The 72,089-nt window shown below is 43.1% G+C and overlaps 2 protein-coding genes across 3 annotated transcripts in view; both read left to right on the forward strand.

The window, feature by feature from the left end:
• LOC137428702 (protein FAM200C-like) overlaps window positions 1-21,054 on the forward strand; it is a 22,678-nt gene extending 1,624 nt beyond the window's left edge. The window contains exons 2-5 of one of the 2 annotated variants that reach the window (XR_013623430.1): window positions 2,145-2,201; window positions 10,623-10,739; window positions 13,305-14,663; window positions 19,672-21,054. Coding sequence is in view for 1 of the 2 variants with exons in the window: in XM_078777725.1 (XP_078633851.1) it covers window positions 2,145-2,201; window positions 10,623-10,739; window positions 13,305-13,894 (764 nt within the window). In the remaining variant the exon portion in view is untranslated. Of the gene's footprint in view, window positions 1-2,144; window positions 2,202-10,622; window positions 10,740-13,304; window positions 14,956-19,671 lie in introns of those variants that run through there. The other variant, XM_078777725.1, reaches the window with a different exon arrangement.
• Window positions 21,055-32,340: 11,286 nt separating this feature from the next.
• On the forward strand, window positions 32,341-59,650 carry LOC137427830 (uncharacterized). Its single transcript, XM_068117586.2, has 6 exons — window positions 32,341-32,772; window positions 38,619-38,675; window positions 40,779-40,835; window positions 49,300-49,407; window positions 52,852-52,985; window positions 56,554-59,650. Exons 1-6 carry the CDS (start codon window positions 32,619-32,621, stop codon window positions 58,684-58,686), a joined length of 2,643 nt encoding a protein of 880 aa, XP_067973687.2. The 5' UTR covers window positions 32,341-32,618; the 3' UTR covers window positions 58,687-59,650.
• Window positions 59,651-72,089: the final 12,439 nt, after the last annotated feature.

Below are 72,089 nucleotides of genomic sequence, written 5' to 3' on the forward strand. Positions count from 1 at the left end.
TGCTCGGAGCAGACAGGTGTGCGATCCCACTGTGATTCTGTTTGGATGTCACTGCGATTGATGGCAGCCTTCCACAAACGCCGCCTCTCTTCACTTAAATTTCTTGTTTCCTCACCCTGATTCAGTAGAAGTTTGGGCGTTTTGTAAAACTTAACTCCTGGCCTAACGCCTGGCCTGTTTGAACAACGAAATACGCCGCAAATTGGCATGACTGGTCGTGAACAAAAGCTATTTAATGTGAATCCGCTGACGACGTTGTTCGAGAGGGTATCAAGATGGCCGAGGTGTCCCAGGGTGCCCTGCGCGCGTGCTCCGATGACGTCACAAGAAAACAAGCAATTGCCTATTGCATTGGCTTGGTGCATGGTAGGTGCCAGGTAGGCCTAGCTGTTAGGGTTAACAGGTGGGCAGCTCGAGCCTTCCAAATAAAATTCAACTTGAAATCGAATTTCATACACGAGTGAATTGAAGGTTGAGGAAGTTTGGGAATTGACAACATGCAATGTTATCCCAGCATGGGACTACAGTTATAAGCAAGGGGATGGCGTAAACAGGAAAAGAGGAATTTTTTTTTTTTGTATGCAAGATCGAGGCTCGTGTAAGAACTAACATTAATGACAAAAAACATGAGCCGAAATAAAGAGAGCGTGAGACAAGATGGGGAGAGAGGGGGAAGCACACAAGTACAACATTTGCGAGCATGGACATCGGGAGATCTGTGGGAGGGAGAGGGCTTGGGGGAGGAGGCGTGGGATGGGGGTGGGAGAGGTAAAAAAAAACAACACAAGGACACCAAGGACTTCCAGGAAAGAAGTCGGTATTTCAAAAAAGTGGATTTGGGGTGAATTAACGGGGGTAGAAAATATCAAGGTTTTGGATGGGGAAAGATAAGAGATGGTGGTGAACAGCTGTTTTAAAGACCTGGAAGGAGGAGTGGGATTGAAGAGAGTGGGGGAGTTTGTTCCAGAGGCTTAATTAATTAATGGAGTGAACAAAAAATGAACCACCTTTAGAGGCCATTTTTCCCCGCAGACCAAGGGTTAGGCTTTTTCGGGCACCGTGGTCCCCTTTTTGAAGCAATGTTTTATGGCCGGATGCCCTTCCTGCCGCCAACCCTGTTAGTCTTCTCTTGCGACACCAGGGAACTGGTACTCAATTTGCCGACCTCGGAAGGATGACGGGCTGAGTCAACCCCCGTGGCGTTAATTCAGCGATCGACCGGGATTTGAACCCAGGATCCGAGGATCCCAAGCCGGCACCCTAACCGCTAAGCCAACATATGGGAGGATAAGATGTATACAGGAGCCAACTTTCAGGAAGGAAAACAGGAGTCTTAGAAAGAGGTGTGCTTGGGGTGGTTAACGAGGGTAGAAAAGACTATGATTTTGGATGGGGGGGAAAGGGGGTGAAAATACAATCACTGGTGAAAACAAAATGTCAGACATCACATGCATGCGTGTGCACTTTTGGAGAATCTTTACTTTTCACAGTGAAAAATCGTTAAAATATAAATGAGATTGGCAAAAATGTTTTTCAAAAACATCAAAAGAAACACCAAATGAAGAAAAACAAAATGAAGCCCGATGGTGGAAAATCTTCGCAATGAAAACGATTTGACCAATCAAAGATGACTGTCTTCATCCACTCATAATAGAAACCATATTGAAACGTGCTTGGGAAGTGATGGCAACCCCCTGTGTCAATGTACGTACTGCCGTGTCTGCAAAGTCCTTTGTAGATGAGTGTACGTGGACATCATAATTCAGATTAATTTGGTTTTTAGTGTCACGTCACACAGATCCAGTTCCCGCATTTTCCCACCTGCTGTTTCTAATATTATTTTCATCATCTAATTCGCGACGTTTCCACATCACATTGATGGAAAAATTCACCACCCAGGAGCGGAGAATTTGACGGGTGAAAACTTGAAGAAAATTGCAATTTTTTTTTTCAAAGCAAATGCGCAAATAAATGTTTTTTTTCCACTGATGACACAAAACGGAATTTATACAGTTTTGTGTAAATGGAAGCCGCATGTTTTTTTAAATGGAGGATCACTTGGTCTCATCACAGCTAGGTTGAGTTATTGTTCTCTGTAGATGTTATTTTGTGTTTTGTTTAAAGCAGGTTTTGTTTAATTACAGATTCTATTGTGGTGGTGAAGGTGGAACCTGAACAAACCGATGATTCCCTCTCAGAAGGTAAGACTTCAGAATAACATTGTACAAGTTGAACGTAACGATACTGGATGATGAGAGTTGTGTGATTTGCTGTTACTTCCTCGATCGAAGGTGGACAAAGGTTATGTTTTCATCCCTGTCTGTTTGTCTGTCAAAATAGGGCTTCACCGTTGAGTACAACAAACAACATGCATTTTAAGGCCATTTTCCCTGCTAGAGCGGGGGTTAGCCTTGCGGTCCCCATGACAATCTTCTCCATTTTGCCCTATTTTCTGCATCTCTCCTTGTTAACCCCCTTGCCCGCATTTCTTCTTCCACCATCTTTCGCCAAGTCTTTCTCAATCTTCCCCGTCCTCGACTTCCTTCTACATTCATTTCCATCACTCTTCTCAACCAGTCACTTTCATCCTTCCTCAACACATGACCAAACCATCTCAACCTGCTCGTCTTCACAGCATCAATCACAGGCTCTATTCCCATCATCTTTCGCAATTCATCATTTGTCTTCCTCTCTCTCAACGATACTCCGCACATCCACCGAACCATTCGCATTTCCACCCTTTCCAGCCTTCGTTGCTGCTCTACATTCATGACCCATGTCTCGCTCCCATAAATCATAACACTTCTCACACATGCAGCATACACCTTTTCCTTCAGCTTCAACGACACTCCCCTCCTCAACAGCACGCCACTCAGTTCCCGAAACTTCTTCCATGCACATCTCACTCCAGCAACCGTTGCCGAGTCTGATCCACCTTCTCCATTCAGCATGTCTCCGAGGTAGCAAAATGTTTTCACACCTTCCAGCTTCACGCCGTCTCCAAGATCCAACTCAACATTTCCTCCATCTGCAGCTCCCTCTGTGCACACCTTACATTTGAATGTAGCTGCCTCACTGGTTAATGACCCTCTCAGACCACTACATTTTTGATGAACCCACTCAGCGCACATTGTACATTGAATGGAATTCACTCCGACACCATTCCTGCACACAGCACATGGCCACTTCCCAGTTCTTTCCACCTCACCACATGCTTTACCACTTGCCATCACCTTCGTCTTTCCTATATTCACCTTCAGACCTTTTGTCTCCATACATTCCTTCCACTTGTTCATCTTTTTCTTCAGTCCATCCATACTTTCTGCAATGGACACCAGATCATCTGCATACAACAACTCCCAGGGTAAACCCTCCTTTACGTTCTGAGCCAGCACCTCCATCACAGCTACAAATAGTAGTGGACTTAGTACCAACCCCTGATGCACTACCACCTTCACCTCAAACTCACCACTGTTCCCGTCCTTCGTCCTTACAGCTGTTCGCGCTCTTTTGTACATTGCCATCACTACTCTGATCAACCATTCCTCCACTTCTAACTTCCTCAATGCCCATGACAATAATTCACGTGGAACCCTAACGAATGCTTTCTCCAGATCAACAAACACAAGAAACAACTTCTTCCTCTTCTCCATGTACTTCTCCTGCAACTGCCTCACAATAAAGAGCGCGTCTGTCGTTCCTCTTCCTGGCATAAATCCAAACTGCATTTCGTCGATCTTCACCTTCTTCCTTATCCTCCTCTCCAAGGCCCTTTCCAATACCTTCATTCCATGCTCCAATAACTTTATCGCTCGGTACGAGCCACACTCCAGAGGGTCACCTTTCCCCTTGTAAAGAGGGACGAGGGTACTCAGTTCCCAATCCACTGGAATGCGGCCTTCTTTCACCACCAGATTACAGATCTCTGTCATTTTCTTCACACCCCAACTTCCTGCTGCCTTCAACATATCTCCCACAACTCCTGTCGGCCCTCCGCTTTTCTACTCTTCATTGCTTTTATCGCTTCCTCAACTTCCTTCTCAGTTATCTTCTCTGCCGTTCCTAAAACTGGGTTACTCTCTTTGTTGCCATCCCATTCATTCTCTGTATTCAACAGCATTTCCATATATCTTTTCCATCTTCCTTTAATTCCATCTGGGTCGACAACGATTTGTCCCACTTCATCCTTCAAGCAACTCACCCCCATCACATCACACCTCTTTCGCTATCTGCTTTGCAATCCTGAATACCGCTCTCTGACCCTCTTCCGAATCCAAGCGTTCTCCGAACATTTTCCTACATGCCTCCTGTGCCTTTGCTACCTCTTTCTTTGCAGCCCTCTTGGCTGCCATTTAACTTTCATGCTCTGCTTTTTCTGCTCCCGTACCCTTCACCTTGTGCCACTCCTTGAACTTCTTCCTCTTCTCGTCAATCCTCTTTCTAACTTCATCATCCCAACACCATGCTTCCGAGTGCCTCGGTGGTCCTTTTGTCCATCCACATACCTCACCAACTGCTCCCAACAGACTATCTTTCATTGACATCCAACCACGTTCAAGCTCAACCACATCATCCTCTACCCTACTCAGCCTCTCTTTTAATGCCTCCCTTACTGTTTTTTTTTTTTTTTTTTTTAAATACTGAATCGAGGCTCGTGAAAGAGCTGACAACCACGAGGGAAAGACAGCACAGGGGGAAACATTCATTAAAACACATTCAACAAAAAGACATCCAGGAACACAGTACAGGGGGACCGCGAGGGAAAGACAGCACAGGGGGAAACATTCATTAAAACACATTCAACAAAAAGACATCGAGGAACACAGTACAGGGGGACCCCGAGGGAAAGACAGCACAGGGGGAAACATTCATTAAAACACATTCAACAAAAAGACATCCAGGAACACAGCACAGGGGGACCGCGAGGGAAAGACAGCACAGGGGGAAACATTCATTAAAACACATTCAACAAAAAGACATCCAGAAACACAGCAGCACAGGGGGACCACAAGGAAAAGACAGCACAGGGGGAAACATTCATTAAAACACATTCAACAAAAAGACATCCAGGAACACAGTACAGGGGGACCGTGAGGGAAAGACAGCACAGGGGGAAACATTCATTAAAACACATTCAACAAAAAGACATCCAGGAACACAGCACAGGGGGACCGCGAGGGAAAGACAGCACAGGGGGAAACATTCATTAAAACACATTCAACAAAAAGACATCCAGGAACGCAGCACAGGGGGACCGCGAGGGAAAGACAGCACAGGGGGAAACATTCATTAAAACACATTCAACAAAAAGACATCCAGGAACACAGCACAGGGGGACCGCGAGGGAAAGACAGTACAGGGGGAAACATTCATTAAAACACATTCAACAAAAAGACATCCAGGAACACAGCACAGGGGGACCGTGAGGGAAAGACAGTACAGGGGGAAACATTCATTAAAACACATTCAACAAAAAGACATCCAGGAACACGATCTACAACATACTGTCACCTCTTTCAACCTCCACACCTTCATTCTCGGTTGGTACTTCACCCGCCGAGCTCTCCTCGCACCTTTCACCCTTATGTCGCAGACAACCAAGTGGTGCTGTGAAACAGCCTCCTCCCCCGGGATCACCGTTGTGTCCCGGAGGTGCCCCCTATCTCGCCTACGCACCATCAGGTAGTCAACGGTTATCGTCGACTCACCTGACGTGTATGTAACAAGCTTATTATCCCCTTTCTGGAACTGAGTATTACAAATCAACAAATCAGCTCCAACAGCAAACTCCAAAATCCTTTCACCTTCTCCATTTCTCATACCATATCCGTAACCCCCATGAACTCCCTCAAAACCGTCCATACTCCTTCCCACAGGTCCATTTAGGTCTCCTCCAACCACAACAACTTCCTCATCTTTCACGTTTTCCATCAGCTTCTCTATCGCACACCAGAACTTGTCCTTCTCTTCATCGCTCCGACCTACCTGCGGAGCATATCCCGAGATGACGTTCACCAAGAGCTTTCCAATCATCATTTTCACCATCATCAACCTATCACTCACTCCAGTCACCTTCACCATTGAGTGATGGGGCTAAAACCGATACATAGCACGATATCTCAAAAAGGTATAGACGGATTTGGACTAAACTTGGTGGACATGTTGTGTATGTGACAAGGAAGAATGGATTATATTTTGGTGAAGATCTGAATATGGATTCGGATATGAGAATTATTTAATTTTTAAGTGATTCTTCACCATTGAGAGATCGAGCGAAAAGTGGTATACATCATCCCTGTCTGTCTGTTTTTTGTCTGTCTGTGGAGCAGGATATCTCAAACAGTTCTGGACAGATTCTGAAAACTTGGTGGACAGGTTGGGTGTCAGACACGGATGAATTTATTCCATTTTGGTTAAGATCAGGATACGAGAGTTTTTATATTTTAAAGTGATTCTTCACTGTTGAGTGATAGCGCCAAAAACGATCTATGGCATTATATTTCAAAAAGTCGTGGATGGATTTGGACGAAACTTGGTAGATGAGTTTGGTCGATGACAAAAACAAGAGGATTACATTTTGGTCCAGGTCCGGATCGAGATCTGGCCTATCAGTGGGATCAAAACGTAAAGTGTTCAGCCTGGCAGAGGTATGCGCTCTACCGAGTGCCGTTCTAGTTGTTCCTGAGTTTGATTTCAGACTTTGTTTTCCCCTCTGTATCCAAAAGTGTCAGGACAGCACGCAATGACTTGAAAAGAACGCTCCCAACCTGCATGTGAGGTTTTCCTCACAATATAAAATCAGCCAGGGCAGCGCTGCTGAAAATCGGCTTCAATAAACCTTACAAAAGTTGATGAGAGCAGCTTTGATTGTTGAATGAATGAATATGAATGAAATGAATGAATGAATGATCGTTTTAAGGCCATTTTCCCCGCTAGAGCGAGGGTTAGCCTTGCGGGCCCCATGATAATCATGGTTCCCTGTTTGAGGCAATGTTTTTATGGCCAGATGCCCTTCCTGATGCCAACCCTTGGTCGCCTCTTACGATGCGCAGGGATACGGTGTACCTATTCTAAACCGGGGTACACACCGGGATCATTCATCCCAGCAAGCTGGTACTCAATTTGCTGACCTCGGAAGGATGACAGGCTGAGTCAACCCCCCCTGGCGTTAATTCAGCGATCGACCGGGATTCAAATCCAGGATCCTAGGATCCCAAGCCGGCAACTTAACCGCTAAGCCAACACCAGGTGAGTCCAAATTCAAACAGTTGTCTGTGTAAGGATATCCCTCATTGTCGACAAAGGAAACTGCATCACTCCTGGATTATTGACCCCTTTCCGAGAAGTTTTACCACATTGGGTGGAATTATTTCATCTGAACAGCAGATTGGCATGTTGTTATTCTTCGATGAATGACGTCATCTAAAAATGTATGCATCTGTTGTTGAGAGTAATCTCTTATCATTCTTTGAAGATAACAAATTTTTGTAAAATGTAAAAACTGCCTCAATGTGGTGTCTTTGCCTTAGCTCAATCTATCAGTGACAGAAGGACATTCACCATCGTCATTGAGTGTTTCACAGTCAGAACATTAACCCCCACCACGAGAACACAAACCTTGATCGGCAACTTGATGAACATATCCACCTCGCACTTTGCAATAACATTCGGGCGAGTCTTTCATTCAGAAAATTGTCAAATATATGACCATGCCGAATTAAGGAGACATGTTGCTCATTAAGGAACGTACTATGTCCCTATGTATCACTTATTGATATATTTTACATAATTACCTCCAGGTTTAGAATAGGTACACCGTATCCCTGCTCATCGTAAGAGGTGACTAAGGGTTGGCGTCAGGAAGGGCATCCGGCCATAAAAACTTTCTCAAAAAGGGAACCATGAGGTTGTGGCGGACACAAAAGCCCACTGGCGTGGTGACATCATTCCGCGCACCAAGTGGGCGGTGGCCACGCCCGAGGGGTAGGCGTGGCCTCATGATATACACCGGGCGCGCAGCCCGGAGCGCGCCAGTGTTACAGTGAGCTCCTGAAATAAAGACGCTTATAAGTTACCGCTTGTCCGCTTCCTCCTTGCTCGCAAGCAGCGCGCGTAACGCTGCGCTTTACTGGTGACCCCCTTGACGTTGGATCTGCCGGAGCGATCCTTCCACACGCGACGCCATTGCCATGGCCAACTTCATCAAACTTCCCGAATTTTGGGAGGCTCAGGCCGAAGTCTGGTTCGTCCAGGCCGAAGCCCAATTTCAGCTTCGGCGCCTCACCGGCGATGACACGCGCTATTGCCACGTCGTCGCCTCCCTCGGGCCCGGCACGGCCGCTCGAGTTGTGTCCGTCCTTCGCCACCCACCGGACGGCCACAAGTACGAGGCACTCAAGCGGCTACTCCTAGCCACGTTCGGCCTCACGGACGACGCACAGGCCGACCGCCTCCTGGATCTCCCCGAGCTCGGTGACACGCGCCCGTTGGTCCGAATGGACCATATGCTGTCACTGTTGGGCGACGAAGCCCCCGGTTCTCTATTCCGGGCGCTTTTCCGTCGCCAACTTCCAGCGCAGGTTCGCCTCGCGTTGGCCGGGACCGGGCTAACGGAACCCCGAGCATTGGCAGCCGAGGCGGACAAGTACTTCGCCGCTTCGGACACGCGGGCGAGAGTCGGCGTGGCCGTCACGGCCCTCGTGGCTGATGCTGCTGATGCTGCTGCTGATGCTGCTGATCCACAGCATCAGCTTATACAGCATACGCAGCATGCTGATACGCACCTCGTGACCGCCGCCACGCCCCGCCCACCGCCGCGGCGAAAACCGCCACCGCGGGGAAACCCGCCAACTCCACCGGCCTGGCGGAGCCAGCCGCGCTCCTCCAGCTCCACCACCTGGTGCTGGTTCCACGCCAAGTTCGGCCACGAAGCTCGGCAGTGTCATCTGCCATGCTCCTTCAACAGGTCGGGAAACGCCTGGGCCGGCGCTCAATAGTGGCGATGAGCGCCGGCCGTTCGAGCAGCCTGCTGTTCATAACGGACACCTTCTCCGGGCGCCGTTACCTGTGCGACACGGGAGCGCAGGTGAGTGTCGTTCCCGCCGGCACGTCAGACAAGCATGCCGCGGGTGGGGGCCCCGCGCTGCTTGCCGCGAACGGGACGCCCATCCGTACGTATGGAAAACGCTGCCTCTCTCTGCGGTTCGGAGGGCAGGTTTTCCGATGGACGTTCGTCACCGCCGACGTGCCCATGGCACTGCTTGGCGCGGACTTCCTGTGCGCTAATGGGCTCCTGGTCGACGTCAAGCGCAGACGTCTTGTCCAGGCCGAGACGTTCAGCTCGCTCGCTTGTGCGTTGCCCAGCTCAACGAGCGGCTTGCCAAGCGACTTGCCGAACGGTTCGGTTCCGGCCACGTTGGTCTGTACGCTTCCGGCAGCGGACGCATTCACCCGCCTCCTCGCCGGCTTCCCGGCCCTCACGTGGCCCACCTTCTCGGCGGGGGCCGTCAAGCATGGGGTGGCCCATCACATCCCCACCGTCGGGCCACCGGTCTACGCCCGGGCACGCCGCCTCGAGCCGACGAAGCTGGCGGTGGCAAAAGCGGAGTTCGCTACCCTGGAGCGACTCGGCATCGTTCGGCGCTCAGAGAGCGCTTGGGCGTCGCCGCTGCACATCGTGCCGAAGCCCGGCGGGGGATGGCGACCGTGCGGGGACTATCGAAGGTCATGGGGCCCGCAAGGCTAACCCCCGCTTTAGCGGGGGAAAAATGGCATCAAAACGATCATTCATTCTTCATTTTACCTCCACCACCAAAGGTGGATGGAGGTTATGTTTTCACCCCTGTCTGTTTGTTTGTTTGTCTGTATGTCTGTGAACAAGATATCTGAAAAAGTTGTGGACGAATTCGGATGAAATTTGGCAGAGAGGTTGTGTGTGAGACGAGGACTAATCGATTCGATTTTGGTGAAGATCTGAATTTTTATTCGGATATGAGAATTAGTTAATTTTTAAGTGATTCTTCACCATTGAGAGATTGAGCGAAAAGCGATATACAACATGATATTTTAAAAAGTTATGGACGAGTTATGACTAAACTTGGTGGACAAGTTGGTTAGGTGACAAGAACAAGCCGATGAGATTTTGGTTTTGGTTCGGGTTCGAATCCAGATCCGGCCTAACGGTGGGATACAAATCATAAACTGTTCAGCCTGGCGGAGGTTTGCTCTCTATTGAGTGCCGTTCGAGTTGAGACTTGTGGAGAGCTACACAACTAACAGAAGGAGGTCAACAGACTGATAGGCAAGAACTCTGTAGACATGCAACATGTTGTGTGTCATGGAAGAAATGGACGTGTTCAATACATCGGCTAATTAAAGTGGGCGGAAAATCTGCACGATATTTTATACAAATTGTATTGTAAAGAGTACAAGTTGTACACAACCCCAAGTGATGTGCTCCGTATAATATATTGGGCAATGTATGTCCACCTTAGCAAAACCCAATATCGTCACACAGCAGCGAGTTTAATTTGATACAGTTCACATGTAACAGTAATTTGATCTAAATGCTGAACACCTGTATTAGATCATCCTGCTCTGAGCTATCATTTGATTTTGTGCAGGTGAAATGGTTCCAGTGGAAGCTGGATGTCTCTATGGTAACGCTCTTCGGACTTCCGATGGCATCCACATAAAGGAAGAGCTCAGTGAAGATGCTCTCTCTGCAGAAGCTGAGTATGGTGAGGCTTGTGAAGTGCAGAGCAGATCTTTCTGATTCTTCCCTACATCTTAATCCATTACTAGCAAATAATCTATCCTTATGGACAGGATCATTTCCCCCACTTTAATATCTGTGGTATTGTGTTGTGACTTACCAAATACCCATCAAAGTTCGACTTTAAGTTCCATTCAACAAGTGTCTCGTGACAGGAAACACCACGTCAGAAAAAGGAACATAATATGAATACAAAGATTTGTTTATATAATATTACCCTTATTTTTATATCACAATAAGGTCTTCATTAAGGTCTCCTGAGAAAAGAAAAAATACCACATAATGATACTGGTGGCTAACCAACCATTCCTATATCTCTGACCTTTTTGGGAAAACCTTCATATATGAAAACCTTCATGTGCAAAAAACCTGCATATGCAAAAACCTTCATATACAAAAACCTTCATACACAAAAACCTTCATATACAAAAACCCTCATATACAAAAACCTTCATATACAAAAACCTTCATACACAAAAACCTTCATATATGAAAACCTTCATGAATGAAAACCCTCATGTACAAAAACCTTCATATGCAAAAACATTCATATACAAAAGCATCATATACAAAACCTTCATCTGCAAAAACCTTTATATACAAAACCTTCATATACGAAAACATTCACAGATGAAAACCTTCACATACAAATACCTTCATATATGAAAACCTTCACATGCAAAAACCTTCACATGCAAAAACCTTCATATATGAAAACCTTCACATGCAAAAACCTTCATATATGAAAACCTTCACATGCAAAAACCTTCATGTACGAAAATCTTCATGTACAAAAACCTTCATATGCAAAAACATTCATATACAAAAGCATCATATACAAACCTTCATCTGCAAAAACCTTCATATGCAAAAACCTTCAGATACGAAAACCTTCATATATGAAAACCTTCATGTACGAAAACCTTCAAATATGAAAACCTTGATGTACGAAAACCTTCATATACAAAAACCTTCATATACAAAAACCTTCATATATGAAAACCTTCAGATACAAAAACCTTCATATATGAAAACCTTTATATATGAAAACCTTCATATACAAAAACCTTCATATATGAAAACGTTCATATACAAAAACCTTCATATATGAAAACCTTCATATACGAAAACCTTCATATACAAAAAAACCCCTTCATATATGAAAACTTTCAGATACAAAAACCTTCATATATGAAAACGTTCATATACAAAAACCTTCATATATGAAAACCTTCATATACGAAAACCTTCATATACAAAAACCCCTTCATATATGAACACCTTCATATATGAAAACCTTCAGATACAAAAACCTTCATGTATGAAAACCTTCATATACGAAAACCATCATGTACAAAAACCTTCATATGCAAAAACCTTCATATACAAAAGCATCATGTACAAAACCTTCATATTTGAAACCCTTCATGTACGAAAACCTTCATATACAAAAACCTTCATATACAAAAACCTTCATATACAAAAACCTTCATATACAAAAACCTTCATCTACAAAAACCTTCATATATGAAAACCTTCATGTATGAAAACCTTCATATACAAAAACCTTCATGTACAAAACCTTCATATGCAAAAATCTTCAGATACAAAAACCTTCATATATGAAAACCTTCATGTACGAAAACCTTCATGTACGAAAACCTTCATGTACGAAAACCTTCATGTACAAAAACCTTCATGTACAAAAACCTTCATGTACAAAAACCTTTATGTACAAAAACCTTCATGTCAAAAACCTTCATGTACGAAAACCTTTATCTATGGGGAATGAATCACGTGTCGTGCGTGATTCATTCCCCATGCGCTTCAGACTGTTATCAGTTATCACATATCATGCATGCCCACGACATAAAAACTCGATTGGGATTGGCTTTTACATTTACAGCACATTGTCACAAGCGTTCAGTGAAACACAGCAATCAATAAGTAGACAGTGTCAAGTTATAACAATATTACGTAGGTTGTGCAGGTTTCAAGCCGGACGTAATTGGGGAAGGCCTACATTCGCATTTTTTTTTTTGTTTGTTTGTTGGTTTCTTGCTAATCCACGTGGCTAAAGAGAATGCTTAGAAAAAATGTGGACCTTTGTGTTTTTCTTGGGGCGTGGAGAGGGGTGCGTATGCACCCGATGCACCCTTTCACCACCCGGGTATGGGCCTGTTATCTCCACTAAGCGGGTTTCAGAAGGTGGAACAGAGCTTATTCCCAGGTCTCGAAGTATCCACCTGCGTTTTGGTAAGGGATCACGATTCATGGATCAAGCTGTGAAGTTTTCTTGTTCTCGAAATTTTGTCTGTTTTCAAAATCATCACCAGCTTTCAACTGGAGTTTGTGGTAATATTCCCAGGGATGGTTTTAAAGATTTCTTGCGACACTTCTTTATCATTCCCATTGCTCCAATTATCACTGGTACAACTTTGATGCTCATCAGCTTCCAAGATCTTTTGACTTAATATTTCAGATCCTGATATGATATTTGGTCACATTCTTGGTTTTTTGCATTGTTTAGGGCGAGATCAGAGCTACTTCCAGCGACTTGGCGAGAACGTGAAGCGGCAGCGCCTGGACAAGACTGGCCAGTTCTACCAGAAGGGGGCAGGGATTGTCAAAGCATCCTATGAAGTCGCTCTCCTGGTGGCCAAAAACATTAAGGCGCATACCATTGCAGAGTCTCTCGTCATGCCAGCGGCAAAGATCTTGGTCAGGCACGTGATTGGAGAGGAGGCGGTGGCGAAGTTGGACAGTGTGTCCCTCTCGAACAACACTGTACAGCGCCGTATCGAGGAAATGTCAGGCAACATTGCTGACCAAGTGATTGCGGGAGTGAGAGCCTCAAAGTTTGGGTTTGCAATCCAACTCGATGACTCGACGGACGTCACCAACTGCTGTCAACTACTTGTCTACGTTCGCTTCACACAGAATAATACTATGAAGACTGAGCTGCTGCTGAGCCAGGAGCTATCCAGTACAACAAAAGGAAAGGATGTTTTCAACGTTTTGGACAATTTCTTCAAGCAGAATGAACTGGATTGGGGAAAGTTGGTCGGATGCACGACAGATGGGGCTCCGTCTATGCTCGGTCGAAAGTCAGGGTTTTAAAGCCCATGTGAAAGCTGTGTCACCAAACGCCACTGGTGTCCATTGTTTCATACACAGATTCGCCCTTTCAACTAAGGTGCTCCCTCCGAATTTGTTATCATGCTTGAACCGAGTTATCAAAATCGTGAATTTCGTGAAAACATCCGCCCTGAATACTCGGCTGTTCAAACTGCTCTGTGAAGATCTCGGCTCCGACCACATCTGTCTCCTCTACCACACAGAGGTTCGCTGGCTCTCCCGGGGGAATACGACGAGGCGTCTCTTTGAACTGAGGGATGAACTCCTCGTATTCTTCACGGAGAAAGAACACGATTTTCAAAAAGATCTGGAGGACGAGGAGTTTATCTCAAGGTTGGCCTACCTGTCGGACATTTTTGGGGTTTTCAACCACTTAAACCTGTCGTTCCAAGGGCCCAACTGCACTGTCTCAGACTTCATCTCGAAGTTGGGAGCGTTTGTCAGGAAGCTGGACCTCTGGATCAAGAACGTGGAGAGCAAACGCTACGGAATGTTCGAACTCCTGACTACCCTTGAGAGCGAGCCCAATGATGAATTTTCCCAAGAAATCGTCCGTCACCTCTCACTGCTCAAGACTGAGTTGATGCATTACTTCCCAGACGTCACATGTTGTGCCTACATCGCCAATCCGTTTTCCGTTGATCCAGGCGATCTGCCTGTCGGGACCGGGGAACAAGAGGAGCTCATAGATGTCCAGGCTGACGAGACAGCAAAGACGAAGCACAAGGAATGCTCTCCTATGAACTTCTGGGTGAGCATGGCCTCCTCGTACCCGATACTAGCCCGTCACGCTGTTCCCCAGCTACTGCTTTTCCCCTCTACGTGGGAGTGCGAGCAGGGGTTCTCAGCCATGCTGACCATCAAGTCAAAGAGCCGGAACCGTCTTGCTGCGCCCGGGCATGATTTCCGATGTGCTGTGAGCAAAGTTATGCCCCGCATCGACCAGCTGGTGGAGAAGAAACAGATGCAGCCCTCGCATTAAATTGTGTTCTTTGTTGACAGTTAGTTCATTTGTGTGTTCTACTTGTGAATAAATTGATATCTTACCGAATTGAGTTTTTCTGGAACCAGGTGGTACGCGGCGACGGTACGGGACCTCCAAGTGGTACTCGATCAGAAAAAGGTTGGGAACCACTGGTTTAGGCCAAAATCACTGGACACCGTGAAATGGGGTGAATAGGGACACAAACTGAAAAAAGTTCGGAAACTTATTTTGCTGAAAATTGATAACCATACTGATTTGTTGATATTTGGGTTGAAAGTGTTCTCTTGTTTTTTTAAAAAGCAACTTATAGTCCCTATTAACCCCATATATGGGTTAAATAGGAATAAATAGGATTTTTATGGCTGTCCCTATTCACCCCGTTTTACGGGTGAATAGGGACAGTCACTAATACAAAAAAATATATATATATCAAGAAATAGGGACAGTTTGGAGAAACTTTTTATCCCATATTTTTTTTTCATTGGCACCGTGGTTTATATTATGGGTGCATATTATGTGCATCCATCTGAGCTATCAATTTAGCAATAAGTTGGAAACTCAGGATTGTTTCTTGATTATTATTTTTTGTATTAGTGACTGTCCCTATTCACCCGTAAAACGGGGTGAATAGGAACAGCCATAAAAATCCTATTTATTCCTATTTAACCGATATATGGGGTTAATGGGGACTATAAGTTGCTTTTTAAAAAAACAAGAACACTTTCAACCCAAATATCAACAAATCAGTATGGTTATCAATTTTCAGCGAAAAAAGTTTCCGGAACTTTTTTTCAGTTTGTGTGCCTATTCACCCCATTTCACGGTACTGACACTCCAATAAGCAATGCTGTATTTTCCTTTGTATCTGAGTACTATATTAGTATTACAATTATTTTAGGAGTGCAGGAAACCTCGAAGCTACCACCCAGGATGCTTCAGTTAGGAAAGGTGGAAGACGACTCCTTTTGCATCTTCATATGCATATGGCTGCCGAAGCAGTTTCCTCGGCTAGTGAACACAATCCTGGATGGGTCGCCACTCCAACGCAGGATACTCAAATGTCTCATTCTTCCCAGTAAGCTGGTACTCATTTTTCCGACCTCGGAAGGATGACAGGCTGAGTCAACCCACCTGGTGTTAATCAATGGCATGACAGGGGCTTAAACTCAAGACCTTAAGATCTTATGCCAGCCACCTCAACCGTTAAGCCAACACCAGGCTTAGGAAAGGTTTATGGGGGTAATAAAATCATGGATCAGAAATAGTGATAACAGATGGAGGTGCACGGTTTGCTTAAAACCGTGGAGGGAAGAGTGGGACAGATCAACCTTTGGATGGTGATGATGGTGATGGTGATCAACCTTTGGATGGTGTTTGGATGACAGATCAACCATAGATGGGAGAAGCAAGGAATACAATTTGAGGTGTGCAGTTCCTGGATTTTGGAAATTTAATCAGAAGGGATTACTGGAAGAGCATGTGCATCCTGGAGTAAATATGGAGAGGCAATGATTTCATTCTGTTTGAATTAGCTCATGGGAGACAGAGGTTTGCAATCACTTCTGTGTCTGTCTGTCCGGGCCGTAACTTTTTTTTTTTACCATTTCAGCTTTTGTCATCAAATTTTCAACAAAGCCTTATTATGAGAATATGGAGAAGTCAAATTCATAGTTTTGTCAAAAGGTCAAAGTTCACATAAAATCATCAATTTTTATCTAATGGACCTGAAGTTTAAAGAATTTGCATATTGGTTCACTTAATTCGTCAAAAGCCAATTGGTCACCAATCAAAGCCTAGAAGCTGATTGTTTGTTTTTAGATCAAAAGGTCAAAGGTCATGGTTGTATAAAATCAACAAATCTTTGCATTTTTTCCGCTGTTTTCGTCATGTTTAGCATATCGAAGAAGAAGAAGAAAACGTCTGACTACAAAGCGGACGGACGGGCTTTGTAATTTCGATGCTTTCTAGTTGTTGTTTTTTAAAATGATTTTGCTATTGGGAGACTAGAATTCATTTCTCTCGATGACATTTTTTTATTTTATATCATTTTATTTATACAGTAAATGTGGCTAACGTTTATGACTTTCACATCACCAAGCATGCATTTAGCTGAGGAACTGCCTTGTTCTTTCATCATATCCTACCCATAATTTTATTTGTAAGGAATTAATCAAATTAATTATACAGTGTTATTTACAAAAGATATTATCATCTTCCAGAAAAAGATTTTAAATATTCCTTGTAATTGTGCAGGACAATGAATAAAATGCAGTTTTAATTTCCAAATGTTAAACTTTTCCCCAGGAGAGCGTGCCTCCAAAACCATCGAGTATACGTTGTCCCCTTTGGGCTTTGTGTTCTGGTACATTGTGCAGGAAATTAATTCCTCGTATTTCACTAAATCTCCAATACATCCCTTCATTAAATATCTTTCACAGGTCAGGTCACTAAAGAAAAAATATCAAGGACTAGAACTGCACTCGGTGGACCGCATACCTCCGCAAGCCTGAACAGTTTATGTTTTGTATCACACGGATATCACACGACATACCGTGCCTTCAGAAAGTATTCACACCCCTTGACTTTTTTCACATTTTGTTGTTACAGCCTGAATGAAATTGAGATTTTTTTGACACTGATCTATCTACACATAACACCCCATAATGTCAGTAGATTTTTTTTTTCTAGAAATTTTTACAAATTAATGAAAAATGAAAAGCTGAAATGTCTTGCGTCAATAAATATTCAACCCCTTTACTATGACACTCCAAATTGAGCTCAGGTGCATTCAATTTTCTTTGATCATCCGTGAGATGCCTCTACAACTTTAAAGGAGTCCATCTGTGGCCAATGCAATTGATTGGACATGATTTAGAAAGAAACACACCTTTCTATATAAGGTCCCACAGTTGACAGTGCATGTCAGAACAGAAACTCGACTATGAAGTCCAAGAAACTGTCCGTAGAACTCCAAGATAGAATTGTGAGGAGGCACAGATCTGGAGAAGGGTACAAAACAATTTCTAGAGTGATGGAAATTCCCAAGAGCATAGATAGCTCCATCGTTAGGAAATGGAAAGAATATGGAACTACCCAGACTCGTCCTTGAGGTTGCCGTCCGACCAAACTGAGCAACCGGGCAAGAAGGACCTTGATTACGCAGGGAGGTGACCAAGAACTGAATGACCACTCTGACAGAACTACGGAGTTCCTTGGCTGAGATGGGAGAACCTGCTAGAAGCGCAACAGTTTCTGCAACACTCCACAAATCTAGGCTTTATAGGAGAGTGGCCAGACGGACGCCACTCCTGAGAAAAAGGCACATGACAGCACAAATGGAGTTTGCAAAAAGATATGTGAAAGACTGTGAGATCATAAGGCAAAAGATTATGTGGTCTGATCAGACTAAAAATAGAACTCTTTGGCCTGAATGCAAAGTGTTCCATCAGGAGGAAACCAAGCACAGCTCATCACCCACCCTACCATGGCGCATGGTGGTGGCAGTATCATGCTATGGGGATGCTTTTCAGCGGCATGGGCTGGGAGACTTGTAAGGATAGAGGGAAGAATGAATGGAGACAAATAAAGGGAAATCCTTGAGGAGAACCTGCTTCAGAGTGCAAAAGACCTTAGACAGTGAGGAAGATTTATGTTCCAACAGGACAATGACTGAAAGCATACTGCACCAAACAGTGCAGCCAAAGCAACACTGCACTGGCTTCAGAACAAGAACGTGAAAGTCCTTGAGTGGCCCAGCCAAAGCCCAGACTTGAATCCCATTGAGAATCTGTGGATAGACGAAGATTGTTGTTCACCGACGCTCCCCATCCAACTTGACAGAGCTTGAGCAAATCTGCAAGGAAGAATGGAGAAAACTCCCCAAATCCAGATGTGCAAAATTGATACAGACATACCCAAAAAGACTCGAAGCTGTGATCGTGCCAAAGGCACTTCTACGAAGTATTGACCCAGATGGTTGAATACTTATGTAAATTAGATATTTCTGTGTTGCATTTTGAATTATTTTGTAAAAATTCCTATCAGAAAATTCCACTTTGACATTATGGGGTATGATTTGTAGATGAGTGACAAAAAAATCTCAATTTAATCCATTTTAAATTAAGGCTGTAACACAACAAAATGTGAAAAAAGTTAAGGGGTGTGAATACTTTCTGAAGGCACTGTACCATTTTTGGCCCAAGTTCTCAATGGTGAAGAATCGCTTAAAGAATTCGAGTATCTGGATCCGGGTCTTCACCAAAATCTAATCAATTCGTCCTTGTCACACACCGAACCTCTCCATCAAATTTCATCCGAATCTGTCCATAACATCCGAATCCGTCCTGCTCACAGGCAGATAAACAGACAGAGGTGAAAGCATAGCCTCCATCCACCTTCGGTGGTTGAGGTAAAGCTATTTCATCCATTAGTTTGTTGAATTTCTCGGCAATGGAAAATTTTACACAGATATTCATATTTGCATGCCTTGGTTGAACTTTCCAATTGGTTATTGGGAGGGTCCAACCTTATCGTGCATTGGAGATTCTTGCTTGTTAAAGTTTGTGTGAAGTTTTCATTAATTTTGTGCTTTTCTTCCTCTTTCCCCACTTTTACATCTTCATGTAATTGTGTCAATGAAAAATGTAAATTGATTGCCACGGGAAGTTTATAATTTAATCATTCCGTTCCTTTTGAGATCCATACCTTTGTGTTGATGCTGTTTTTATATCCCTCTAATACACCTACTGACTTTCTTTCTGTGAATGATCTTCAGAGAAATCGACAACGGTCTTCAATATGTTTTCCTGGGCCAATAGTTTTCACACCTCCAACGAGAGATCTTTGCAGCAATACCAAAAGAGTCACTTCATGACCTCCATGGATTACGAACAGAATTTGAGTCCGAAGCAGGTAAACATGAATATTGATACTTTTGAACAGACAGACAACGGCAATGAATGCATGCAATCATTCAGTTACTCTTCTGCGATATTTTCTCGGTTTGATTCCACCAACCAGAATCGGAGGCGGACCCATAAAATTGCGAAGCATGAAAAGTGCACAACGTGCAATAAATCATTTACTTGTAGGTCATCGCTCATGATACACATGCGGACGCACAATGGTGAGAAGCCGTATAAGTGCACTGGCTGCACTAAATCTTTTGTACAGTATTCAAACTGGCAGACACACATGCGGACACACACTGGGGAGAAGCCGTACAAGTGCATGGCTTGCAGTAAATCATTTGGACACCCTTCCAACTGGAATGTACACATGAGGACCCATACTGGGGAAAGGCCGTTTGATTGCAGTGTGTGTAATAAATCGTTTACATTGAAGCAGAACTGCCAGAAACACATGAGAATACACACAGGAGAAAAGCCACACACTTGCTCAATTTGCAGTAAATCATTCACTCAGATCTCAACTTACCAGGCACATTGTAGGACTCATACTGGGGAGAAACCATTTCATTGTAGCTTCTGCAGTAAATCATTCAGTCAGTACGCAGGCCGCAAGATACACATGCGGACACACACTGTTACAAAGTCGTATAAGTGCAGTGTGTGCAATAAATCATTTCGTCACATCTCAAGCCGCCGGGTACACATGAGAATCCACACTGGGGAGAAACCGTACAAGTGCAGTGTGTGCAATAAATCATTTAGCCAGACGTCAACCTGGCAGACACACATGGTAACCCACAGGGGGGGAGAGAAACCCTACAAGTGTTCTGTGTGCACCAAGGCATTTTCTGTTTTATCATATTTACATAGGCATCAAAAACTGCATACGGGAGAGAAAGACTACAAGTGTTCCACGTGTAGCAAGGCCTTTCTGTCTTCTTCACATTTATCTCGACATAAAAAAATACATATGAGAGAGAGGTGCAGCATGTCTCAAAACCAACAACAACAAAGCTCCGGACGAACACAAGATGTTTAAATAGGGTGAGCTGGAGCATAAAGGTGAGGCAGACCACCTTTATTGCAAAGCGTATTCTTCGCATGACGCATTAATGACGTACGGACATGAAGAACGTTTCGTGGACCAACTTAAATCAAATTAATCTGCCAAAGCACTGTAGAGGTCTGAAACAGTCCCACTTACTAAGTTTACCACCATCATATCCACAGTCCACAAATTCTGATCCAAAGAAAGAATAGAGATAATAACAAGAAAACGTCACGCAGAGCATGATACTTGCAGCAAAATCCACCCTTCCTCCCCAAAAGGTTGCCATGGATACATCTAATTGTCAATTTCATTAGGATTAAAATTGACGATCTTAATCAAAGCTTGGGTCAATCGGATTGAAATTGATGATTTTTCAGGTGAAAATTGACGATTTCAGAAGTTTGACCGTGAGTTGACCTTTGACCTTAAAATAGTTGGTTTCCCAATTCAGTGAGGCACTGTGCAAATGCTGTTCAATTTCCAAGTCAATCGGATGAAAATTGACGGTTTTTTCAGATGAAAATTGATGATTTTAGAAGTTTGACCTTGAGTTGACCTTTGACCTTTTGATCTCAAAAGTAGTTGGTTTCCTATTTAGTGACTCAATGTACAAATGCTGTTAAATTTTCAAGTCAATCAGATGAAAAATGGCGATTTTAGAAATTTGACCTCCAGATGACCTTTTACCTCAAAATCAATAGGTTTCTCGATTTTGACGACCTCAAAACTTGGTGAAGTTTCATGACGATCGGTTTAGAATTGTTACCTGTAGGCAAGTGACAAACAAACAAACAAACACAGACAGAATAACAAACGCAACTGACCAATATACTTGAAAAATCTTCGATTTTGCAAGTAATAATAATAAATAAAGACTGGAGATAAAATGATCACAAAATAAATAGTTGAACAAAAGTTGTTTTTTTTAACTACAAAAAGTGAAAACTTGATATTTCTGTGGCCTTTGTAATTTGCCAAGCCAAAAGGGCGCAAGACGAAAAAGTGCAAACGCATAAGAGCGGCTATTCTGAAAATACTTCCATAATAAAGATCACTTTGGTAGAGCAACACCAAATTTAATTAAAGCAACACTAACCAAACAGAAAACATTCACAGATGAAGAAACAAAATTGAGAGAGGAACAATAATAAGTGAATGGTCACCAACAAATGGAGAACTTCCACCAATGCCAAATTGTAACAGGCTTGGGATGGAAGTTCCATAGTAAAACGTTTATAGATGGAGCACCTAACAGAGCTGCACATCACATAGGGGGACATGAGGCGAGTGCAGACCCACAAGAGGAACTGGAACTATGGCCTTCTTGAAAACTGAGGAACTGGAACTATGGTCTTCTTGAAAAGTAGAAGTTATTGAAAACTGAGTCACAATAACAGAAAGTAGAGAAGCTATGCAGGACAGGAATTCAGACCACGGCTCAACACTGGAAGCCCAAAAGTAAGGCTATAGTATAACGGATATAAATGATGATAATGAGCAGAAAGACCATGAAAAACACAGAAAGAAGAGGAGGAAAATGAGTATGCTGTAAGAAGAGTTGGCAAATAAAATAGAGATGAGTGATACAATAAGGAAAGACCATGACTATGTTTTTTTTCACATGTGTCTCTTGTTTTATTTTTATTTTTATTTTTTTTATTTTATTTTTTTTGTATACAAGATCGAGGCTCGTGAAAGAGCGAACATTAATCACACAGAAAGACAAACCGACACATAAAACATATAACATCGGGAGCGGTAGACAAGATGGGGAGAGAGGGGGAAGGACACAAACACAACATTTGAGAGCAGGGACCGAGAGACATGGAGAGATCTGAGAGAGGGCGAGGGCTTTGGGGGGGGGGGGGCATGGGAAGGGGGCGGTGGGAGAGGTATAAAAACATATGGACACTGCCAGGACTTCCAGGAAAGAAGTTGGAATTTCAAACAAGGTGGATCTGGGGTGAATTAGCGGGGGTAGAAAAGATCAAGGTTTTGGATGGGGGAAGATAAGAGATGGTGATGAACAGCTGTTTTAAAGACCTGGAGGGAGGAGTGGGATTGAAGGGAGTGAGGGAGTTTGTTCCAGAGGCGGGAGAAAAGAGGAATGAAAGAGTGAAGGTGAGCAGAGAGCCGAGATTTCGGCAGTTTAACCATCAGAGGGTTGCTGGCAGATCTTGTGCGACCTGTAGGAATATTTGGGGGACAGAGCACAGAGAGAGCTGGGGGTGCAAGGCCGGAGAGGAGTCGGTAGAAGACAGAAAGACCACCTACCTGCCTGCGGTGAGTGAGTGAAAGGCCCTCAGAGATAGCTTCATCGCGGGAGATTCCAATATTAGATTGGATTTAATTATTTATTGGATAATAAGTGCACACCATGTCCTGTGTTCTCACTCATCATATTTGCTGCTTGGATTAATCAGGTTGTTGGGCTTCTGGAAGGAACCAAATTAAGGAAGTGCTTAATTCTCACCTCGGTCCCTTGATTGTGGTCACATGGTTGGACGGGGGCGGTAAACGCGACACTATCTTCGTTTTTTTAAATTGTCACCGTTTTTTATTTGATACTGAATTTGAACGTTGCTGTGAAGTTGTTTTTTGTTTTCCTTTCTGCCTCTTCAGAATTGTGTTGAATAAATAATTTGATCTTCAGAACAATTCTGTGTCCTGGTGAACTAGCAGATTTATGGGTGATGGTTGAAATGTTTGACCATGATGATAATATGCACAAAAATATCCAAATATTCAGAAACTCAGGCAAATATTTTTTTTAAATTATTTTGTATGCAAGATCGAGGCTCGTGTAAGAGCGAACATGAATCACAAAAAAAAAAAACGGACACACAAAACATACAAAAAATGGAACGGGAGAGAGAGGGAAGCACACAAGTACAACAGCAGAGAACAGGGACATCGGAAGATCTGTGGGAGGGAGAGGGCTTGGGGGGAGGAGGCATGGGAAGGTGGGGGGGGGGGGGTGGGAGAGGTATAGAACACATGGACACTGCTAAAACTTCCAGGAAAGAAGTCGGTATTTCAAAAAAAGTGGATCTGAGGGTGAATTAACGGGGGTTGAAACGATCAAGGTTTTGGATGGGGGAAGATAAGAGATGGTGGTGAACAGCTGTTTTAAAGACCTGGAGGGAGGAGAGGGATTGAAGAGAGTGTGGGTGTTTGTTCTAGAGGCGGGAGAAAATAGGAGTGAAGGTGAGCAGAGAGTCTTGATTTTGGCAGTTTAACCATAAGAGGGTTGCTGGCAGATCTTGTGCGACCTGGAGGAATATTTGGGGGACAGAACACAGATAGAGCTGGGGGAGGTAGGCCGGAGAGGAGTCGGTAGAAGACAGAAAGACCACCAACCTGCCTGCGGTGAGTGAGTGAAAGGCCCTCGGAATTAGCTTCATCCCAGGAGATTCCAATGATTCTGAAAGCTTTGGTTTCAACAGCGTGAAGCCGAGCTTTATAGACCTATGGAATTAATGCAAGATGAGAAAACAGAGTTTAGGAATTCAAACATTTGTTTGTTGTTAGCTGATGTATTTGAAACATTCAGAGAAGTCTCTCAGAATAATAATTCATATGGATCAGACCCAGTTCATTATTATACAGCTCCTGGATGAGCTTGGAGTGCTATGTTAAATATGACAAAACAACTTTTGTCAACAATGACAAAACAAAACAAAAACAACAAAACAACTCTTGAATTAATTTTAGATATGGATATGTTGTTGATCTCCTGATGTCCCTGTTCCCAACTGTTGTGCTGTGTGTCTGTGTCTTTATTTGATTTAAATGTTTTTATATATGCAATAACATTCTGATTTATACGTCTTTATTTAAACAATATTTTCCTGATTTATATGTCTATATTTATACAATATTTTCCTGATTTATATGTCTTTATTTATGCAAGAATTTTCTGATTAATATGTCTTTATTTTTACAATAATTTTCTGATTAATATGTCTTTATTTATACAATAATTTTCTGATTAATATGTCTTTATTTGTACAATAATTTTCTGATTAATATGTGTCTTTATTTGTACAATAATTTTCTGATTAATATGTCTTTATTTATGCAATAATTTTCTGATTAATATGTGTCTTTATTTATGCAATAATTTTCTGATTTATGTTTTGCAATATGTGTTGTTTTGCAATTTGCAATATTTATGTGATTTATGCAATATGTGTCTTTATTTATGCAATAATTTTCTGATTTATATGTGTCTTTATTTATACAATAATTTTCTGATTTATATGTCTTTATTTGTACAATAATTTTCTGATTAATATGTGTCTTTATTTGTACAATAATTTTCTGATTAATATGTCTTTATTTATGCAATAATTTTCTGATTTATATGTGTCTTTATTTATACAATAATTTTCTGATTTATATGTGTCTTTATTTGTACAATAATTTTCTGATTAATATGTCTTTATTTATGCAATAATTTCTGATTTATATGTCTTTATTTTTACAATAATTTTCTGATTTATATGTGTCTTTATTTATACAATAATTTTCTGATTTATATGTGTCTTTATTTATACAAGAATTTTCTGATTTATGTGTCTTTATTTATACAATACTTTTCTGATTAATATGTGTCTTTATTTATACAATAATTTTCTGATTTATGTGTCCTTATTTATGCAAGAATTTTCTGATTAATATGTCTTTATTTATGCAATAATTTTCTGATTTATATGTGTCTTTATTTATGCAAGAATTTTCTGATTAATATGTGTCTATTTTTACAATAATTTTCTGATTAATATGTGTCTTTATTTGTACAATAATTTTCTGATTAATATGTGTCTTTATTTATGCAAGAATTTTCTGATTAATATGTGTCTTTATTTTTACAATAATTTTCTGATTAATATGTCTTTATTTATACAATAATTTTCTGATTAATATGTGTCTTTATTTATACAATAATTTTCTGATTTATGTGTCTTTATTTGTACAATAATTTTCTGATTAATGTGTTTATTTATGCAATAATTTTCTGATTAATATGTGTCTTTATTTTTACAATAATTTTCTGATTAATATGCGTCTTTATTTATGCAAGAATTTTCTGATTAATATGTCTTTATTTTTACAATAATTTTCTGATTTATATGTGTCTTTATTTATACAATAATTTTCTGATTTATGTCTTTATTTGTACAATAATTTTCTGATTAATATGTGTCTTTATTTGTACAATAATTTTCTGATTAATATGTGTCTTTATTTGTACAATAATTTTCTGATTAATATGTGTCTTTATTTGTACAATAATTTTCTGATTTATATGTGTCTTTATTTATACAATAATTTTCTGATTTATATGTCTTTATTTGAACAATAATTTTCTGATTAATATGTGTCTTTATTTATGCAATAATTTTCTGATTAATATGTGTCTTTATTTATGCAATAATTTTCTGATTTATATGTGTCTTTATTTATGCAATAATTTTCTGATTTATATGTGTCTTTATTTATACAATAATTTTCTGATTTATATGTCTTTATTTGTACAATAATTTTCTGATTAATATGTGTCTTTATTTGTACAATAATTTTCTGATTAATATGTGTCTTTATTTATGCAATACTTTTCTGATTTATATGTCTCTTTATTTATACAATCATTTTCTGATTTATATGTCTTTATTTATACAATAATTTTCTGATTTATATGTGTCTTTATTTGGACAATAATTTTCTGATTAATATGTGTCTTTATTTATGCAATAATTTTCTGATTTACATGTGTCTTTATTTGTGCAATAATTTTCTGATTAATATGTCTTTATTTATGCAATAATTTTCTGATTTATATGTCTTTATTTTTACAATAATTTTCTGATTTATATGTGTCTTTATTTATACAATAATTTTCTGATTTATATGTGTCTTTATTTGTACAATAATTTTCTGATTAATATGTGTCTTTATTTATGCAATAATTTTCTGATTTATATGTGTCTTTATTTATGCAAGAATTTTCTGATTAATATGTGTCTTTATTTTTACAATAATTTTCTGATTAATATGTGTCTTTATTTGTACAATAATTTTCTGATTAATATGTGTCTTTATTTATGCAAGAATTTTCTGATTAATATGTGTCTTTATTTTTAGAAGAATTTTCTGATTAATGTCTTTATTTATACAAGAATTTTCTGATTAATATGAGTCTTTATTTATACAATAATTTTCTGATTTTTGTGTCTTTATTTGTACAATAATTTTCTGATTAATATGTGTCTTTATTTATGCAATAATTTTCTGATTAATATGTGTCTTTATTTTTACAATAATTTTCTGATTAATATGCCTTTTTTATTTATGCAATAATTTTCTGATTAATATGTGTCTTTATTTATACAATAATTTTCTGATTTATATGTTTTTATTTGTACAATAATTTTCTGATTAATATGTGTCTTTATTTGTTCAATAATTTTCTGATTAATATGTGTCTTTATTTATACAATAATTTTCTGATTTATATGTCTTTATTTGTACAATAATTTTCTGATTAATATGTGTCTTTATTTGTACAATAATTTTCTGATTAATATGTGTCTTTATTTGTACAATAATTTTCTGATTAATATGTGTCTTTATTTGTACAATAATTTTCTGATTTATATGTGTCTTTATTTGTACAATAATTTTCTGATTAATATGTGTCTTTATTCATGCAAGAATTTTCTGAGTAATATGTCTTTATTTATGCAATAATTTTCTGATTTGCATGTCTTTATTTGTACAATAATTTTCTGATTAATATGTGTCTTTGTTTATGCAAGAATTTTCTGATTAATATATGTCTTTATTTTTACAATAATTTTCTGTTTTATATGTCTTTATTTGTACAATAATTTTCTGATTAATATGTCTTTATTTATGCAATAATTTTCTGATTTATATGTCTTTATTTTTACAATAATTTTCTGATTTAAATGTCTTTATTTGTACAATAATTTTCTGATTAATATGTGTCTTTATTTTTACAATAATTTTATGATTTATATGTCTTTATTTGTGCAATAATTTCCTGATTAATATGTCTTCATTTATGCAATAATTTTCTGATTTATATGTGCCTTTATTTGTACAATAATTTTTTGATTAATATGTCTTTATTTACACAATATTTTCCTGATTTATATGTCTTTATTTATGCAATCATTTTCTGATTTATATGTGTCTTTATTTATTCAATATTTTCCTGATTTACAGTCATGTGAAAAACTAAGTACACCCCATCTAAAGTTTTGACTTTTTCAACATATTTCAACATACAGCTATTTGATCTTCATTTCAACAATATTGATCGATAAAGGTGATATAATATAACAAATGTCATGAAACATTTACATTTTGTAGTCCATTGTATAATTTAAATAAACATAAATGCAAATTTCACATGTGGAAAAAGTAAGTACACCCTTGTCTAATAGGTGGTATTGCCCCCTTTGGCAGAAACAACTTCAAGTAGGCGTTTCTTCGAACTGTCTACCAGTCTCTGACCGACTGGGAGAAATTTTTGCCCACTCCTCCATGCAGAATTCTTTCAGCTGTGCGATGTTTGAGAGGTTTCTTGCATGCACAGCTCGTTTCAAATCCCCCGACAACATCTCGATGGGATTTAGATCCGGGCTTTGACTTGGCCATTCCAGAACCCTCCATTTCTTTCTTTTCAGCCATTCCTTGGTGGATTTACTGGTATGTTAAGGGTCATTGTCATGTTGCAAGGTCCACCTTCGGTTGAGCTTCAACTTTCTGACAGATGGCCTCACATTATCCTCAAGCACCCTCTGGTACAATGAAGAATTCATAGTGGATTCTATGATGGTGAGCTGCCCAGGCTCTGATGCAGCAAAGCTGCCCCAAACCATGATATTTCCACCACCATGCTTTACAGTTGGTATCAGGTTCTTGTGGTCAAATGCTGTCTTTGGTTTTCGCCAAACATGTCTTCTGGTACTGTGGCCAAATAGCTCTACCTTTGACTCATCTGTCCAGAGCACATTGTCCCAGAAGTGCTGGTCTTTGCCTCGGTGTTCATTGGCAAACTTTAGTCTTGCCCTGATGTTCTTTCTGTACAGCAAAGGTTTCCTCCTGGCACACCTCCCATGTAGATCAAATTTGTGTAGCCTCTTTCTGATGGTAGACTCGTGCACTTTGACATCACCAGTGGCAAGAGCTAACCGTAGGTCCTGTGATGACATTCTGGGGTTCTTAGAGACTTCTTTCAGCATCTTGCGGTCTGCTCTCGGGCTGAACTTGCTGGGGCGGCCTGGCCTGAACAAGTTGGCAGTTGTTTGGAATCTTCTCCACTTGTAGATGATCTTCCAGACAGTCGAATGATTGATTTCAAATTGTTTGGAGATCTTTTTAAATCCCTTCCCAGACTTGTTGTAGGCATCTATAATCTTCTTTCTGAAGGCCTCAGAGAGCTCTTTTGATCTAGGCATGGTGACGCCGCACACTTCAACAACAAAGAGCAAACCAAACTAAATGTCTGAGGTTTAAATAAGACAGGTTCCTCCAAGATCCTCTCTGACGATGTTCTAATCATTTGCACCTGAGCTGGTGCACCTGATTCTAATTTTAGGTATTTGAAGTAGTGATAAATGTAGGGGTGTACTTACTTTTTCCGCATACGAAATTTGCATTTATGTTTATTTAAATTATACAATGGACTACAAAATGTAAATGTTTCATGATATTTGTTATATTATATCACCTTTAACTATCAGTATTGTTGAAATGAAGATCAAATAGCTGTATGTTGAAATATGTTGAAAAAGTCAAAACTTTACATGGGGTGTACTTATGTTTTCACATGACTGTATGTCTTTATTTATACAAAAATTACGGATTTGTATGTCTTTATTTATACAAAAATTTACTGATTTGTATGTCTTTATTTATACAAAAATTTACGGATTTGTCTGTGTCTTTATTTATACAAAAATTTACTGATTTGTATGCGTCCTTATTTATGCAATAATTTTCAGATGTATGTGTCTTTATTTGTACAATATTTTCCTGATTTATATGTCTTTATTTATGCAATCATTTTCGGATTTATATTTCATTTAACACGAATGTGTGTTCACTGCAATCCATTTTTGAGGATAAAACAAACTCGAAAAAATTTCCATTAAAGAGTAATTATGTCTCTTCTATTGGAATTGTAGACTGTGGCTTGAAACTGAACCACAAGGGCAGTGTACAGAAGCTTCTTTTTTTTTTAATAACAATAAATACAAGGCACAGGGAGGTGAAATTCGCTGCATGTGATGTGCAACACGTGCAGAGTAAAACGTGTGTTCATTTATGCCTGCAGGATGTCTAATAAAGAAACTAGAACGACACTCTTCGACGTCACGACGACGTCAACCGATATGCCTCTGCCCACATCACATCATTATACATACTTGTACCAATTTTAAATTTAAATCCCTTCAGCTGTTCACAAGTTATCACATTTTTACCTGACATGATTTCTGGCCTTTGGCCGTTGGCCTTTGATCTTGGGACCCAAAAATCCAATCAGTTAATCTTTCCTTCATTATACATAACTGTACCATGTTTTAGATCCCTTTAGCCATTCTCAAGTTATAGACATATTGCAGACTTTGACCTTTGACCTCTTGACCCCAAAATCTAATCAGTTAACCTTTACATCATTATACATACCTGTACCAAGTAATATGACCCTACTGCAAAGCCGCAATGAGCCGGCGAAGCCAAAGCCTCTTGCCACTATTTTACCCATCACTATGACATCAGTAGGTTAGGTAGTTGGTAGTAGGTAGGTGTAGTAGGTACCGTACCTCGTTCAAAATGACACCATTTGTATTCAGGATGAGATGAAAATTTATAAAATTTACTTCTTGATTAATTCGGTGAATTCCGTCTCAACTTCAGATATTTCCAGCCGTGAAAAACGATCCCCTATCTACTACGGCCGCGAGATTTCTAAAAAATAATTCTTCGTCAATTTTAGAATGTTTGACGCCGTTTTCACCCTCCGAAACGCGTAATAAGCTTTTTTGAAATATTTTTTCAAATGCTCGAATCTCATTGGTTCCGGTGTTTGGTGAAGATTTTCGTTGAAGATAACCAGGGCCAGTGCGGGCCCGGGGAACGAGGTTGGTCTTAGAGTATTTTAATTACAAATTAGAGGTGCATAAGATGTGAATCAAAAAAAGATGGGTGAAACAAACTCCTATTGAACTTTTTCTCAATTTTTATGCATACTCCCGCATCCGCAAGATGGCGGCCTCATTGGAGCGATTTGGTGCGTCAAAGCTTCGAAATTCTCAAAGGATCCAGCAAAATCTGGCTTTTCAACATAATATGTACGCGTTCATTCACAACATCGGCTTTGCCGGCTATAAATTAGATCACTTCAGGCGTTCTCAAGTTACAGACCTATAACGTACTTTGACCTTTGACGTCCTGGTCCCAAATTATAATCACTTAATCTTTACATCATTATACATACTTGTACCAAGTTTGAATTAGATCACTTCAGCCGTTCTCAAGTTATAGACGTATTACAGACTTTGACCTTTGACCTCTTGACCCAAAATCGAATTAGTTAATCTTTACATCATTATACATAATTGTACCAAATTTGGTCAGAATCCCATCACTGGTTCACAAGTTATCGCGGTAACAGGATTTTTTTACCTAACATGCCCTTTGGCCTTTGACCTCATGACCCCAAAATATAATCATTTCATCTTTATTTCATTATACACACCTGCACCAAGTTTGTCTAAGATCCCTTCGGCCGTTCTCACGTTATCCCGGTGACGAAAATCTATCACGTTCGGACAGCCGGACGGACAACCTGGAAACATAATGCCTCCATCGACTTGGTCAACGCAAAGATATAAGCACACCTGACACTAGGCCGAGGCTTCAGACTTTGGTGCACTCACGAGGAGCATCGTCGAATAAACTGTTCCAATTCCAACCCGTCATTTTTGACCAGATTTTATACTAGTCATTAATATTGGGGAATTGTATGTGGAACCAAAGGTGGACAATAACAAAATGTGGGAAATGACAAAAAGTCAAGGGATTACTAAAATTGGGGAATGACTGAAAGTCGTGGGTTTCCAAAAAGAATTTGGGATTAGTAAAACTGTATGATTCTTGAGTCGATGTTTGTCGAGATTAAAATTCTCTAAGTTGTGGGATTTGTCAAGAGTCAAGATGTCGTTGTGATTGTTGAAATCCTCCACGTGATGGAGTTCCCCGTTGTATTCCCTCCCCATCTTAACCCGTTGAGTGTGTCACGTGGGGTCGGGTTTGTGGTGTGGGCGGGGTTAGTGTCCTGCAGGGTGTTCGTGGATTGGATAATTGGGTTCAGTGGGATGGGCTTATTGGAGTTTTTTGTGGATGATTAATTGTATTACTTGTTCATTCAGCTGTATCGTGTAAGCTGAACGTGTCCATTCTCCATCTGACCTTCTCCACATCGGACCGATTCTGTTCCTCAAGTTAAAATGAAAATCTAAAACAAGAATCGTGCGTTTTATCGTAATCCGAGTGATTCTGATCAATCACAGGAATGTTAATCTTGTTTTTCACTTCCGTGGATCGAATCACGTGGTTCGGACTCAAATATACCGGCATTAAGTTCGTGTCAGAGAGAGTGTTCGGGACGTGGAAGGTGGAACTAACTGAACGTGGTCTTTCGTTCAGCTGAGAGTGAGGGTCATGAACCGAGACCCCCCGAGCTCCTCGGACTCCATGTCAGATTCTGATGGAGGGAACATCGTGGGTCCGGGAGGGGATGCTGGGATCTCCGGGTTCAGGATCCTGGACGCTCAGAATGTTCGTGTTGGAGATGCCGAGCCGGACCAGGTACCAGGTACGAGTTTCTCGTTGCAGGGGATATCTATTTAGGACGTACTCACGGAGGTTGATTTATAATGTGTAACCACTTGGGCGGGAGATTAATTACCTCAGAACACGTTCTCCTCAGAAACTGTAACTACGAAAACCAATTAAATATTTAACTTTGATTTGTACACGATCCGTTAATATAACATTTTAAAATTTTATATATAATTCATTGGATTCGAACATTGTCGTGCACGGTTTATGTACATATTACGTACTAATACTATTTTAATATTCCCAATTATTCCCACCTTGTGGAGTCATCCCGACGAGTTTTCCTCCACTTTCCTCTATCTCGAACATTCCATCTTGTCCAGTTCCACCTTCATCTTCAGACTCTATCTGAGTCTTCTGCGAATTGTATCGAAGGCTGTTCTGACCATAGTCTATACCTCAACTAACTACAAGACGTGTCCACGATGGATATTCACCAATAAAACTTCTTCATCTCCTGAAATTACTATTCCTATTCCTTCTAACAATTCCTATTCTTCCCTATATCAATATCATTCTTATTCATTCCCCTCAGATATATCATCAACTCTTCCCCAAGGCAGTGTTCTGGGCGCTGTGCTTTTTCTGGTCTTCATCAATGATCTCTCTGACTCTCTTGAAAATCCTCTCTATCTCTTTGCTGATGACTCCACTCTCTGCCGCTCCATTCCTCTTCCCTCAGATCGGCAGTCTGCAGCCTCCTCACTCTCTGCAGACCTGGACAAAATCACAGACTGGGCAAACAAGTGGAACATGTCTTTCAACCTGACAAATCTCACACTCTTACGATGTCTCTCCGAAAAGACCGACTGGACAACCCTCCCATCCATTTTCTGAATAATCCTCTCCAAGAAGTTCTGTCACTCAAGCTTTTGGGTCTCACTATCTGCCATGATCTTTCCTGGGAAAACCACATTTCAAATCTGGCCTCCAAAGCCAGTCGCCGACTGGGCATCCTCCGTCGTGCGAAGTCCTTCCTTGGCACACCTGAGCTCCTCACCACATACAAGGCTTTCATCCGCAGCTCAATGGAATACTGCTCTCCCCTCTGGGCTGGTGCTCCTGCCTCACACCTAGCTCGTCTTCACGCTGTTGAAACCAAAGCATTCAGAATCATTGGAATCTCCCGCGATGAAGCTAACTCCAAGGGCCTCTCACTCACTCACCGCAGGCAGGTTGGTGGTCTTTCCGTCTTCTGCCGACTCCTCTCTGGCCTTGCCCCCCCCAGCTCTCTCTGGGCTCTGTCCCGCAAATATTCCTACAGGTCGCACAAGATCTGCCTGCAACCCTCTTATGGTTAAACTGCCAAAATAAAGACTCGCTGCTCACCTTCACTCCTTCATTCCTCTTTTCTCCCGCCTCTGGAACAAACTCCCTCACACTCTTCAATCCCACTCCACCCTCCAAGTCTTTAAAACAGCTGTTCACCACCATCTCTTATCTCCCCCCATCCAAAACCTTGATCTTTTCTACCCCCACTAATTTCACCCCAGTTCCACTTTTTTGAAATACCAACTTCTGTCCAGGAAGTCCTTGGTGTCCTTGTGTTTTATACTTCTCCCTCCCCCCCCCCCCCCCCTTTCCCATGCTTCCTCCCCCCAGGCCCTCTCCCTTCCACACATCTCCCTGCTCTCGGATGTTGTGTTTGTGTGCTTCCCCTTCTCCCCATCTTGTCTTCCGCTCCCTCTTTTTGGGTATTTTGTTTGTCTGGTTGATTTGTTTGTGAAGTAAATGTTAGCTCTTTCACGAGCCTCGATTCAGTATACAAAAAAAAACAAAAACAAAAAAACATAATCCACCTCTCCAATTATGGGAATCAATCTTCTTCTCCTTCTTTTTTTCTTTTTTCTTTTTTTTTAAACCAACACCCAAGCCTCTGCTCCCTCCAAGAGAACCCTCTTTGTTACCATTTTGTTGTAAATATTGTCGTGTCCCCGGGGTTAAGACCCCAAGAGGACGAATGGCCGAAACGAGCTTAAATTCCGATGCGTACTCCGAACCTTGGCGGGATTGTCTTTGCCGCGTGCGGGAAGGCCCGAGCCTTATCTAATCTGGAACCCACGCAGGGGATATCCGAACCCACAATCGCAAAGATGGGACAGCAAAATCCACAATACAAGAAAAGTAAGATTCGACAAATAATGATTTAATGAAAATAAATGCAAATAACAATGAAAGGTGAGGTAAAAACTAAAATTCCTAATTGAGACGTCTCCATTCAGACTCGTATACAAACAAGGGGAAAAGATAATGAAATAAAATAAATAATGTTTTTGTAATCGGCCGGCACTTAGCTTTGCATCCCCAAATGGATGGTAAGGCTTGCTGGTCGTTCGTCGTCTCCAAACCACCGTGTGGGAAATGCACAAAATGGCGCGGAGTCGCGCCCGTAGCCAGCCTCCGGCTTGAGGCAAGCAGGCAGTATCCCTCTTTGTTTCGCTCGTGACCCCCTCCTTCTCTGCAGGGCACCACCGTCAATCAACGTCTCCTCCTTCCATGTTGCAAAAAGTCCCAAAGCCCCGACGTCTCCTCACCAGCACACCCGAAACCGCAGCAACCACTCGGGACGTGAGCCAGAACGACAGAGAGAGAGAGTGAGAGACAAAGATGGCGAGACGCTGCTTTCTCCTTTCAGCTCTCAAATGTTCCACCATGACGTTACACTCTGTCCAATCACCGAGCGCTACCCAATCACAAAGGCCGGGGCGTGGCCTCCCCATTAGAGTCATCCTTTATGGAGTCCAATCACTGTTAGGGAATGTTCGGATGACGTTGTTGGTTGTGAGGTGGGATTTACGTACTGATCGGCAAATGTGCTGGGTGTTACTTAGTGACTGGTGTAATGAGCCTGGTGTTGGCTTAGCGGTTAGGGTGCTGGCTTGGGATCCTAGGATCCTGGGTTCGAATCCCGGTCGATCACTGAATTAACGCCAGGGGGGTTGACTCAGCCTGTCATCCTTCCGAGGTCGGCAAATTGAGTACCATCTTGCTGGGATGAATGATCATGGTGTGTACCTCGATTTAGAATAGGTACACCATATCCCTGCGCATCGTAAGAGCGTGACCAAGGGTTGGCGTCAGGAAGGGCATCCGGCCATAAAAACATTGCCTCAAACAGGGAACCATGATTGTCATGGGGCTCACAAGGTTAACCCCCGCTCTAGCGGGGAAAATGGCCTTAAAACTATCATTCATTCATTCATATTCATTCATTGTTACTTAGCCCTGGCGGCGTTGTGAGCGAATGAGTCCATTTACAGTGCGATCGTTGTTTTACTGAGCCTTTGATTTCCTGGCTGGCCGAATGTAATAAGATATTAGGCAAAAATCACAGGGGAAGTTGACCTTACAGTCCCTATAATTAATTAGCACAAAACCACCCTCCTTATGGCGACAGAGCAAATGCTCCTGCCCGGACAGATGGCCTACTTGTATACATCGAGATGGGTTCTTCGCGGCATACGGAGTATTTTAATCTACACGTTCTGAACTTAAGGTATTTCTTCATTTACCCCCACAAACATAACAATATTTACTCTCTGCCTAATCTATAGAGATTTTGATTATTTTGATCCTACACTTACTCTACCTTGATCTTTCTCTCCTCACATACAAACCCGTACTGTAACCATCGCCTCCTCCAAAGTACTTGAATTATCCCACATACTTTAAATCCCTGTCCATTAATCATATCCATATCCTCTCTTCCCTCTCTCTTCGTCGCCATAACACCTGTTTTCCCCATATTTATCTTTAATTCATCACCTTCCAAACTTTCCTGCCACACAAGCAATACATCCTGAAACTTCCTGTCTGACATCATCATCCAATCACCTGCAAATCACCTTTCCCAAGGCGTTCCTCTTTTTTTTCTCTGCTGTCTCAACGTATCCATCTCCACCACACACAAAAACTTTTTGAGATATTGTGTGCTATACATCATTATTGGCCCTATCTCTCAAAGTGAAGAATCACTTTAATAATTCTCGTACAGTATCCGGATCTTCACCAATCTCTAACCTGTCCATCAAATGTAATCCAAATATGTCCATAACTTTTTGAGATATCCTGCTCACAGACAGACAGACAGGCAGGTGAAAACCTAACCTCCATACACCTTCGGTGGCACAGGTAATGAGCGTAACCCTGTCTTTGTGGGCTCACTGCAAACGTGCTGTGACCCTTTAATTACAAATCGGCTGTTGTGATGCCAAACAGGCCGAGACGGCTCTTTAAAATGCATCTCAACTTGAGGTGTACAAGACCCAGTAGCTAGGTCAGCATGGGAGAAAAATGTTGTTTTCTAATGTGACGACACAATGGAACATGGAAAGAATGGTTGGCGTGGCGAAAGCCCGTCATGTGAACTGTGGTGAAGAAGGCAAGATGGACACAAGAGATGATCTTTATGGATAAGAATGTAATACGTGTAACCCCCACTCCCCTCTCCCCCATGCACACACAAAACATCCCATATCAACGGTCTTTCACCAAGACTATCTTTCACCGACAATCCTCTCGAAGAAGTTCTGTCACTCAGGCTTTTGGGTCTCACTATCTGACATGATCTTTCCTGGGAAAACCACATTTTCAAGCTGGCCTCCAAACTCCAAAGCCAGTCACTCATCTTGGCATCCTCCGTCATGCAAAGTCCTTTCTTGGCACAACTGAGCTCCTCACCACATACAAAACTTTCATCTGTAGCTCAATGGAATACTGCTCTCCCCTCTGAGCTGGGGCTCCAGCCTCACAACTAGCTCGGCTTCACGTTGTTGAAACCAAAGCTTTCAGAATCATTGGAATCTCTCGCGATGAAGCTAACTCCGAGGGCCTTTCACTCACTCACCGCAGGCAGGTTGGTGGTCTTTCTGTCTTTTACCGATTCCTCTCCGGCCTTGCTCCCCCAGCTCTCTGTGCTCTGTCCCCCAAATACTCCGTCAGGTCGCACAAGATCTGCCTGCAACCCTCTTATGGTTAAACTGCCAAAATCTAGGCTCTCTGCTCACCTTCACTCTTTCATTCCTGTTTTCTCCCGCCTCTGGAACAAACTCCCTCACTCCCTTCAATCCCACCCTTCCCTCCAGGTCTTTAAAACATCTGTTCACCACCATCTGTCATCTTCCCCCATCCAAAACCATGATCTTGTCTACCCCCGTTAATACACTCCAAATCCACTTCTTTCAATCTCCGACTTCATTCCTGAAATTATTTGTAGTGTCCATCTTGTTTATCCCGTGTACCCCGCCCCAGCCCTCTCCCTTCTACAGATCTCCCAATGTCCTTGTTCTCTATTGTTGTTGTGCTTCCATCTCTCTCCCCCTCTTGTCTCACCTGCTCCCTTTATTGTATGTTATATGTGTTCGCTCTTCCAAGAGCCTAGACTGTCTATAAAAAAAAGACAATAGGTAAACATATGGATTATGCCAAGCCAGATAACGTCTGCCTGCATTTTACTCGTCCCTTATTTACCAAGCGATTGCTTTGACCCGCACAATCGATTGGTCCTCGATTTCGAAACATAGGTCTCCCAGGGGAGGTTACCCCATGAAAGTTTGGATTCCTACTTGTCCCTTATTTACCAACCGATTGCACTGAAACCTGATACAGCCCTTCTACTCGATGGTCCGCAGGATTGCCCGGTCTTAGATGTTTTGATTTTGGCTCAGGGCCTTCCATGGGGGGTCCCCCTTCCTTCCTCCCCCCCCCCCCCCCCCCCCAAAAAAAAGTAGTTGTCTGCACTACAACCTCAAGAGATGATTGTCAGCCCACTCGGGGTTATTTTTTAGTACTTTGTTTAAAGCAGCCTTTGTTTCTCTGCAGATTCTATCGTGGTGGTGAAGGTGGAACCGGGATCTCCAGATGATTCTCTCTCACAAGGTAAATAAATTTCACAAGTCAATTTTGGTCTGAGCCTTCTGTGTTTATCAAAGGCTTACCTGAGCATAACCAATGCTGACATCGCCACACAATGAATGAATGAATGAATGAATGATCGTTTAAAGGCCATTTTTCCCCGCTAGAGCGGGGGTTAGCCTTGCGGGCCCCATGACAATCATGGTTCCCTGTTTGAGGCAATGTTTTTATGGCCGGATGCCCTTCCTGACACCAACCCTTTGGTCACGCTCTTACGATGCACAGGGATACGGTGTACCTATTCTAAACCGGGGTACACACCGTGATCATTCATCCCAGCAAGCTGGTACTCGATTTGCCGACCTCGGAAGGATGACAGGCTGAGTCAACCCCCCTGGCGTTAATTCAGCGATCGACCGGGATTCGAACCCAGGATCCTAGGATCCCAAGCCGGCACCCTAACCGCTAAGCCAACGCCAGGCCACACAATCATCTGCAAACCATATTTACCAACGTATCTAGCTCTTCTTTCTCTCTCGCTCAACACATTCACAAAAATGATGAATGCAAACTGAACGTTATCTCAAACATCTGAGCTACCAATACGAGTTCTCTCTGTTGTTTTAACCTTCTCGTCCATCACCTCAACTATCCTTCCCAGCATTTTAGTCACCTCCCTTTCCCTCAAACAGCAACCCTCCACCTCCCTCGGAACCCTCGCATATGCGTACTCCGGATCGATGAAACCTACAGTTAATGATGAAGATGGCATCTCTTGTTCCCCGACTTTACATAAACCAAAACGACCCCCTCAATCCTCACAAACTCTCTTGGACTGCTATCATTCACCGCATTTAAAATGTTTTAATGCAAAATAGAAGCTTGTGAATTAGTGAGTTGAAAAAGGGGGAAAAGGTAAGGGAATGGCAATGAGGTAACCTAGCTGTGGAGCTCAAGAGACTGAATCTCTTCCAGTGGATGGTGATGGAAATATATAGGTGGGTTCATTGGATGATCCTTCCGGAGTGATAGGTTGAGGTTCTTGTGTTTTCTCCACTCTCCATGAACCACCCATTTCATTTATTCTTCTCACGAGTGGGCACCCACCCCCTCCGGGTGGGAATACCCTTCTCTGCCCACCTTCGGTGAGCAATATTCCATGGTACAGTATTGGAAATGCACTTTATAATTTTTGTCATTTTTGAAAGAAATTTTGTTGATCAGAACATGCCAAACTGGATAACAAAAAATAGAGAAAGATCATTTGTAATACCGGCTACCACCAAAGGTGGTGCTATTTCCACCACGTGTCAATTTTTGAGTATCGGTGACGTCCACGTTTGATCCATTGCAGTAAAGATTGCGGTTTCATTCCCGGTTATCCCTTGCTGTTATTTCAGACCCACTGTTTGCTGTTTTTGTCCCCCGTCGCACCGCGGAGCGGAAGGGGGACTATGGTTTTCCCGTCCGTCCGTGTGTGTGTGTGTGTGTGTGTGTGTGTGTGTGTGTGTGTGTGTGTGTGTGTGTGTGTGTGTGTGTGTGTGTGTGTGTGTGTGTGTGTGTGTGTGTGTGTGTGTGTGTGGGCGTGGGCGTGCGTGCGTAAGCGAAGGACCGCATTCGAATTTGGCGTGTGGGTGCAACCCACGTCAAAATCCAAGATGGCCGCCGCCATGTATGTCTGATGCCATGTATGTCTGAACCTTGTGAGCGGAATATCTTGAAAAATAAGCGAAGTACCAACTTCTAATCTGGTGTGTGGGTGTATCTAGGCACAAGGAAGAACGCTATTGAAAATTGGGTCGCCACGTCAAAATCCAAGATGGCCGCCTCCATGTATGTCTGAACCTTGTGAGCGAAATATCATATCAAAGCATGTTTTCTGCGTCTTCCACTTTGTCAACTCACATCACTTCCCCGACGGGGGACCGAGGCGTAACGCTTGTTGACCTGGCATTTTTCCTGGCAAATTGCATTTTCTACCAGGAAATTGAAATTTTCATTTTTTTCCTGAATTGCAAGTGTTTTTGTTTCTAGTTCAGAAGCATTGAAAACGTGGCTATTTTGATTGGTTGTCCTTTGCCGATGTTATTTTGTACTTTGTTTAAAGCAGATTTTGTTTCTCTGCAGATTCTATCGTGGTGGTGAAGACGGAACCGGAATCTCCATATGATTATGTGTCACAAAGTAAGAATCCAAAATAAATTGTGCATTGACTTTAGTTTCAGACATATTTTCCCATTTATTTCCAAAATTGTTCGCACAACACACACTAACTTGAATGCAACGGACCCAATCTGCATACACGTGCTGGTTTTCCTCACGACATAAAACAACCTGTTCTTTATAAAGTAGTGCAACAGTTATTGAAATTTGGTACAACTGTTAATCAAGATGCAATAAGGTAAACAGGTGATGGACTTTCAATGTTGAATGGTAATTTGATACCAGATGTTCACACCATTTCCCTCACATTGGCCTTCCAAAGTCGAGTTTGGGTGAGATGCTGAGTATATGGAAGGGAACACATCCCATCATTGTTACACAAAGGACAGGCAGTCTAGAAGGACTCTCTCTGATAATATCCGGGTGAGTCTTTCATTCAAAAACTCGTTGGCTTGCCTGTGTGAGATCTAATATTTGTATCATTTGTCCTGGTGTATTATTTATTTATATATTTTTACATTCATTGAGGCCACTAGAACACAACACCCATATCACCACTTGTCCAATCACACCCCTTCTGAGATACAAAATTATCTCACCAGCAACTTACGACAAGTGGCCGGCCTCTTTGGAGCTATGGGCTTCCATTGAAGACACCTGGGGATGATGATGATGATGATGATGATGATGATGATGATGATGATGATGATTGATGGATGGATGGATGGATGAATGAATGATCGTTTTAAGGCCATTTTCCCCGCTAGAGCAGGGGTTAGCCTTGCGGGCCCCATGACAATCATGGTTCTCTGTTTGAGGCAATGTTTTTATGGCTGGATGCCCTTCCTGACGCCAACCCTTGGTCACGCTCTTAGGATGCGCAGGGGTGCGGTGTACCTATTCTAAATCGGGGTACACACCGTGATCATTCATCCTAGCAAGCTGGTACTCAATTTGCCGACCTCGGAAGGGTGACAGGCTGAGTCAACCCCCCTGGCGTTAATTCAGCAATCGACCGGGATTCGAACCCAGGATCCTAGGATCCCAAGCCAGCACCCTAACCGCTAAGCCAACACCAGGCTAAGCCAACTTATGATGATGATGATAATGCTATATTTATACATCACTCAGACTCGTGGGAGAGCTGCACAATGAAGGGAGGAAAGTCAACAGATTGACAGCGAAGGACTTGGCAGACGTGCCATATGTTGTGTCCCTTGGAATATCTACACAACCCAAGAGACGTTTTATTTATTTATATTTATTACTTGCTAAATCGAAGATTTTTCGAGTATATTGGTCGGTTGCCTTTGTTATTCTGTCTTGTTTGTTTGCCACTCACCTACAGGCCACAATTCTAAACTGATCGTCATGAAACTTCACCAAGTTGTGGAGGTTGTCACAATTGAGAAGCCTATTGATGTTGAGGTCATCTGGAGGTCGCATTTATAAAATCGCCATTTTTCATCCAATTGACTTGAAAATTGAACAGCATTTGTATATTGAGTCACTAAATTGGAAAACCAACTATTTTGGAGGTGAAAAGGTCAAACGTCAACTCAAGGTCAAACTTCTAAAATCATAAATTTTCATCTGAAAAATCATCAGTTTTCATTCTATTAACTTGAAAATCAAACTTCCGTTTCCGGTTGACTTCCGTTTCCTGTCTTGCTGGCGAGGGTTCGTTTATTCTCAGCTCTCCATGCTATCCATCGAAATAGAAGTTAAGTAATTGTTCCCATTTGTATTTTCGTTATAACTATTTATTTTATGGTGTATATATTGTCTCCCGACGAAGATTTTCAGTGCAAATCTTTCATACCTGTATTGAAAATCGTGTTAATTCGGGTCGTGTTTTGAGGCCTTGTAGTTGTACAGTGAACACTGTACAACCTTGAGGCTTTGTTTTTCTCTCAGCGGTCCGTGTTTTTGTGATCCAATAACTTTCGTTCTCTGTTTTCCCAATCTTTTCACCCCATAGCCCTCTTCCTTGTGTAAATCACAACTCAAAAAAATCCAAAAAAGAAACATTTCCTTCTCTGTTCTCATTCGTTTATTCATTCTTATTCGTTCGTTCATTCGTTCTTCGACCACGTGTTTCTCCCCCATTTCCCCAGATAGATTGTCAAATTTCAACTCGTTATTTTATCGTCCATGCGTTATTGTTTTGATTATAGTTACTTTTGGTTTGAATTTCCTGTAACTTGTAATTATTTAATCGTGTTCTGCTCCTCGTGTGCGGCCTTGTAGTTGTACCCCCGTCGGTGTTTGTTATCTTAATCGTGTTTTGCTTGGCTCTTAGTTTTTTTCCCTTCTACCCCGAACATAATACTCTGTCTAACGTTCTAAATCCCCACCTCCCCCCCCCCCCACCCCCAAAAACCAAACAAACAAAAAAAAAAACCCAAAACATTTATTTTCCTTTCTCCACGTGTACTGTTGACTCATCCTGTATTTTCTGTCCAGGTGTGCTGTTCGCCCCGCCCCCATTAACTCCTTGCCATCCACCGTTTGCCCTTCACGTGACTCGTGGTGGTCCCTCTCGGCTCTCCCCCCGTTGGTATTTTTGTGCACATAAGATTGTTCACGGTTCTGTTTAAATATTATTTAAATATGTATAAACTTTCCCCTTCAGTGTTTTACTCAGTGGTATTTTACAACACGCTGTTTTTCTTCCTATTTAAAAGGCTTTTCTCAATTTCCTCTCCAACTCATTCCACCTCAAAAAAAAGAAATTCAATATCTTATACGTCTCCCTCACTACATGGTCTAAATTCACATTCATTCCATCCCTCCTCCATCATTCTGAACCGGATTGCTAACTTGAAAATCACAACAAACCCAATTTGTTTTCAATGTTCGTCTTTCATTAATCATCCACTTTCTAAACTCCCCTCTTGCCACTCCCATCCAAATCCCTCCCCTTGCACCTACACTCCTAAACTCCCCCCTTGCCCCGCCACTCTTAAACTCCCCCCCTACCCCTCCACTCCTGAACTCCCCCCTTGCCCTTCCACTCCTGAACTCCCCCCTTGCCCTTCCCCTCCTAAACTCCCCCCTCACTCCTCCCCTTCAAAACAACCCCCCAACCCCTCCCATTCAAATCTCCCCCCATACCATTCCTCTCCAATTCTCCCTCCTCCCCCCTCCTCCTCAAAGCTGCCTCCTCCCCACTTCGTCTCCCTTCTATCTCATACCTCCACCCCCCCCCCAACCTTCTTCTTTCCTCTGCCCCCCCCCCTCAAACAACCCCTCTCTGTGCCTCATCCCTTCACCTCCAAACCTTTCATCCTCCTCATCCTTCCCTTTCTTGGAACTCTTCTGCAATCGCTGACACACTAACAACTGCTCTCCCTACCTCCCCCTCTCATCCTTCATCTTACCCTACTCCTCCCCTCCCCTGTCCTGTACCCGATGCTCCCCCTCTCTCTTCATTAACGGTATGGACCTCAAACATCCGGGGCCTTCGCTCAAACCTGACTGATCTCTCCATACAGGTTGCTTCTGACAATCCAGACTTGATCTGCTTAACAGAGACTTTCCTCCTTCAAGATGTCTCTGATTCCTTAATATCTCTTCCTGGTTACTCCCTCCTCCGGTATGATAGACCTGAGCCTCGGCCTGGTGGTGGGGTGGCTATCTTTATCAAAAACTCTCTTCCTCACTCTCCTTGCACTGCCCTCTCTCCTCCTCACCCCCAGGAGTACCTCTGGCTACGGCTTCCTCTCCGCTCCCACCTTTTGTTCATATGTGTTCTGTACCGTCCCCCAAACAGTGATGACTCCATCTACATTTCACTGTCTGACAACATGGACCAACTTCTATCCACTCATCCCAACTCTCTCTTCCTCATATGTGGTGACTTCAATTGTCATCATGCCACCTGGTTGGGTGTGGGTTCCTCTCTCACCAGTCATGGCACCTCAGCAAAGGACTTCTGTGACTCACTGGGATTGACACAATCTGTCAATTTCCCGACCCGGATCTCAGCCAATGGAGTATCTTCTCTTCTAGACTTGGTTATGACTAACTTCCCTGCTAATGTCTGCTGCTCTTCTTCTGCTCCAATCGGTTCTTCTGACCATGTGCTTGTCAAAGTGGACATCTCTCTGGCCATTCTCAGAGAGCCTCCTTAGCGTCGACGAGTCTGGCATTTCACTCAGGCCGACTGGGACGGTCTTCAAGCAGCCATCAATCGTCTGGATTGGTCTCCCATCTCCACTGCCTCTGACATCAATTCTTCCTGGGAATTCTTCCAAAGCAAACTGATCTCTCTCATGCACAGATTTATCCCATCTCGCCTTCAGTTGTCTTACCCTTCCTCCCGTCCATGGTACACTGAATCTTGTGGTGAGGCAGTTGCCCTGAAACAACTTGCCTTTGCCTCTTGGAAGGCTAATCCAACTGAAGGAAATCTCAGTTCCTTCCACCAAGCTCGGAACAAGTGTGTGTCTACCCTCAGGAGTGCCAGGAAGCACTATCTCTCCTCACTCAAGAATGAACTCTCAAACCTGTCTCCTTCCTCCAAATCCTGGTGGCATCTGGTCAAATCCGTTTCTGGTGTTTGTTCCCCCTCCATCCCCTCCCTTACCTCAAATGGCCACACAGTTGACATCGCACGTGACAAAGCCGAATGCCTCAACTCTGTGTTTGCCTCAAAATCCTTAGTCCCAAACCCATCTCTCTCTGTTCCCACTTTTCCCAGTCGAACCAAACTGCTCCTGGACTCTGTGACCTTCTCTCCTGACAAGGTGGAGGAGTTTTTGTCAAACCTCGACTCTGATTCTGCAACTGGACCAGATGGCATCAGCCCATGGGTCCTAAAATCCTGCTCTGCCGCACTATCTCACCCTCTCTCTGTTCTTTTCACCCTATCCTTTGCTCAAGGTCATCTGCCAGCATCCTGGAAATCAGCAAACATTACCGCTTTACACAAAAAAGGTGCAAAAACAGATCCTTGCAACTACAGACCAATCAGCCTGCTCCCAATTATCAGCAAAGTCATGGAATCCATCATTGCTTCGGATATGAAATCTTTCCTCTTCTCCAATGGCTTGATCTCTGATCATCAATTTGGTTTCAGACCAGGTCACTCTACTCTGGACATGCTGCTTCTGCTGTCTCAACAATGGATGGAGGTCCTCGATGCCAAACAGGAAATCAGAGCTGTCTCCCTTGACATATCACGTGCCTTCGATACGGTCTGGCACCCAGCTCTGCTCACCAAACTCTCCTCCTATGGTATCCATGGAAATCTCCATGCATGGCTTGCGGACTTCCTCTCTGGTCGTAGTCAACGTCTGGCCCTGAATGGATTTCTCTCATCTCCCCTTCCCCTTCAGGCTGGAGTTCCCCAAGGCAGTGTGCTGGGCCCTGTGCTTTTTCTGGTCTTTATCAATGATCTCTCCGACTCTCTGGAAAATCCTCTGTATCTCTTTGCTGATGACTCCACTCTCTGCCGCTCCAATCCTCTTCCCTCAGATCGGCAGTCTGCAGCCTCCTCACTCTCTGAAGACCTGGACAAAATCACAGACTGGTCAAACATGTGGAACATGTCTTTCAATCCTGACAAATCTCACACTCTTACTATGTCTCTCCGAAAAGATCGACTGGACAACCCTCCCATCTACTTTCTCAACAATCCTCTCCAAGAAGTTCTGTCGCTCAAGCTTTTGGGTCTCACCATCTGCCATGATCTTTCTTGGGAAAACCACATTTCCAAGCTGGCCTCCAAAGCCAGTCGCCGACTGGGCATCCTCCGTCGTGCGAAGTCCTTCCTAGGCACACCTGAGCTCCTCACCACATACAAGGCTTTCATCCGCAGCTCAATGGAATACTGTTCTCCCCTATGGGCTGGTGCTCCTGCCTCACACCTGGCTCGGCTTCACGCTGTTGAATCCAAAGCTTTCAGAATCATTGGAATCTCCCGCGATGAAGCTATCTCTGAGGGCCTTTCACTCACTCACCGCAGGCAGGTAGGTGGTCTTTCTGTCTTCTACCGACTCCTCTCCGGCCTTGCTCCCCCAGCTCTCTCTGTGCTCTGTCCCCCAAATATTCCTACAGGTCGCACAAGATCTGCCAGCCACCCTCTGATGGTTAAACTGCCGAAATCTCGGCTCTCTGCTCACCTTCACTCTTTCATTCCTCTTTTCTCCCGCCTCTGGAACAAACTCCCACACTCACTTCAATCACACTCCTCCCTCCAGGTCTTCAAAACAGCTGTTCACCACCATCTCTTATCTTCCCCCATCCAAAACCTTGATCTTTTCTACCCCCACTAATTCACCCCAGATCCACCTTGTTTGAAATTCCAACTTCTTTCCTGGAAGTCTTGGCAGTGTCCATATGTTTTATACCTCTCCCACCCCCCCCCCCCTTCCCATGCCTCCCCCCAAAGCCCTCTCCCTCCCACAGTTCTCTCGATGTCTCCATGTCTCTCGGTCCCTGCTCTCAAATGTTGTGTTTGTGTCCTTCCCCCTCTCTCCCCATCTTGTCTACCGCTCCCGATGTTATTTGTTTTGTGTGTCTGTTTGTCTTTCTGTGTGATTAATGTTCGCTCTTTCACGAGCCTCGATCTTGTATACAAAAAAAATAAATAAATAAAAATAAACAGGAATTACATAGCGCATCGCTGAATTGGGAAACCAACTATTGTCAACTCCATGTCAAACTGCTGAAATCATAGATTTTCACCTGAAAAATCATTAGTTTTAATCCGATTGACCCAAGCTTTGATTAAGATCGTAAATTTTAATTTTAATGAAATTGACAATTTGATGTATTGATGGCAACCTTTTTGGGGAGGGTCGGAGGGGGAGGGGTGGATTTTGCAGGTATCATGCTCTGCATGACGTCTTCTTGTTTACTTATTTATTGTTGTTATAGCCGCAGGTCTGTTTTGGTTACCCGGTTCGAGCCCTGCGGGTCGTGTCAAAATGACCGCTAGCACCAGCTAAGTCCACAGATCTGAGCAAGTTCTCGGATCTGTTTTAGCACGTTATAATATTCATTGGGACCATGGAAGAAGTATTGCATAAAATTTCAACCCCCTGAGTCAATACTTCATAGAAGAGCCTTTGGCAGTGATTACAGCTTTGAGTCTTGGGTATGACTGCATCAGCTTTGCACATCTGGATTTGGGGAGTTTTTCTCCCATTCTTCCTTGCAGATTTGCTCAAGCTCTGAAGTTAGATGAGGAGCGCAATCTTCAAGTCTTTCCACAGATTCTCAATGGGATTCAAGTCTGGGATTTGGCTGGGCCACTCGAGGACTTTCACGTTCTTGTTCTGTGGCCATTCCAGTGTCACTTTGGCTGTATGCTTGGGGTCATTGTCCTCTTGGTGCATAAATCTTCGCCACAGTCTAAGGTCTTTTGCACAGGTTATCCTCAAGGATTTGCCTGTATTTGACTCCATTCATTATCCTTACAAGTCTCCCAGTCCCTGCCGCTGAAAAGCATCCCCATAGCCTGATGCTGCCACCACCATCATGCTTCACGTTATGGATTGTGTTTGACACATGATGAGCTGTGCTCCGTTTCTGCCAGACGCAGTGCTTTGCATTCAGGCCAAAGAGTTCAATTTTTGTCTCATTAGACCACAGAATCTTTTGCCTCATTCTCTCAGAGATTTCCACGTGCCTTTTTGCAAACTTCAAGCATGCTGTCATGTGCCGTTTTCTCAGGAGCGGCTTCCATCTGGCCACTCTCCCATAAAGCCTAGATTTGTGAAGTGTTGCAGAGACTGTTCTTCTTCCGGCAGATTCTCCCATCTCAGCCAAAGAACTCTATAGTTCTGTCAGAGTGGTCATTGGGTTCTTGGTCACCTCGCTGACCAAGGTTCTTCATGCCCGGTTGCTAAGTTTAGTCGGACGGTTAGCTCTAGGAAGAGTCTGGGTAGTTCCATATTCTTTCCATTTCCTAATGATGGCGATCACTGTGCTCTTGGGAACTTTCATCACTCTAGAAATTGTTGTACCCTTCCCTAGATCTATGCCTCCTCAAAATTATATCTCGGAGTTTTACGGACAGTTCCTTGGACTTTGTGGTCGAGTTTCTGCTCTGACATGCACTGTCGTCAGCTGTGTGACCTTTATATAGAAAGGTGTTTCTTGCTAAATATTGTCCGATCAATTGAATGGGCCACAGGTGGACTCAATCAAGTTGTAGAGACATCTCGAGGATGATCAAAGGAAATTGGATACACCTGAGCTCAATTTGGAGTGTCGTAGCAAAGGGGGTGAATACTTCTATGTAAATTAGATGTTTCTGTGTATCATCTTTTCATTGTTTTGTAAAATTTGACATTATGGGGTATTATTTGTAGATCAGTGACAAAAAAATCTCAATTCCATTTTAAATTCAGTTTGAAACACAACAAAATGTGAAAAACGTCAAGGGGTGTGAATACTTTCTGAAGGCACTGTACACTTAACCTCTATTCAATAATCAAGATCTTGCTATTGGCTAACAGTTTATCTTGTGCAGGTGAAACGGGTCCAGTGGAAGCTGGATGTCTCCATCGTCATGCTCTTCAGGCTTCAAACGACATCCATATGAAGGAAGAGTTGAATGAAGATTCTCTCTCTGCGAGTGGTGAGTACAGTGCAGCTTGTGTTGTCCCGAATGGTTCTTTGTGATGTTTTCCTGCATCTTATTCCATTATTTACTTTTCTGAAGTCTCAGGAACACGAAGATCATTCCTGTTTTGCAAAAGAGCTTGGTTTATTCTCATAAATACTGTAGTTTATCATCACAAGCTTCAATAGGCAAACGCAGGATATGGAATGGCAAACGTAGAAAAATTGGTGAGAGCAGTTTTGGTTGTTGCACGATCAATTTACTTTGCAATGTATTCAGTTTTTTGGTAGCTTGAGATGCAAATCTGATGGATCTTTCTGAATGGCAGCCATGTGTCTCGAGTGTGGTGTTTGGTTACTGCGAAGAAGAAGAAGAAGAACACTCCTTTTGCATCTTCAGATGCATAGGGCTGCCGAAGCAGTTTCCTAAGCTATTGACACAATGCTGGATGGGTTGCTACACCAATGCAGGATACTCGAATGGCTCATTCTACCCAGTAAGCTGGTACTCATTTTGCTGACCTCGGAAGGATGACAGACTGAGTCAACCCACCTGGTGATCGTAGTCTGGGGTTATTTACGCTCACCCCCCAATTGGTTCTCGCTGTTAGGGGTGTGTGTCATTCTTGATCCGTTACCTTGCCATGAACAGGCACTCATGTGAATGCGGCCGCTTTGAGCTGGTGGTTACCATGGCAGAAGTAGGAATAAGAAATAAGACATGTGTGGGAAAGGAACATGCAACACAATGGTTTGTGGAGGTTAGAAACACAATATGAAAGGGGAACAATCTACCTAATACATACGCAATGCATATTTATCCACATGTAATACAATACACTTTACTAAACAGATATTTTGAAATTATACCATAGATCCATTCTTTATCTGCTCGGAGCCAAAACAGCAACATTATGTACAGTGCATTCAGAAAGTATTCAGACCCCTTCACTTTTTTCACATTTTGTGATGTTGCAGCCTTTTGCTGAAATCGTTTAAATTCATTTTTTCCCTCATCAATCTCCAGTCAATACCCCATAATGACAAAGACAAAACAGGATTTTAGAAAGCTTTGCAAATTTATTAAAAAGAAAAAACTGAAATATCACATTGACATAAGTATTCATACCCTTTGCTATGACACTTGAAATTTAGCTCAGGTGCCTCCCATTTCTCTTGATCATCTTTGAGATGTTGCTACACCTTGATTGGAGTCCACCTATGGTAAATTCAATTGATTGGACATGAGTTGGAAAGGCACACACCTGTCTACATAAGGTCTCACAGCTAACAATGCATATCAGAGCAAAAACCAAGCCATGAGGTCGAAGGAACTGCCTGCAGAGCTCAGAGACAGGATTGTGTCGAGGCACAGATCTGGGGAAGCCTACAAAAAACATTCTGCTGCATTGAAGGTTCCCAAGAGCACAGTGGCCTCCATAATTCTTAAATGGAAGAAGTTTGGAACAACCAGGACTCTTCCTAGAGCTGGCCGCCCGGCCAAACTGAGCAATCGGGGACGAAGGGCCTTGGTAAGAGAGGTGACCAAGAACCCGATGGTCACTCTGGCTGAGCACCAGAAATCCTGTGTGGAGATGGGAGAAACTTCCAGAAGGACAACCATCACTGCAACACTCCACCGATCTGGGCTTTATGGCAGAGTGGCCAGACGGAAGCCGAACAGTTCAATCTTGGTTTCATCAGACCACAGAATCTTGTTTTTCACAGTCTGAGAGTCCTTTACGTGCTTTTTTGCAAACTCCAAGCGGGCTTTCATGTGTCTTTCACTGAGGAGAGGCTTCCGTCTGGCCACTCTGCCATAAAGCCCAGATCGGTGGAGTGTTGCAGTGATGGTTGTCCTTCTGGAAGTTTCTCCCATCTCCACACAGGATCTCTGGAGCTCAACCAGAGTGAACATTGGGTTCTTGGTCACCTCTATTACCAAGGCCCTTCTCCCCCGATTGCTCAGTTTGGCCGGGCGGCCAGCTCTAGGAAGAGTCCTGGTTGTTCCAAACTTCTTCCATTTCAGAATCATGGAGGCCAATGTACTCTTGGGAACCTTCAATGCAGCAGAGATTTTTTTTGTGGGCTTCTCCAGATCTGTGCCTCGACACAATCCTGTCTCTGAGCTCTGCAGGCAGTTCCTTCGACCTCATGGCTTGGTTTTTGCTCTGATATGCATTGTCGTCCACGAGCAAGGGTCCAAACGGAAAGAGATCCAACGCAAGAGAAGGCAAGAAGGGAAGAGAGGCCCGGGCAGGAATGAATCCAAAAACGAGAGAGATGAAATGTCGGCCAGCGAGTGGTTTTACCGGCCGTCTCATGACGTCAACTTTCCTTCTCTCCAATCAGTGCGTCGCTTCTTGACTTCTCGAATGTTCTGATCGCGTCCATCCCCTCTCATTGGCCGAGCGCTTCGCGCCCTTCATGTCATGCCATCGGTCGGTGGCCAATCGGTGTGTTGCTCCTTCCACCAATCACGGAGAAGCTTTCTGCCCCTCTCCTGACCAATCACAGTCCTTCCCTACTCTGCCAATTGGCGCCCTGCTTCTTACTCGCCCTTTGCCTTGACCAATTGCTGCCCCCTGAGCGTGTCTATTCCTGTCTGCTCGACGTGTGTTGCCATGCCGGCTGGCTGCGGCTCCATTGTCGGTGCCCCAAACTGGCTTCCTGTGAGTCGTACTGTTATTGTGGCGAGGGGGAATTTAAGTAGGGTGTGGTGCGCTAATGGGCCTCGCTAATGCCTATGGGTGCGTTGCCATATGGGACACAGATATGATCACAGGTTTGACATACCGCGGAGTTAGCATAATCCCTACTCCACCTATCACCCGATCATCCTTGTATGATCACAGATATACACTTCATCCAACAAACCGCCTAAACAGATCCCTGACTTACTGCACATCGAAATGGTTCTTCTTCTTCATGACATCGGAGCACCTACCTATGCAGATCTACCTGGATTTATATATCCCCCTACCCAAAATTCATAACAATATGTAACATGATATTTTAAAAAGTGGTGGTCGAGTTATGACTAAACTTGGTGCATGAGTTGGTGAGGTGACAAGAACAAGCCGATTAGATTTTGGTTCAGGTCCCAATCCAGATCCGGTCTATCAGTGGCATACAAAACATAAACTGTTCAGCCTGGCGGAGGTATACGCTCTACCTAGTGCTGTTCTAGTTGTGAATGTCCCAGGTTGTAGTGCTTGGAGAATTCTGACTTGTTATCTTAGTCTTCGAGTGAAGTTTTGATTAATTTTGTGCTTTTCTACCTCTTTTTCCCGCACTAGCACACCTTTATGTGATTGTCTTATTCAAAAAGACAAATTGATTACAAAGCAAAGTTTCATTTTCGTTATTCCTTTCTTTTTAAGATCCATTACCTCTGTGTTGCTGCTGTTTTTACATCTCTGATACACTAACTGACTTTCTTTCTGTGAATGATCTTCAGAGAAATCAACAAGAATCTCCAGCAGGTTGTCCTGTACCAAGAATATTCATACCTTCACTGAGAGATCTTTGCAGCAAGACAAGAGTCACTGTGGGATGTCCGAGGATAACGAACAGAAATGTAGTCTTGACCAGGTACACCTGAATATTGACATTTGTGAAAAGAGACGCACATGCACTGAATGCAATAAATTATTGATTTGCTCCTCAGCACCTCAGCAACACACGAATACCCAGACCTTGACAAGTCTGTACAAGTGCAGTACATGCATTAAATCCTCTGTGCAGAACTCAACCCGACAGGTAGATTTGAGGATTCATACAGGAGAGACATTCCGATGCAGTGTATGCAGTACATTTTATCGGAATAATTCAACCGACCAGAATCATAAAAGGACCCATATTGGTGAAAAGCTGCACCAGTGCACGATGTGCAATAAATCATTCAGTCAGAACGCAAGTCGTCAGCTACACATGCGGGGACACATTGGGGAGAAGCCATATGAGTGCAACGTGTGTAGTAAATCATTTAAATCAAACCGAAGTTTCCAGACACACATGAGGATACACATGAGTGAAAATCTATACAAGTGCATGATGTGCAGCAAATCATTCGATCGGAAGTCGACACACATGGCACACTTGAGGACTCACACTGGGGAGAAACCATACAATTGTAGTTTGTGCAATAAATCATTCAGTCAGAACGCAAGTCGTCAGATACACATGCGGACACACACTGGGGAGAAACCATACAATTGTAGTTTGTGCAATAAATCATTCAGTCAGAACGCAAGTCGCCAGACACACATGAGGACACACACCGGTGAGAAACCATTTAAGTGCAATGTGTGCAACGGAACATTCAGTAACAGCTCAATTCGCTGGCTACACATGAGGACCCATACTGGGGAAAAACCGTTTAGTTGCAGTTTGTGCAGTAAATCATTCAGTCAGAACGCAAGTCGTCAGATACACATGCAGACACACACTGGTGAGAAGCCATATAAGTGCAATATGTGCGATAGTACATTCAGTAACTCCTCAAGCTTGCAGGTACACATGCGGACACACACTGGTGAAAAGCCGTGCAAGTGCAGTATGTACGATAAAATATTCAGTAACCCCACAGGACATAAAGTACACAAAATGACCCACACTGGTGAGAAGCCATATAAGTGCTTCCACTTGTAGTAAGGCCTTTATTTTTTCTTCATATTTATGTCGACATCAAAAAATACACACAGGGGACAGGAGCAATAGTCATAGGGGGAAGCACTAGTTTAGAAAGGTGGCGTAACATTAACTTTAAAGGTGATGGGATTAGTATTTTTTATTTTACATATGTATACAAATATCACACACACACACACACACACACACACACACACACACACACACACACTTACACACGAAGGTGGATACTTTGAGACCTTGGAGGGCTCCGTTTCACCTTCTGAAACCTGCATATGGAGATAACAACCAACGGAACAAGCCCTACAAGTGTTCTTTTTGTAGCAAGGCATTCAACCGTTACTCAAATTTATATAAACATCAAGTATTACACTCGGGGGAGAAGCTTAAGGGATGTCGCCTGCCTTAAAACCAAAAAAAACTTGGCTCCAGATGAACAGAAAACATTTAAATGAGGTGAGCTGGAGCATTGAGGATGAGGACACCATCCTCTAATGCGTAGCGTATTGTGTGAATGAGGCATGGGGGAAAAGTATGGAAAGGGAGAACGTTTCATGGACCAAGTTAAGAAGTCAAAATTATCCACCAATGTAGAAACAGTCCCACTTACTGAGTTTACCATAGTTGCATCAGCAGTCCAAACATCCAACTATGGAATAAGGGTAATAACAAATTAAGTCAGACACCTAGCAACTAAAGACAGGGGAGAAATGAGCTCAGTACAAATAATTGAAAGAAAAATGGAAATTGATGTGGGCTATGGTATACACTACATGAAAGGGTGTAAGCCGAGAACGTGCAAACACATGGGAACAGCTATTCCGGCAACTGCCATTATAAAGATCACTTTGGTAGAACAACACTAAACTCAATGAAAGCAACAATAACCAAACAGAAAACATTTACAGAAGAAGAAACAAAGTTGGAGGCATTAAGACGTGTGTGGTCACCAGCATAGAGAGAACTTCCACTAAAACCACAATGAATGGCTATAGCACACTTGAGATGAAACTTTAAAAGAGAAGGAGCACGTAACACACTGTGATGGAGTTGCACAGCAGATGGAGGAACCCAAAGCGAGTGCACCACAAGCGAAACTGGACCTCGATGTCAAAGATGAAGCCTAAGGCTGGTTAGAAATAATTTTCTGTTTAACATCAATTAATTTCTAAAAATCCAGGTAGGGAGGGTGGCTTTTTAAAAATCAATACTCCCCCGACCCCCTCCTCCCGCCATAATAACTTTAAAGAACCCTCTTGACTCAGTTGTCATTTAAAAAGTGGCGTTTGGGACATCCACATCCATTCTGTTCTGTCTGCGTGGACGAATCGCAATGAGAAATAATTAAATGGGTGACAGATGCCGATAATGTTCAAAGAGGATGATTGTCCATTCCACCGGGTCTCGTACCGGATTTTGGGAATAATTCTGTGCATGAACTTGGGTGTCAAATCTTTGAAGATTTCGGAATAATTTCAATCGCTGTATTGATAACATCTTCTTTACGTTCGCAATTCGGCAAACGCTGTCATATAGATAGAGTAGATCGATCGGGTGCAGCTCAACTGCTCACCTTGTAAGACACGTGGTGTCGCCATTTGAGTAAAACTAAAACCGCACGGGAAATGCGTTACAAACACAATTACTGCACTTTGGACCTAAAACGGGTTTAGAGTTGTTTCTTACACTTTCAAAAATGACATGCAACAACAACAACAGCAATAATTTCTTACCGTCCGTACCAGACACAAGGCTAATAAAGTAATTCACCGAGTGGAAAATGGTTTGTGCAATCTTTACTCCCACCCATGCCTTCAACGCATGCATCGATCCTAGAATTTGATTCATCACGACGAACGGCATTTTCCTCTTTTCATAGTATTGATGCGCATGATACTACTCCAGCATGTCATGGTTTCTACACCACGGAGTCAGACTATGGAAATGGGCCATCACAGAATGGACAGGTCATGCGACTAAAAAAAATAAAAATTGGGTGCTGGCGGCGATGGAACCACCTTCAGAGGCCATTTTCCCCCGCAGGGCGGGGGTTGGCCTTTTTTGGGCACCATGGTCCCCTTTTTGAAGCGATGTTTAACGGCCGGATGCCCTTCCTGCCGCCAACCCTGTTGGTCGCCTCTTGCGACACACAGGGAATTACCAGTGAACTGGTGCTCAATTTGCCCACCTCGGAAGCATGGCAGGCTGAGTGACCCCCCCACCCCGCCCAGCGTTAATTCAGCGATCGACCGGGATTTGAACCCAGGATCTTAGGATCCCAAGCCGGCACCCTAACCGCTAAGCCAACCCCAGGCTGGGGGCTGGCGGTGATGCTAAACAGGATTTTGTTTTTAAACCAGCCTAAGTACATCAAATTAACGTGTATCTGAATAGCGACGGCTCTGTCGTGCTAAAATAGATTGTTTTGCTGGCTTAGAGGAAATACTCACGTATGCAACATCTTCACAGTACCTCTGAACACAGATACCTATTAAGTTATCGTATTCAGGTTCTGAAAGCAGATGGAGAAAACGTCGAACGCCAAGCGGACGTTAAACCCGAGGTGGAAAATATCGAGGACATTCCACGTCAACGGAAAGAAAAGGAGAAACCGTTTCCAGCCCCAAAGCAAGAAAAGCTTCGCACAGCCGTTTGTGATAAACAGGACTATGTGAACTACCTGTACAAGAGGAAAGGCCAAGGACTGTTGACGGAAGCAGAATGCCAAGATCTGAAGAAGAAACAACGAGAACTTGATGCGTTAAAGTCCGATCTTCAAAAATGTAAGAAAAACCAAGAGCGGCAGCAGCGTTACCGGGACAATTTCAAACGAAAGTTGGACAACTTAATAGATAAGGATACCCGCAAACAACTAAAAAGGAAAATGGTTGGTCGCCCATCAATTGTTAAAGATGAGAATCTTTTGCACAAGACTATTGTGGATATTGCCATTGGTGGTTCAGCGGCTAACAAAAGGTGCTGTTCCGAGGTCATCAGAACGGTTAAAACGTTGGATGATCTGACATGCTCACTAAAGAAACGTGGGTTCCAGTTATCTCGAAGTTCTGTGTACCTCCGCCTTCTTCCACGAAATTCTGAAACTCGAGAGGGTAAGAGACATTGTCAAACTGTGCCCGTCAAATTGATGCGAGCCCAGAACGACCAACATTCCAATCACCAGGACACGTTTTTCGCAGGAGCCTCAGTTTCCAATCTGGAAGAGTTGGCATCACTATTGGGACCCGATGAGGTTACATTCCACTCGCAGGATGACAAAGCAAGGATACCTATTGGATTGACGGCCGCCAATAAACAGGCACCGTTGATCATGCACATGGAGTATAAAGTCAGACTAAGTGACCATGATCTCGTAGTTGCTGCTCAACACAAGTTGATACCATCGGTGATCGCAGCCATATCGATCAAGAAGAACTGCATTAAAACTGTTGCAGGTGTAACATACTCTGGGCCAACCTATGTAGGGATTCGAAGTGCAATGCACTCTTCATCATCCGCATTGCATCATCTCCACGACATGAAGCGAATCCGTTCCTTGCCCGAATTCCGAGACAACATGTTCTGCCACGATGGACTACCGAAACCCGTCATGATAGTAACTGTGGATGGAGGACCTGATGAGAATCCACGGTATGCGAAGACAATTCAGTGTGCAGTGGATTATTTCTGCACATACAAACTGGATGCGTTCTTCGTCGCCATGAATGCCCCTGGCAGGAGTGCATGCAATCATGTTGAACGACGCATTGCTCTGCTGAGCCACGATCTCACAGGAATCGTCCTACCGCACAACCGTTTTGGCAGTCATCTGAATGAGTGTGGAGAAACAGTCAACGAAGAGCTGGAGAAGCAAAACTTTGCGCATGCTGGAGAAGTCCTCGCCGAAATCTGGTCCCATACAATAATAGACGGGCACCCAACGGTGGCGGAGTATGTTGTGTCGAGTCATCATGAGGAACTCCTCATCGAAAGGGATCGCGATTGGCATGCAAAACATGTGAGAGAGAGCCAGTACATGCTGCAAGTCGTGAAATGTCACGACAGATCATGTTGTGACGAGCCAATAAGTTCGTACTTCACCGTGGTCAAGGAGCGTTTCTTGCCCCCACCTCTACCGCTTTTACAGACGGAAGACGGTCTGCAGTGTTGCCCCGATGATGGGAATGCGCAATTCCCATCGCTGTTCGTGCACTTAGTTATTGGTAACGGCGTCATTCCCGCGAGAGCAAAGAAGAAGTTTGCGAAGGGACTCCCATATGATTTTGCGTGTCGTAGTCTCCAGAACGAACTGCAAAGACGTATTTGTGGAAATTGTGGACTCTATCACGCGTCCATCAAATCGGTGTCGGCGCATTCATGTATATGCCGGGAAAAGAGCTCTCCAACGATGCCGACTACACTCCAAATTGCGGTGCAGCGTGTGCGTCCTCAGCGTGTGGTGGCCAAACGTCAACGCGAACTTATGTGTGTCATCAGGTACATGGAGACTGAAGAGTTGGAGTGGTTCGATGAGGACGTCGTCGACATGGATGGTTTAGGCATTCCACCTCATATATCGGTCAGCGTGGGTACGCCACTACTTCCTCCTGAAACTCGACGAGCACCATGGGAAGCCAACATCTAAGTTTGTTCTTCTATCATTAACGTAATAAGTTATTGTACTAAATACTTGTATTAAATACTTGTATAACCTACTTGGTATCATGGACATTTGTTCTTTGGCTATGGGAACAGAGGGCTCATTAAACAATATATTTGTTGGTTAATGGTGTTACGTAATGCTACTGGAAACACTCCCCACCCCCTGTAACACTTGGCCATACACTCCCCCTTCCCACCCATACCCCCCCCCCCCCCAATTTTTGAACGGCCCCTCTGGACTTATCGAGAAGCAAAAAGGGATGAAGCTGAACAACAGGATGGCAATTCAGACCATTGCTGCACATTGGAAGCTCAACAGCATGGTCAGAGTATAACAGAAAGAAACTGGAACGGCACTCAGTAGAGCGCATACCTCTGCCAGACTAAACAGTTTGCGTTTTGTAACCTACTGATAGGCCAGATCTGGATCCGGACCTGAATCAGAATCTAATCGACTTGTTCGTGTTACCTAACCAACCTATCCACCTAGTTTTGTCATAGCTCGTCCACAACTTTTTGAGATATCCTCCTCACAGACAAACAGGGGTGAAAACATAACCTCTGTCCACCTTTGGTGGTGGAGGTAACTATGTAAACACATCACTGGAGGGTCCTGGCAGCTCACCCAGACCAAATGACATATACACAGACAGAAGGGATAAAAGTAAGAATGGTCGATGATGATGTAGGAAGAACGGAAGAGGAGGAAAATGAGGATGATGATGAGCAGCATATGCAGATAGAAAAGTTTTCCAACAAAATTCTGAGATTTTCTCAGAAGAGTTTTCTGAACATCACTTCCATGTCAAACCATGTTCAATACCTCATAGACATTGATTTGTTTTGATCATTGTCATTTATTTCATTATATGCGATGTCTGCTTTTCATTCAATTGGATTTCTATGATGAGACGATGATTAAAATAAATGTTGAGCTTTGAGCAAAAGTTTTTTCACCAAAGTACTTATTTTCAAGTGTATTTATAGGGCATTCTTTGTCTATATATAGAATAGTCTTTAGAATTTATGACCAAAAGAAACCCGGAAAAAATGCTCCCCTCACTCTGCTCGCCAAATTTATATTTTTCAATGCAATGTAAACTTGTTGCACCCCCCTCAACCTAAAATCGTGGATCGACAGCAGGTATTTATGAAAGACTGAAAATAACACAATAAGGAGGTGGCACGGATCCGGCACTTGGAAAAGTATAACGGTATTCCGAGGATATTCAAATGGAATTCTTCCGAGATAATTGTGCCAATTATACATTTGCAGCAGGTAAACCAACAAAAATGGACAACATAAACTGCAACCAAAGAGCAACAATACTGAAGGTAGAAAATGAAGTATCATACAAATACCTCGAAGACCATGAGGGCCACCAAATGTGTCAGAAACAAATGCACAAAACAGTTGCCAAGGAATACCTACGTAGAAACAAGGTTATTCCTGAAAACATTCCACCCAAGAAACAAAATCGAAGCTATAAACTGTCGAGGATTTAATGGGATTAATATTAGGTCAACATAAATTGTAGTGGAAATGATTCATGTCCTCTCCGTGGTTTTACAATGAAGCGTTTAATGCTCGGGAGAGATGAGGCTTTCGATACAAACATCAAGTACATAACTCAAAATTGACAGCACTAATATGACACAAAACAATGACAACCAGCCTATCTCTCACTCGACACTCCAGTTGAGCTCATTTTCATAATCCAGCAGATGGCCGATTACATAAGCCTGGTGTTGGCTTAGCGGTTAGGGTGCCGGCTTGGGATCGTAGGATCCTGGGTTCGAATCCCGATCGATCGCTGAATTAACGCCAGGGGGGTTGACTCAGCCTGTCATCCTTCCGAGGTCGGCAAATTGAGTACCAGCTTGCTTGGATGAATGATGCCGGTGTGTACCCCGGCCTAGAATAGGTACACCGTATCCTTGCGCATCGTAAGAGCGTGACCAAGGGTTGGCGTCAGGAAGGGCATCCGGCCATAAAAACATTGCCTCAAACACGGAACCATGATTGTCATGGGGCCCGCAAGGCTAACCTCGGCTCTAGCGGGGAAAATGGCCTTAAAACGATCATTCATTCATTCAGATGGCCGATTACATAATCATTGAAGGCCAGAGGCAGATACAATGTTTTATATTATGTTGAAGTACATCAGAGGTTGTACCACGTACACGATAGGAGGAATGTAGACTGTTTGGCGCCAAGGGAATCTTGACCTTTTGTATGAAAATGCAAATATTCCGTTTTAAAACCATTTTATTAACCAAAATACAATTAATAATTTGCCCCTTCTTCATTTAAATCCACGTCCATTTAAAATGGTACACTATTCCGTTAACATTCAAGATGGAACATATAAACTTCATATCAATAATAAAGCAAATGTTTCCCTTTGCGAGATCGAGTACAAAGGTGCTTGCGTTTATCCATCCAAAACAGAGGCCGTTGTGACCATGAGCTCCACACATTTCTCACAAACACTCCACGTGGGGAGTTGGCTGGCCTTCACACAATCCCCCCCCCCCCCCCCCTGTTATTATCCTTATTCCATCGTTGGATGTTGAATAAATAAAATCTTCAACAAAACCAACCCCCAGTACCTGTGTTCTAATATAGCCTCAGAGAAGTCAACTGGCTCACGATACACAAAATGTTCCACAAAAACCAGTGCATCTCGAGAATGGACCTGCCGATACCAGAAGGGGGTGATTAGTCCAAGAGCTAGGACTACTTTTAATTACTTGGCTGAGGCCAAAAAGCTTGAAGGTGGTTTCTGACTCAATGTTTTACTGAATCTGAAAGATCATTTCTTGCTTGCCGCATCCTCTTTGTTTGGGTAAAAAATGGCATTTTGCTTTTTTGGATTAACGTTTTCTGCAAAAATATTAATGAGTTTTATTTACAGGAACAGTAAGCATGTACTTATGTATGGATGATTGGTTCCAAAATGATGGCATTGACATGGGCAACACATTCATATAAAAGTTATCCAAAGTTATGCAAAACAAAGCAGTAATCACATCACACTGTCATGTGGCCAGATCCTCAGCTCTGATTGGTGTATGTTTGAGGGGACATACATACATACATACATACATGCAGACAAACACTGGGCCCTGTGTTTCTTTCCCTTTGGGCCCGGAGTTCCCCAAGGCAGTGTGCTGGGCCCTGTGTTTTTTCTGGTCTTTATCAATGATCTCTCCGACTCTCTGGAAAATCCTCTCTATCTCTTTGCTGATGACTCCACTCTCTGCCGCTCCATTCCTCATCCCTCAGATCGGCAGTCTGCAGCCTCCTCACTCTCTGAAGACCTGGACAAAATCACAGACTGGTCAAACAAGTGGAACATGTCTTTCAATCCTGACAAATCTCACACTCTTACTATGTCTCTCCGAAAAGATCGACTGGACAACCCTCCCATCTACTTTCTCAACAATCCTCTCCAAGAAGTTCTGTCGCTCAAGCTTTTGGGTCTCACCATCTGCCATGATCTTTCTTGGGAAAACCACATTTCCAAGCTGGCCTCCAAAGCCAGTCGCCGACTGGGCATCCTCCGTCGTGCGAAGTCCTTCCTAGGCACACCTGAGCTCCTCACCACATGCAAGGCTTTCATCCGCAGCTCAATGGAATACTGTTCTCCCCTATGGGCTGGTGCTCCTGCCTCACACCTGGCTCGGCTTCACGCTGTTGAATCCAAAGCTTTCAGAATCATTGGAATCTCCCACGATGAAGCTATCTCTGAGGGCCTTTCACTCACTCCCCGCAGGCAGGTAGGTGGTCTTTCTGTCTTCTACCGACTCCTCTCTGGCCTTGCTCCCCCAGCTCTCTCTGTGCTCTGTCCCCCAAATATTCCTACAGGTCGCACAAGATCTTCCAGCCACCCTCTGATGGTTAAACTGCCGAAATCTCGGCTCTCTGCTCACCTTCACTCTTTCATTCCTCTTTTCTCCCGCCTCTGGAACAAACTCCCACACTCACTTCAATCACACCCCTCCCTCCAGGTCTTTAAAACAGCTGTTCACCACCATCTCTTATCTTCCCCCATCCAAAACCTTGATCTTTTCTACCCCCACTAATTCACCCCAGGTCCACCTTGTTTGAAATTTCAACTTCTTTCCCGGGAGTCCTGGCAGTGTCCATATGTTTTATACCTCTCCCACCCCCCCCCCCCCCCTTGCCATGCCTCCTCCCCAACGCCCTCTCCCTCCCACAGTTCTCTCGATGTCTCCATGTCTCTCGGTCCCTGCTCTCAAATGTTGTGTTTGTGTCCTTCCCCCTCTCTCCCCATCTTGTCTACCGCTCCCGATGTTATTTGTTTTATGTGTCTGTTTGTCTTTCTGTGTGATTAATGTTCGCTCTTTCACGAGCCTCGATCTTGTATACAAAAAAAAAAAAAAAAAAAAAACTGTTCAAGACGACTTTGCCCTATGGGCTGTGCGTAAAAAAAAGCACAGAAGCATGACAACTTGAGGCTTCAACAAAAATTCACATGCACATCCTGAATGAGTTTTTTAAAATTCAAACCAGAGTTCATAGAACACCTTATCCTGTGCAGTATTGAGAAAAAGGAGGACATGGACGGGGTCTGCGAGCGGCAAATTTGATTGGTCGTGATGACTTAAAATGCCGTAGTGCCTAAGTAATGCTAAACAGTGAAAGTGCCAAAACGGTGGTTTGTGTTCTCCATCTACAGTGTTCCAGTATATAATTTAATTGAAATAAAATAAAGTTTTAAATGTTGTGGAAAAAAAATAAAAATTGGAAGCTCACCGCCATTGATGCAGTCTTATACACCACTTTACAGAATAAAAATATTATCTCACTCCTCTGCGCATTTGTGATCAGAAGAATTCGGACAGAACCAAAGTACTAAGCTGCAGGTTTGTTTTCCGATTCATATTCAAAATATTACATTTAATTGAAATTAAGTTTGTTCTCGATCATGTAAAAGTGATGCAAAAATAGGTGGCTTCACTTTTTAGTCAGAAATTAGATGTTTGTTGTGATTTCATCCCATACTTTACTCCGTGCAGGCCTCTGCACTGTCGTGTCCCGCAAGGGCTTAAATGGCCACGTGTCCACAAGGGTTTTCGGGAGACCAGACGATGAGGTGGAAGATTCATTAGGTCTCTGTGGATGGGGAGATGTGGGTTGTTGTTTGTGCGGATGACATATCTGGACATAGATGCATCTCAAATAATATGTATTTGGGTGGGGTAGTGGGCAACCATTGAATCGGTGTAGATTTCAGGGTTCCGGTGATAACATGCATTGCAGAATTCAGCTGGACATGCACATGTGTGGAAGGAGAGCTTCCAGCCCAGACAGCTGTACAATACTTGGTTGTTGAGTACACGATTGCCACAGCTGAGGCGGAAGTTGGCCTGTGTTTGCACCTCATCCCTTTCCACCGAGTTGTCACAAAGTGTGTGTGTGTGTGTGTGTGTGTGTGTGTGTGTGTGTGTGTGTGTGTATATTTTTGAACGATAAATATACAATCCGTAAACGATAAATGTTTCCCATTTCCTCCTACGAAACACCATCTGTAAACAATAAATGGTTACTTGTTTCTATCACGGTACACTATCTGTAAATGATAAAACCCCCACAGACAATTCTCAAATCATACCGCCATAAAACCGAGAAACACCCACTCACTTGGGGGAGAGAGCGTCATTGTGCAAAATCATGTGACGTGTCATTGTCTTCGGACACGTGACCCTCCCTGAGCTGAGATTTTTGTTAATAGCTCATTGGAGTCAGGACAGGTAACCCTCATTATGAAGCCACAGCCGGAGTTTTGGGTTGTCCGTCAGTGCGTACGTCTGTTATCAATAACTTCTAAACCACTGAAGAGATTTCAACCAAACTTGGCTCAAGTTATGGACTGTAATACAAAGATGAAATCGTTTTATGAAATTATAATACCAAGAGCTTCCCAACAAGAAACCTTGAGGAAACTTACAAGAAGCTTCCATTCGGCCCATCAAGCCTGTTTAATGGCACAAGTGACTGAACGATTTGAGTGGAGTGTATAACTGTTTTATTTCTCATGCTGCTCAGTTTTAATCAAAACAAAGCAGTCTTATCAACTAACAAGAATGGAAAAGACGGCGAAATAAATCGCATAAGTAATATATTGAGAGATTGATAAATTGTTCATTCTCTGAATGCTGATAAATGCCATCGTGCCGAGCACAATAACGGCTGAAGCAATTACAATGACTCCAACAGAAGGTAACATTATCTCTTGGGTATTGCACCCGCACCACAACAAAACTTTTTTTTAAATCTGATTTTAAAATTCATACACCACAAAAGCACACTGAAGCGATGACATCACGTTGGCATGACAACGCACGTGATTTTACACTCATGGAATATGGCCGCCGTAGCTTTGTGAAGATGGTACAGTTTTACGTTCCAGATTGTAATCACCAATTGGAGAGTCATAACTGCAGCATTTATCATTTTCTGAAGGACCCAGTGTTAAGCAATGGTGGATTGAACAAATAAGGTGATTTTCTCGCTTTTATTGTTCGTCTTCCATCTCTTGCCTTGGGAAGGGGTGAGGTTGAAGCTTTTGTCATTCCTCGACCGCGATACTCCTCCATTTGTCATTCCGTGACTGCGATACAACTCCAATTCCCCCTGTGCTCAGCCAACGATCTGCACTCTGCAACCCCTGCTAATTTCACCCCAATTCCACTTTTTTGAAATACCAACTTCTGTCCTGGAAGTCCTTGGTGTCCTTGTGTTTTATACTTCTCCCACGCCCCCCCCCCCCCCCTTCCCACGCCTCCTCCCCCGAAGCCCTCTCCCTCCCACACATCTCCCTGCTCTCAAATGTTGTGGTTGTGTGCTTCCCCTTCTCTCCCCATCTTGTCTTCCGCTCCCTCTTTTTATATATTTTGTTTGTCTGGTTGATTTGTTTGTGAAGTAAATGTTAGCTCTTTCACGAGCCTCGATTCAGTATACAAAAAACAAAACCAAAAAAAACCCCGCCTCATTGATATCACTCCTCAAACAATCCAGCAAATTTGTCAGATGGTTGAAGGGTTTAAGAATAGGACTAATAATATGCACCAAAACTTCCTAATTAATATTCAGAAACTCATGCAAGGTTGGGTGATCGGAGAGGATGGAAAGGCAATAGAACAACAACAACTAGCACGGCACAGTGGAGAGCATACCTCCACCTGGCTGAACAGTTTGTTTTGTATCCACCGTTAGGTCGGATCTGGATTCGGACCTGAACCAAAATCTAATCGGCTTGTTCTTGTCACCTAACCAACTCGTACACCTAGTTTAGTCATAAGTCATCCATAACTTTTCTAAATATCATGTTATATATCGCTTTTTGCCCGATTCCGCAATGGTGAAGAATCACTTAAAAGTTAAATAACTCTCGTATCCGAATCCATATTCAGATCTTCACCAGAATTTAATCGATTCGTCCTTGTCACACACCCAATCGGTTCACCAAGTTTTGTCCAAATCCGTCCATAACCTTTTGAGATATCGTGCTATGTATCGGTTTCAGACACATCACTCAATGGTGAAGAATCACTTACAAATTAAATAATTATCGTATCCGAATCCATATTCAGATCTTCACCAAAATCTAATCATTTCGTCCGTGTCACATACACTACATCTCCACCAGTTTTCGTCCAAATCCGTCCACAACTTTTTGAGATATCTTGTTCATAGAGACAGATAAACAAACAAGAAGACATCATGCAGAGCACGATACTTGCAAAATCCACCCCAACCCCCCAAAAAGGTTGCCATTGATCCATTAATATGTCCATTTCATCAAGATTAAAATTGACGATTTTGATGAAAGCTCGGATCGGAAGCTCGGAAGTTTCACCTTGAGTTGACCTTTGACCTCAAAAATAGTTTGTTTCCCAATTCATTAAGGGGCTATGCAAATGCTGTTAAATTTTCAAGTCAGTCGGATGAAAATTGAATATTTTTCAGATGAAAATTGATGATTTTGGAAGTTTGACCTCCAGACGACCTTTGACGTCAAAATCAATAGGCTTCTCATTTGTGATGACCTCAAAACTTGGTGAAGTTTCATGACGATCGGTTTAGAATTGTGACCTGTAGGCTGGTGACAAACAAACAGACAGAATAACAAACGCAACCGACCAATATACTTGAAAAATCTTCGATTTAGCAAGCAACAGACAGACAGGGGTGAAAAGAAAACCTTCATCCACCTTTGGTGGCCGAGGTAATAATAATAATAATAATAATAATAATAATAATAAATGTTTTTTTTTTTTTGTTTTTTTTTTCAGAATCGAGGCTCGTGAAAGAGCTAACATTTATCACACAAACAAATCAAACAGACAAACAAACAAAGTATATAAAAAGGAGTGCGGTAGACAAGATGGGGAGAGAAGGGGGAAGCACATAAACACAACATTTGAGAGCAGGGACAACGGGAATGGATGGGATGGAGAGGGCTTGGGGGGAGGCGGCATGGGAAGGGGGGGGGGGGGGGGGGGAGTGGGAGAATTATAAACCCAAGGACTTCCAGGAAAGAAGTTGGTATTTCAAAAAAGTGGATTTGAGGTGAAATTAGCGGGGGTAGAGAAGATCAAGGTTTTGAATGGGGGAAGATAAGAGATGGTGGTGAACAGCTGTTTTAAAGACCTGGAGGGAGGAGTGGGATTGAGGAGAGTGGGGGAGTTTGTTCCAGAGGTGGAAGAAAAGAGGAATGAAGGAGTGAAGGTGAGCAGAGAGTCTTGATTTTGGCAGTTTAACCATAAGAGGGTTGCAGGCAGATCTTGTGTGACCTGTAGGAATATTTGGGGGACAGAGCCCAGAGAGAGCTGGGGCAGCAAGGCCGGAGAGGAGTCGGTAGAAGACAGAAAGACCACCAACCTGCCTGCGGTGAGTAAGTGAAAGGCCCTCGGAGGTAACTTCATCGCGGGAGATTCCAATGATTCTGAACGCTTTGGTTTCAACAGCGTGAAGACGAGCAAGGTTTGAGGCAGGAGCACCAGCCCAGAGGGGGGAACAATATTCCATTGAGCTGCGGATGAAAGCCTTATATGTGGTGAGGAGCTCAGGTGTGCCAAGGAAGGACTTCGCATGACGGAGGATGCCCAGTCGGCGACTGGCTTTGGAGGCCAGATTTGAAATGTGGTTTTCCCAGGAAAGATCATGGCAGATAGTGAGACCCAAAAGCTTGAGTGACAGAACTTCTTGGAGAGGATTATTCAGAAAGTGGATGGGAGGGTTGTCCAGTCGGTCTTTTCGGAGAGACATAGTAAGATTGTGAGATTTGTCAGGATTGAAAGACATGTTCCACTTGTTTGACCAGTCTGTGATTTTGTCCAGGTCTGCAGAGAGTGAGGAGGCTGCAGACGGCCGATCTGAGGGATGAGGAATGGAGCGGCAGAGAGTGGAGTCCTCAGCAAAGAGATAGAAAGGATTTTCAAGAGAGTCGGTGTTACGTGCTCCTCCCCAAACCCGGATCACGGTGTACCTCCGAGCCCCGAGAGGAGTCACGGCAGAAAGATGTGTTATTCTGTATGTCAAAGATCAATGGTGAAACCACACCAATTGTTACCAACAAACAAGTATTGTATTAAGGTCACACAAGAATAACAGTACAATAACAATATTAATCAATTGTACAACCAATATATAATTCCTATGATGGTACCATCAGTTTCGTACAATGAAACTCACTGTGCTCCAAGTGAGTGAAAAGAACATTCCCAATGTCTCTGTCCCAGCTTCAAACCAAAGTCGATCCACGCTCCAGTGATCGTCAGAACGATGTTGTATCGAGACCAGAATCCCATTCGGTTGACAGTCACACTGCCAAAGATGGGCAAAGGTGTCCTCAAGAGGCGACTGGGAAATCACACCTTCGGGTATGGACGTTCAACGGCTCCCAATCGGCGAACCGCAAATTCCCACTCAAAATCCACGTTACACACACACACACCAGGTTAACGTCTGGATGCGGTGAAATGGTTGAGGCGAGGTGAAGAGCCTAGAGCGATGCGAAATTGAGCGTGAGGCAAAACGGCCAACCGGCCCGTACTCGAGACGTAACGGCACTCCAACGATTCTCTTCGGAATCGACCGCAAAACCTGTCGCGCAGGTTTATCTGTCACAGCGATAACAACTCTGTTGCAGGAATCCCTTTCCCAGGAAACCCAAAGTTCACTCGTGACCCGCGTTAGCCAGCGTTTGCTCAAGACCTCGAAGCAGCTCGGCTCCTTCTCCGACCTCACTTGCTCCGCCTCCTTTTCCTCTTCTTCTTCTTCCTTTTCTCCCGGTTCCCGATCCGGCTTCCAGTTTCTTTTAAAACACTAACTTTTTTTACCTTTTGAAAACAGCTATCTCTATTTCACCTAAACGATAACAATAATAGGACATGCAACCAAAAATGTTTACAGTGGATGAGAACCACAACAACGGAAGTGACGAATCCGTAACACTTCCCCCCATCAAGAAAGAAAGTTTGAACATAGTGAAAACTTTCTTTTCCTGCAAAAACCCTTTTAACAAACAAAAGTAAAACTCACACCCAAATAATCAATTCACGTGAGCAACAATAATTAATATTCCCCAAAATATAGCAACAAAACTTCCAAACAACCTGCAGGAATTTCCAAAGTTAGTTCACTCTGGATAAAGCATCAGCACTATATTATCAATATTACAAAAGCTGAACATGACAATGAAAAAATATATATATATATTTGTGATCAAAAATCCAAAGTCAAGCAAATCTATAGCACTTTTTTAGGGAGGCCAAGCTGAGAGCCAGGTTTCATGGTGGTTGGGTGGTGAGGCCTGGAAGTATTCACTGCATGGACGCATTTCGGGACGTGGAGTTCACAGGTTAATCCGTGTAGGAATCTTGGCTCAGCTGCTCCTGAGCACTCAGTGCTTCCAACTCTTCTCTTGATCATAAGAATCATAATCACGGTTGTAGCGTCGGGTGCTGTCGTCACGTGAGTAGCGGGCCCATCTCGGCTACCACCGTAATAGTCATCCCGTCGAGAGTTGCCAAAACTGCGCTGCTGCTGCTGGGAGCCTCCGTAGTAATCGCGACTGTGGCTGCCACCAAAACTACTACTCCACCCCGGGAGCCAGAGCCACCCCTGAAACTACCTCCACGTGTTCCTCCTCTGTAGCCCCCTCGACGCCTATGGCCTGCCTTCTCTACCGTTATGGTCCGACCATCCAAATCCTTGCCATTCAAATCCTTTTCTGCATCTTTGGCGTCCTCTGTGTTTTCAAACGTGACAAAGCTAAACCCTCTCGACTTTTGCGTCTCCCTGTCTTTCATCAGCAGCACTTTCAAGAGTGGTCCATATTTGCCAAAGATAGAGTCCAGAACATCTTCACTTGTGTCAAAGTTCAGTCCACCTACAAAGAGTTTGCCAACATTGCCTCCATCCATGACGTGTGTGTGCTGACACTTAGTTTCAGGGTACTCGACAAGAAGTGCCTGTGCAAAGCGTGACGTCAGTACCTTCTCCTTCTCTTCAGAGCGCTTCCTACCCATAGCACGAGTCACGGCACAGGATGGAAAGATACCCGGAATCTCCTGCTCTAACTGTGCGGTGTTATTTTCCATACTGGGCTTTTCAACCAACATTGGATTACAAGAAACTCGACCACCGGCCAAATCATTCCCGATAATAAAAGAGATTCCCTCTACAGGAAGAGTGGCTTGTAACCCCACAGTGATCGGTCCTGACACCAAATCAGACTTCAAATGGATGACATGAAGAGGAGCTTTAACATAGCCACCAACCCCCTGTAAAAGAACACTCACACCAGTTGCCGTCTTCTCTGACAATGGCAAATGCCTTCAAGCATCAAAGATTGATGTGCTCCTGTGTCCCTCAATACCCTAACAGGTCTCTGGTTCGTTAAGTCTCCATCCAGTGACACAAACCCCTCTGAAATAAAAGGTTTGTAATCCTCTTGGACAAGGTCATTCTGTGATGCCGTAACTTTGGCATGGGAACCTTCACAAGGCACTGTCCTCCAAGGACGATTTCTTGCATTGGCCAATGCATTCGGAGTTGCACTAGTTTGACTCCGCTCCTGATTTTTCCTTTTCAGGGCGTAACATTGGGACATCAAATGCCCAGGTTTCTTGCAAAAAGCGCAAGTCGGCCCGGAGGAAAAACTCGTGGTCTGCCTCGGGCCCCCCGGAAGATAGGTATGTCTTGGAACTGCAGTCTTCTGATCCCTAAAAGTCGCGGTAACAGATTTGTCCCCATAGTCCTCTCTCTCGGCCGCCTCCATGAAAATTTGTTCTCCGTACCTGATTTTCCGTAACTCCCCAGGCTAACTCTAGGCGGGAAGGTAGGTTTGTGGAACCCCATCCTGTGTGTCAAGGCATAGTCATCTGCCACGGTTGCTGCCTCATGCAACTCTGGTACTTTCTTCTCATCCAGATATACTTTAATGTCCACGTGGACACACTGTTTGAATTCCTCCACCAATATCAATTGTCGCAAGAGGTTGAAGTCTTTCCCAATCTCCTCCGAGTCACACCACCTATCAAACATGGTTTCCTTCATTCTGGCAAACTCCACATGGGTCTCACTCTCCCTCTTCCTGGCATTCCTGATTTTTTGTCGGTAAGCTTCAGGGACCAATTCATAGGCTTTGAGAATGGCTTTCTTCACTATCTCATAATCTGCACATTGGTCAATCGGTAAAGCCGAATAGATATCTTGAGCTTTACCCACCAGAACACTTTGCACTAACATAGTCCAGGACCCCACAGGCCATTTTAGCATTTGAGCCACCTTCTCAAAATGTAAAAAAAAACTTGGCTACCTCCTTTTCATTGAAGGGTGGAACCAGCCTCACATGCCTACCAACATCCCAAGAGTTCTCAATAGTTGTCGAACTATCCGGCATGGATACTACTTCTCTCCGTTCTCCCAGTAATTCCAGCTCCTTCAGTTTAAGTTCCTTCTGATACTCCATGTCACATTCCTTTAACTCCCTTTCGGCTCTCCTTTCCTCTGCTCTTCTTTCTTTTTCAGCTCTCCTTTCCTCTGCTCTTCTCTCCTCGAGTTCCTTTTTAGCTCTCCTTTCCTCTGCTCTTTCCTCTGCTCTTCTTTCTTCTTCAGCTCTCCTTTCCTCGGCTGTTCTCTCCTCGAGTTCTTATTCCCGTTCTGCTCTTTCCTTTTCCGCTTTCCATTCCAACTCTTTTAACCTTTCCTGGCTCTGCAGTTGCATCTCCATTTTCCAGAGCTCCACATTTCCTTTTTCCTCTGGTAACCAATCCAAGGCTACCTCTTCCCATGTTCCTTGTCCCACTCGAGAATATACCACCAATGTCTGCATCTCTGTTTTCTTC

The sequence above is a fragment of the Myxine glutinosa genome, chromosome 5 (genome assembly GCF_964187855.1).
Source record: "Myxine glutinosa chromosome 5, kmMyxGlut1.1, whole genome shotgun sequence".
Taxonomy (NCBI): Eukaryota; Metazoa; Chordata; class Myxini; order Myxiniformes; family Myxinidae; genus Myxine; species Myxine glutinosa.

Coding starts and splice junctions, on each gene's coding strand:
- LOC137427830 (XM_068117586.2), top strand. CDS start 32,619: ATGAACCGAGACCCCCCGAGCTCCTCGGACTCCATGTCAGATTCTGAT. Junction 49,408..52,851: donor AGATTCTCTCTCTGCGAGTG/GTGAGTACAGTG, acceptor AATGATCTTCAG/AGAAATCAACAAGAATCTCC. Junction 52,986..56,553: donor AGAAATGTAGTCTTGACCAG/GTACACCTGAAT, acceptor TATCGTATTCAG/GTTCTGAAAGCAGATGGAGA.